Source organism: Gopherus flavomarginatus, chromosome 12, assembly GCF_025201925.1.
Source record: "Gopherus flavomarginatus isolate rGopFla2 chromosome 12, rGopFla2.mat.asm, whole genome shotgun sequence".
Lineage (NCBI taxonomy): Eukaryota > Metazoa > Chordata > Testudines > Testudinidae > Gopherus > Gopherus flavomarginatus.
Window position 1 is genome coordinate 2,667,780 of NC_066628.1, and position 56,795 is coordinate 2,724,574.

At 58.9% G+C, this 56,795-nt stretch overlaps 3 protein-coding genes and 4 long non-coding RNA genes across 8 annotated transcripts; 4 read left to right on the top strand and 3 right to left on the bottom strand.

Moving 5' to 3' along the window:
- The first annotated feature begins 999 nt into the window (after window positions 1-999).
- Window positions 1,000-1,822, top strand: LOC127032963 (uncharacterized). Its single transcript, XR_007768984.1, has 3 exons — window positions 1,000-1,098; window positions 1,266-1,396; window positions 1,724-1,822. It is a non-coding gene; the product is annotated as an uncharacterized LOC127032963 (long non-coding RNA).
- An 861-nt stretch (window positions 1,823-2,683) lies between these two features.
- Window positions 2,684-8,284, top strand: LOC127032961 (uncharacterized). Its single transcript, XR_007768982.1, has 19 exons — window positions 2,684-2,937; window positions 3,002-3,129; window positions 3,389-3,452; window positions 3,518-3,581; window positions 3,647-3,710; window positions 3,905-3,975; window positions 4,106-4,169; window positions 4,818-4,940; window positions 5,070-5,140; window positions 5,335-5,522; window positions 5,587-5,714; window positions 5,845-5,908; window positions 6,166-6,235; window positions 6,884-7,012; window positions 7,078-7,201; window positions 7,266-7,336; window positions 7,531-7,595; window positions 7,661-7,782; window positions 7,913-8,284. It is a non-coding gene; the product is annotated as an uncharacterized LOC127032961 (long non-coding RNA).
- Window positions 8,285-10,750: 2,466 nt separating this feature from the next.
- LOC127032964 (uncharacterized) lies at window positions 10,751-18,372 on the top strand. Its single transcript, XR_007768985.1, has 2 exons — window positions 10,751-11,296; window positions 17,283-18,372. It is a non-coding gene; the product is annotated as an uncharacterized LOC127032964 (long non-coding RNA).
- Window positions 18,373-18,964: 592 nt separating this feature from the next.
- On the bottom strand, window positions 18,965-22,844 carry LOC127032960 (protein Bouncer-like). Its single transcript, XM_050920634.1, has 3 exons — window positions 22,739-22,844; window positions 19,945-20,058; window positions 18,965-19,307 (listed from the first exon to the last, which is right to left on the bottom strand). The coding sequence occupies exons 1-3, from the start codon at window positions 22,788-22,790 to the stop codon at window positions 19,177-19,179; spliced, it is 297 nt and encodes a 98-aa protein (XP_050776591.1). The 5' UTR covers window positions 22,791-22,844; the 3' UTR covers window positions 18,965-19,176.
- A 1,607-nt stretch (window positions 22,845-24,451) lies between these two features.
- On the top strand, window positions 24,452-34,452 carry LOC127032957 (lymphocyte antigen 6 complex locus protein G6c-like). Of its 2 annotated transcripts, XM_050920632.1 has the most exons (4): window positions 24,452-24,487; window positions 30,396-30,476; window positions 32,693-32,809; window positions 33,940-34,452. In XM_050920632.1, exons 2-4 carry the CDS (start codon window positions 30,425-30,427, stop codon window positions 34,146-34,148), a joined length of 378 nt encoding a protein of 125 aa, XP_050776589.1. In that variant the 5' UTR covers window positions 24,452-24,487; window positions 30,396-30,424; the 3' UTR covers window positions 34,149-34,452. The 2 variants fall into 2 exon arrangements, with proteins under 2 accessions (XP_050776589.1, XP_050776588.1); XM_050920631.1 differs by lacking the exon at window positions 24,452-24,487 and having other exon boundaries at window positions 30,305-30,476.
- On the bottom strand, window positions 25,994-27,090 carry LOC127033101 (lymphocyte antigen 6 complex locus protein G6c-like). Its single transcript, XM_050920905.1, has 3 exons — window positions 27,039-27,090; window positions 26,661-26,780; window positions 25,994-26,232 (listed from the first exon to the last, which is right to left on the bottom strand). Exons 1-3 carry the CDS (start codon window positions 27,088-27,090, stop codon window positions 25,994-25,996), a joined length of 411 nt encoding a protein of 136 aa, XP_050776862.1.
- A 12,524-nt stretch (window positions 34,453-46,976) lies between the features above and the next one.
- LOC127032962 (uncharacterized) lies at window positions 46,977-47,737 on the bottom strand. The gene is made up of 2 exons (XR_007768983.1): window positions 47,510-47,737; window positions 46,977-47,453 (listed from the first exon to the last, which is right to left on the bottom strand). It is a non-coding gene; the product is annotated as an uncharacterized LOC127032962 (long non-coding RNA).
- Between the last annotated feature and the right edge of the window lie 9,058 nt (window positions 47,738-56,795).

Below are 56,795 nucleotides of genomic sequence, written 5' to 3' on the forward strand. Positions count from 1 at the left end.
GCGATGGAGCCGGAGAAGGAGGAACGGGACGGGGACCGAGAGGGAGCGATGGAGCCGGACAAGGAGGAACGGGACGGGGACCGAGAGGGAGCGATGGAGCCGGACAAGGAGGAACGGGACGGGGACCGAGAGGGAGCGATGGAGCCGGACAAGGAGGAACGGGACGGGGACCGAGAGGGAGCGATGGAGCCGGAGAAGGAGGAACGGGACGGGGACCGAGAGGGAGCGATGGAGCCGGACAAGGAGGAACGGGACGGGGACCGAGAGGGAGCGATGGAGCCGGAGAAGGAGGAACGGGACGGGGACCGAGAGGGAGCGATGGAGCCGGAAAAGGAGGAACGGGACGGGGACCGAGAGGGAGCGATGGAGCCGGACAAGGAGGAACGGGACGGGGACCGAGAGGGAGCGATGGAGCCGGACAAGGAGGAACGGGACGGGGACCGAGAGGGAGCGATGGAGCCGGAGAAGGAGGAACGGGACGGGGACCGAGAGGGAGCGATGGAGCCGGAGGAGGAGGAAAGGGACGGGGACCGAGAGGGAGCGATGGAGCCAGACAAGGAGGAACGGGACGGGGACCGAGAGGGAGCGATGGAGCCGGAGAAGGAGGAACGGGACGGGGACCGAGAGGGAGCGATGGAGCCAGACAAGGAGGAACGGGACGGGGACCGAGAGGGAGCGATGGAGCCGGAGAAGGAGGAACGGGACGGGGACCGAGAGGGAGCGATGGAGCCGGAGAAGGAGGAACGGGACGGGGACCGAGAGGGAGCGATGGAGCCGGAGAAGGAGGAACGGGACGGGGACCGAGAGGGAGCGATGGAGCCGGACAAGGAGGAACGGGACGGGGACCGAGAGGGAGCGATGGAGCCGGAGAAGGAGGAATGGGACGGGGACCGAGAGGGAGCGATGGAGCCTGAGAAGGAGGAACGGGACGGGGACCGAGAGGGAGCGATGGAGCCAGAGAAGGAGGAACGGGACGGGGACCGAGAGGGAGCGATGGAGCCGGAGAAGGAGGAATGGGACGGGGACCGAGCAGGATGGGTCCCCAGGAGGGGGAAGGGGACGGGGACCGAGCAGGAGGGGTCCCCAGGACGGGGAGGGGTTGGGGACCGAGCAGGATGGTTCCCCAGGACGGGGAGGGGTTGGGGACAGGGACCGAGCAGGAGGGGTCCCCAGGGAGGAGGATGGGGACGGGGACAGAGCAGGAGGGGTCCCCAGGACGGGGAGGGGACGGGGACCGAGCAGGAGAGGTCCCCAGGAGGGGGCAGGGGACGGGGACCGAGCAGGATGGGTCCCCAGGGAGGAGGATGGGGATGGGGACCGAGCAGGAGGGGTCCCCAGGAGGGGGCAGGGGACGGGGACCGAGCAGGAGGGGTCCCCAGGACGGGGAGGGGACGGGGTCCGAGCAGGAGGGGTCCCCAGGAGGGGCCAGGGGACGAGGTCCGAGCAGGAGGGGTCCCCAGGAGAGGGCAGGGGAGGGGGACCGAGCAGGAGGGGTCCCCAGGACGGGGAATGGGATGGGGACCGAGCAGGAGGGGTCCCCAGGAGGGGGAAGGGGCGGGGACCGAGCAGGAGGGGTCCCCAGGCGGGGGCAGGGGACGAGGTCCGAGCAGGAGGGGTCCCCAGGAGGGGGCAGGGGTCAGGGACCGAGCAGGATGGGTCCCCAGGAGGGGGAAGGGGCGGGAACCGAGCAGGAGGGGTCCCCAGGGAGGAGGATGGGGACGAGGACCGAGCAGGAGGGGTCCCCAGGACGGGGATGGGACGGGGACCGAGCAGGAGGGGTCCCCAGGAGGGGGCAGGGGACGGGGACTGAGCAGGAGGGGTCCCCAGGGAGGAGGATGGGGATGGGGACCGAGCAGGAGGGGTCCCCAGGAGGGGGCAGGGGACGGGGACCGAGCAGGAGGGGTCCCCAGGACGGGGAGGGGACGGGGTCCGAGCAGGAGGGGTCCCCAGGAGGGGGCAGGGGAGGGGGACCGAGCAGGAGGGGTCCCCAGGGAGGAGGATGGGGACGGGGACCGAGCAGGAGGGGTCCCCAGGAGGGGGCAGGGGACGGGGACCGAGCAGGAGGGGTCCCCAGGAGGGTCAGGGGACGGGGACCGAGCAGGAGGGGTCCCCAGGAGGGTCAGGGGACGGGGACCGAGCAGGAGGGGTCCCCAGGAGGGGGCAGGGGACGAGGTCCGAGCAGGAGGGGTCCCCAGGGAGGAGGATGGGGACGAGGACCGAGCAGGAGGGGTCCCCAGGAGGGGGCGGACAGGGACCGAGCAGGATGGGTCCCCAGGAGGGGGCAGGGGAGGGGGACCGAGCAGGAGGGGTCCCCAGGAGGGGGCAGGGGAGGGGGACCGAGCAGGAGGGGTCCCCAGGAGGGTCAGGGGACGAGGTCCGAGCAGGAGGGGTCCCCAGGAGGGGAAGGCGCCCGGAGCCGCGGCAGGGCTGGTACCGGCGTGGCCCCGGACGGTGGCACAGAGCTCCCCGGTCGTGCAGGTGACGGTGTTGGTGCAGCACAGGTTTCCGTGTATGGTGAAGTCGCATTTCAGGCACTGCAGGGCCACGCCTGGGAACGGGAGCAGGGGTGAGACTGGGCCCCCCCACACAGACCCCCCCCCATCCGGGCACTGGGGGCTGCACCCCTGGGGGGTCCCAGCCCCATGACAGAGCCCCTGGGGGCAGCCCCAGGGAATGAGCTGGGGAGCTGGGACAGGCAGGAGGGGCTGGGGGGCTGGGCTTGAGGTGGAGGAATAAGGAGCCATGAGTCAGGTTAGGGGTGGGTCAGGGGATGGAGGTGAGTCTGGGGGGGCTGAGAAGGGGGATCAGGTGGAGGTGAGGGTGTGGGGAATGGGGTGTGGGTCAGGGGCTGGGGGGCTGAGAAGGGGGATCAGGTGGAGGTGAGGGTGTGGGGAATGGGGTGTGGGTCAGGGGCTGGGGGCTGAGAAGGGGGATCAGGTGGAGGTGAGGGTGTGGGGAATGGGGTGTGGGTCAGGGGCTGGGGACTGAGAAGGGGGATCAGGTCGAGGTGAGGGTGTGGGGAATGGGGTGTGGGTCAGGGGCTGGGGGCTGAGAAGGGGGATCAGGTCGAGGTGAGGGTGTGGGGAATGGGGTGTGGGTCAGGGGCTGGGGGCTGAGAAGGGGGATCAGGTCTAGGTGAGGGAGTGGGGAATGGGGTGTGGGTCAGGGGCTGGGGGGCTGAGAAGGGGGATCAGGTCTAGGTGAGGGAGTGGGGAATGGGGTGTGGGTCAGGGGCTGGAGGGTGAGAAGGGGGATCAGGTGGAGGTGAGGGTGTGGGGAATGGGGTGTGGGTCAGGGGCTGGGGGGCTGAGAAGGGGGATCAGGTGGAGGTGAGGGTGTGGGGAATGGGGTGTGGGTCAGGGGCTGGGGGGCTGAGAAGGGGGATCAGGTCGAGGTGAGGGAGTGGGGAATGGGGTGTGGGTCAGGGGCTGGAGGGTGAGAAGGGGGATCAGGTCGAGGTGAGGGTGTGGGGAATGGGGTGTGGGTCAGGGACTCGGGGGCTGAGAAGGGGGATCAGGTCGAGGTGAGGGTGTGGGGAATGGGGTGTGGGTCAGGGGCTGGAGGGTGAGAAGGGGGATCAGGTGGAAGTGAGGGTGTGGGGAATGGGGTGTGGGTCAGAAGCTGGGGTGCTGAGAAGGGGGATCAGGTCGAGGTGAGGGTGTGGGGAATGGGGTGTGGGTCAGGGGCTGGAGGGTGAGAAGGGGGATCAGGTGGAAGTGAGGGTGTGGGGAATGGGGTGTGGGTCAGAAGCTGGGGTGCTGAGAAGGGGGATCAGGTCGAGGTGAGGGTGTGGGGAATGGGGTGTGGGTCAGGGGCTGGGGGGCTGAGAAGGGGGATCAGGTGGAGGTGAGGGTGTGGGGAATGGGGTGTGGGTCAGGGGCTGGGGGCTGAGAAGGAGGATCAGGTCGAGGTGAGGGTGTGGGGAATGGGGTGTGGGTCAGGGGCTGGGGGGCTGAGAAGGGGGATCAGGTCGAGGTGAGGGTGTGGGGAATGGGGTGTGGGTCAGAAGCTGGGGGGCTGAGAAGGGGGATCAGGTCTAGGTGAGGGAGTGGGGAATGGGGTGTGGGTCAGGGGCTGGGGGGCTGAGAAGGGGGATCAGGTGGAGGTGAGGGTGTGGGGAATGGGGTGTGGGTCAGGGGCTGGGGGCTGAGAAGGGGGATCAGGTCGAGGTGAGGGTGTGGGGAATGGGGTGTGGGTCAGGGGCTGGGGGGCTGAGAAGGGGGATCAGGTCGAGGTGAGGGTGTGGGGAATGGGGTGTGGGTCAGAAGCTGGGGGGCTGAGAAGGGGGATCAGGTCGAGGTGAGGGTGTGGGGAATGGGGTGTGGGTCAAGGGCTGGGGGCTGAGAAGGGGGATCAGGTCGAGGTGAGGGTGTGGGGAATGGGGTGTGGGTCAGGGGCTGGGGGGCTGAGAAGGGGGATCAGGTCGAGGTGAGGGTGTGGGGAATGGGGTGTGGGTCAGGGGCTGGGGGGCTGAGAAGGGGGATCAGGTCTAGGTGAGGGAGTGGGGAATGGGGTGTGGGTCAGGGGCTGGGGGGCTGAGAAGGGAGATCAGGTGGAAGTGAGGGTGTGGGGAATGGGGTGTGGTTCAGAAGCTGGGGGGCTGAGAAGGGGGATCAGGTCGAGGTGAGGGTGTGGGGAATGGGGTGTGGGTCAAGGGCTGGGGGCTAAGAAGGGGGATCAGGTGGAGGTGAGGGTGTGGGGAATGGGGTGTGGGTCAGGGGCTGGGGGGCTGAGAAGGGGGATCAGGTCTAGGTGAGGGAGTGGGGAATGGGGTGTGGGTCAGGGGCTGGGGGGCTGAGAAGGGGGATCAGGTGGAGGTGAGGGTGTGGGGAATGGGGTGTGGGTCAGGGGCTGGGGGCTGAGAAGGGGGATCAGGTCGAGGTGAGGGTGTGGGGAATGGGGTGTGGGTCAGGGGCTGGGGGGCTGAGAAGGGGGATCAGGTCGAGGTGAGGGTGTGGGGAATGGGGTGTGGGTCAGAAGCTGGGGGGCTGAGAAGGGGGATCAGGTCGAGGTGAGGGTGTGGGGAATGGGGTGTGGGTCAAGGGCTGGGGGCTGAGAAGGGGGATCAGGTCGAGGTGAGGGTGTGGGGAATGGGGTGTGGGTCAGGGGCTGGGGGGCTGAGAAGGGGGATCAGGTCGAGGTGAGGGTGTGGGGAATGGGGTATGGGTCAGGGGCTGGGGGGCTGAGAAGGGGGATCAGGTCTAGGTGAGGGAGTGGGGAATGGGGTGTGGGTCAGGGGCTGGGGGGCTGAGAAGGGGGATCAGGTGGAGGTGAGGGTGTGGGGAATGGGGTGTGGGTCGGGGCTGGGGGGCTGAGAAGGGGGATCAGGTGGAGGTGAGGGTGTGGGGAATGGGGTGTGGGTCAGGGGCTGGGGGGCTGAGAAGGGGGATCAGGTCGAGGTGAGGGTGTGGGGAATGGGGTGTGGGTCAGGGGCTGGGGGGCTGAGAAGGGGGATCAGGTGGAGGTGAGGGTGTGGGGAATGGGGTGTGGGTCAGGGGCTGGGGGCTGAGAAGGGGGATCAGGTGGAGGTGAGGGTGTGGGGAATGGGGTGTGGGTCAGGGGCTGGGGACTGAGAAGGGGGATCAGGTCGAGGTGAGGGTGTGGGGAATGGGGTGTGGGTCAGGGGCTGGGGGCTGAGAAGGGGGATCAGGTCGAGGTGAGGGTGTGGGGAATGGGGTGTGGGTCAGGGGCTGGGGGCTGAGAAGGGGGATCAGGTCTAGGTGAGGGAGTGGGGAATGGGGTGTGGGTCAGGGGCTGGGGGGCTGAGAAGGGGGATCAGGTCTAGGTGAGGGAGTGGGGAATGGGGTGTGGGTCAGGGGCTGGGGGGCTGAGAAGGGGGATCAGGTCGAGGTGAGGGAGTGGGGAATGGGGTGTGGGTCAGGGGCTGGAGGGTGAGAAGGGGGATCAGGTCGAGGTGAGGGTGTGGGGAATGGGGTGTGGGTCAGGGGCTGGAGGGTGAGAAGGGGATCAGGTCGAGGTGAGGGTGTGGGGAATGGGGTGTGGGTCAGGGGCTGGGGGCTGAGAAGGGGGATCAGGTGGAGGTGAGGGTGTGGGGAATGGGGTGTGGGTCAGAAGCTGGGGGGCTGAGAAGGGGGATCAGGTCTAGGTGAGGGAGTGGGGAATGGGGTGTGGGTCAGGGGCTGGGGGGCTGAGAAGGGGGATCAGGTGGAGGTGAGGGTGTGGGGAATGGGGTGTGGGTCAGGGGCTGGGGGCTGAGAAGGGGGATCAGGTCGAGGTGAGGGTGTGGGGAATGGGGTGTGGGTCAGGGGCTGGGGGGCTGAGAAGGGGGATCAGGTCGAGGTGAGGGTGTGGGGAATGGGGTGTGGGTCAGAAGCTGGGGGGCTGAGAAGGGGGATCAGGTCGAGGTGAGGGTGTGGGGAATGGGGTGTGGGTCAAGGGCTGGGGGCTGAGAAGGGGGATCAGGTCGAGGTGAGGGTGTGGGGAATGGGGTGTGGGTCAGGGGCTGGGGGGCTGAGAAGGGGGATCAGGTCGAGGTGAGGGTGTGGGGAATGGGGTGTGGGTCAGGGGCTGGGGGGCTGAGAAGGGGGATCAGGTCTAGGTGAGGGAGTGGGGAATGGGGTGTGGGTCAGGGGCTGGGGGGCTGAGAAGGGGGATCAGGTGGAAGTGAGGGTGTGGGGAATGGGGTGTGGTTCAGAAGCTGGGGGGCTGAGAAGGGGGATCAGGTCGAGGTGAGGGTGTGGGGAATGGGGTGTGGGTCAAGGGCTGGGGGCTGAGAAGGGGGATCAGGTGGAGGTGAGGGTGTGGGGAATGGGGTGTGGGTCAGGGGCTGGGGGGCTGAGAAGGGGGATCAGGTCTAGGTGAGGGAGTGGGGAATGGGGTGTGGGTCAGGGGCTGGGGGGCTGAGAAGGGGGATCAGGTGGAGGTGAGGGTGTGGGGAATGGGGTGTGGGTCAGGGGCTGGGGGCTGAGAAGGGGGATCAGGTCGAGGTGAGGGTGTGGGGAATGGGGTGTGGGTCAGGGGCTGGGGGGCTGAGAAGGGGGATCAGGTCGAGGTGAGGGTGTGGGGAATGGGGTGTGGGTCAGAAGCTGGGGGGCTGAGAAGGGGGATCAGGTGGAGGTGAGGGTGTGGGGAATGGGGTGTGGGTCAGGGGCTGGAGGGTGAGAAGGGGGATCAGGTGGAGGTGAGGGTGTGGGGAATGGGGTGTGGGTCGGGGCTGGGGGGCTGAGAGAAGGGGGATCAGGTCTAGGTGAGGGTGTGGGGAATGGGGTGTGGGTCAAGGGCTGGGGGCTGAGAAGGGGGATCAGGTCGAGGTGAGGGTGTGGGGAATGGGGTGTGGGTCAGGGGCTGGGGGGCTGAGAAGGGGGATCAGGTCGAGGTGAGGGTGTGGGGAATGGGGTATGGGTCAGGGGCTGGGGGGCTGAGAAGGGGGATCAGGTCTAGGTGAGGGAGTGGGGAATGGGGTGTGGGTCAGGGGCTGGGGGGCTGAGAAGGGGGATCAGGTGGAGGTGAGGGTGTGGGGAATGGGGTGTGGGTCGGGGCTGGGGGGCTGAGAAGGGGGATCAGGTGGAGGTGAGGGTGTGGGGAATGGGGTGTGGGTCAGGGGCTGGGGGGCTGAGAAGGGGGATCAGGTCGAGGTGAGGGTGTGGGGAATGGGGTGTGGGTCAGGGGCTGGGGGGCTGAGAAGGGGGATCAGGTGGAGGTGAGGGTGTGGGGAATGGGGTGTGGGTCAGGGGCTGGGGGCTGAGAAGGGGGATCAGGTCGAGGTGAGGGTGTGGGGAATGGGGTGTGGGTCAGGGGCTGGGGGCTGAGAAGGGGGATCAGGTCTAGGTGAGGGAGTGGGGAATGGGGTGTGGGTCAGGGGCTGGGGGGCTGAGAAGGGGGATCAGGTCTAGGTGAGGGAGTGGGGAATGGGGTGTGGGTCAGGGGCTGGGGGGCTGAGAAGGGGGATCAGGTCGAGGTGAGGGAGTGGGGAATGGGGTGTGGGTCAGGGGCTGGAGGGTGAGAAGGGGGATCAGGTCGAGGTGAGGGTGTGGGGAATGGGGTGTGGGTCAGGGGCTGGAGGGTGAGAAGGGGGATCAGGTCGAGGTGAGGGTGTGGGGAATGGGGTGTGGGTCAGGGGCTGGGGGCTGAGAAGGGGGATCAGGTGGAGGTGAGGGTGTGGGGAATGGGGTGTGGGTCAGGGGCTGGGGGCTGAGAAGGGGGATCAGGTCGAGGTGAGGGTGTGGGGAATGGGGTGTGGGTCAGGGGCTGGAGGGTGAGAAGGGGGATCAGGTGGAGGTGAGGGTGTGGGGAATGGGGTGTGGGTCAGGGGCTGGGGGGCTGAGAAGGGGGATCAGGTCTAGGTGAGGGAGTGGGGAATGGGGTGTGGGTCAGGGGCTGGAGGGTGAGAAGGGGGATCAGGTCGAGGTGAGGGTGTGGGGAATGGGGTGTGGGTCAGGGGCTGGGGGCTGAGAAGGGGGATCAGGTGGAGGTGAGGGTGTGGGGAATGGGGTGTGGGTCAGGGGCTGGGGGGCTGAGAAGGGGGATCAGGTCGAGGTGAGGGTGTGGGGAATGGGGTGTGGGTCAGGGACTGGGGGCTGAGAAGGGGGATCAGGTCTAGGTGAGGGAGTGGGGAATGGGGTGTGGGTCAGGGGCTGGGGGGCTGAGAAGGGGGATCAGGTCTAGGTGAGGGAGTGGGGAATGGGGTGTGGGTCAGGGGCTGGGGGGTGAGAAGGGGGATCAGGTGGAGGTGAGGGTGTGGGGAATGGGGTGTGGGTCAGGGGCTGGGGGGCTGAGAAGGGGGATCAGGTCTAGGTGAGGAAGTGGGGAATGGGGTGTGGGTCAGGGGCTGGAGGGTGAGAAGGGGGATCAGGTCGAGGTGAGGGTGTGGGGAATGGGGTGTGGGTCAGGGGCTGGGGGGCTGAGAAGGGGGATCAGGTGGAGGTGAGGGTGTGGGGAATGGGGTGTGGGTCAGGGACTGGGGGCTGAGAAGGGGGATCAGGTCTAGGTGAGGGAGTGGGGAATAGGGTGTGGGTCAGGGGCTGGGGGGCTGAGAAGGGGGATCAGGTCTAGGTGAGGGAGTGGGGAATGGGGTGTGGGTCAGGGGCTGGGGGGCTGAGAAGGGGGATCAGGTCGAGGTGAGGGTGTGGGGAATGGGGTGTGGGTCAGGGGCTGGGGGGCAGAGAAGGGGGATCAGGTCGAGGTGAGGGAGTGGGGAATAGGGTGTGGGTCAGGGGCTGGAGGGTGAGAAGGGGGATCAGGTGGAGGTGAGGGTGTGGGGAATGGGGTGTGGGTCAGAGGCTGGGGGGCTGAGAAGGGGGATCAGGTCGAAGTGAGGGTGTGGGGAATGGGGTGTGGGTCAGGGGCTGGGGGGCTGAGAAGGGGGATCAGGTCGAGGTGAGGGTGTGGGGAATGGGGTGTGGGTCAGGGGCTGGGGGCTGAAGGGAGGGGCTCAGGCCAGGGGCTGAGGGTGTAGGGAGACGGGGGGCGGCGTGGGGGGACGGGGCACAAGGGGCGACTCTCGTCTGGGACAGGAACCAAGGCAGAAAACTGTTGCGCAGCTAAAAATATTTCTCCTGGGCTGTGCGCGAAGTGGCAGCTGGTCAGGGAGTTTCAGTGCCCCCCAAGCGCCCCCACCCCGCCCCGCCCCGCCCCGCCCTGCCTTTCCTGCCAAGGGCCGTCTGGCTGCCGGCTGATAAGCCACGGCGGGCAAGCCTGGCGCTGTTTATCAGAGGGGTCTGTAAACAGGTCACATGTTTAAGGCAGCAGAAATAACCCCTCTCTTCCCACCCCGCTACTCCCCTTCCCCCCGCAGTCCCCATTAAAGCTCCGTCTGCCACCCCCCAATGCCCCTGTTACCCCGCTTCCTGCATCCCATGCGAAAAAAAACCAAAACTAGAAAATCCTGAGGAAGTTCCAATGTAAAAAACTTAAATAAGTGTAAACAAACCCTCACTTTGTTAGGCAGGATTTCAGGCGGCAGAGGCGTAGCCATATCATGTGCACATTCACTGAACTGTGGCGCTTAATTTCCAAAAAAATCTCTTGCAAATAGGAGAGTTTAACTCCACAAAGCTCAAGGTTGGGAAAAGCTGGAAAGGGCAGAGTTAAGGGGGAATTTCCCACATAACTCTGATCCCCCCAGAGAGATGTCAATAGGAAGGGAGAATGACAGAGTACGTCAAACAGCTCACACAAGAATGGTTCTTGCCACAACTTGTACTCACATTACCCACTGCGATCCCTGACTGGGGTCTGTGAGTGCCACTGATACAAGGGAGGACAGAGTCAAGGGGATATTGGGAAGAATCACCTTAATTCTGGCTGATGTTCGTCCAGTGGTCTGAGTTTTGGGAATTAAACTCTTCCAATCAGGAAGGACGATAGAGTTTTTAAATTCTCCTTAGTGGCTTGGTGTTGAAGCAAGTTACACTCAAAAGGGGGCTCTCTTGAGGAACGAGGGAATGGAGAAAAACAACGCGAGAGTTACCGACCCACACTGGAAAGCGGAGGTGGGGGCAACAATCTCCTGGGTTTCATGGCTTACCAATCCCGACGCAGGTCAGAACGGCCAGACACAGGAGGAGAATTTTGCCCATGGTGGTCTCCTGGCGAGGCGGACAACAGCAGATTATCGAGGCAGACGGGACCGTCCCAGGGCGCGGGCGCTGGCGACTGAGTCTGCATCTGGCTGCGTGCGATCTGTCTGATACACACAGCTGGGGTGGGAGGGGCAGGTGGGGTGTGGACACAAGGGCCCTGATTGGCACAACTTGTAAACACAGGGACGTGTGCAGCTGACACAGAGCCCGGGATTAGGTGGAGATGTATTCATACAGATGAAACACACACACACTCACTCACAATCACTCACACACACCCTGACAGACAGACACAGGGTGTAAAGACACCTGTAGGTAAAACACACACCCCCGTAGCAAACACACAAGCCAAACACACACTCTCTCTCTCTCTCACACACACACACACCCTGATAGACAGACACAGGGTGTAAAGACACCTATAGGTAAAACACTCATCTCCATAGCTAACACACACACACAAACCAAACACATACACTCACACCCACTCTCTCTCTCACACCCACTTGTTGTGTATTTGGTTGTCATGCTTTTTGTTCCCATGGCAACTGAGTTCGATTTTTAGGGGATAGCCTACCCTGCTTTGGCCGGTTAGGTGAGCTCTGTGTGTGTAAATAAATGATAGTTTTGTTAGCTGTCTGCTGTCCGGCCTCCAATGATTTCTTCCTAGACCGGCTGCCCCCGAGGATATAACACGTGGCGACGAGGGTGGGATTCCGGTGCTGCTCCGGAAACAGAAGGAAGTAGAAGTCAAGGTAAAAAAACCAAACAAACAAAAAACCTGCTTGTTTGCACTGACTGTGAAAGTGAAACTAAAAATCGTGGCTGCTCTGACCAGGCCGCGGGACCCTTTTGATGAGAATACAGAGCAGTGGCCTGGGTACGCTGAGCGTTTGGAGCTTTTTATTATTGCAAATGACATTACAGAGGCGAAGAAGGTGCCAATATTCTTAAGTGTTGTAGGGGCTAAAACCTACTCCCTGCTACGCAGCTTACTACACCCTGGTAAGCCTGGGACTAAATCTTACAGTGACATCGTGGAAATCCTGGGGTCCCGTTTTTCCCCAAACCCACCGGTAATTGCTGACAGATATTGGTTCCACAAGAGAGACCAAAAAGAAGAGGAAACAGTTGTACAATTTGTAGCAATTTTAAAAAATCTAGCAGAACACTGTGAATTTAAGGAGATGTTAAATGATGCCCTGCGTGACAGGTTCGTGTGTGGCCTCTACGGTGAAGCTATACGGAAGCGCCTACTGACAGAGGCTCGGCTTACATTACAGAAGACTGCGGATATCGCTGTCTCCGTGGAACTGGCTACAAGGGAGGCACAATACATCGGTGCATCCCCCGGGGTGCAAAAAGTGTCACAAGAACCTACCCACAAAACTGTGCAGAGTCAGGAATGTTACCTCTGTGGAGAGCCGGGTCACCAGGCATCAGAATGCTGGTGTAAGGACCTGGTGTGTCGACACTGTGGCAAAAAGGGACACACTGAGTGTGCCTGTAAACAAAAGAACAAAGAGGCCTGTGGTCTGGCCGACAAAAAGAGGAACCCTGCATTCCCTAGAGCAGACCCAGGATGATCAAGGTGACACCTCATCACAAGAGGAAGTGCCACTGCATGTTTTGTCTTTGGCGGTGGGCTCACGTGAATACGGGGTAACCCCGTTATTGGATGGCAAACCTATACGCATGGAACTGGACACCGGTGCAGCCGTCTCGCTGGTCTCCGAGACTGTGTATAAAGAAAAGCTACAGCATCTTCCGCTTAAGGCAACAAAAACTGTTCTGACGACGTATACAGGAGAAGCTGTGCCCATGCTGGGCACTATTGATGTTGAGGTGGAGCTCAATGGACAGGCTGCTAAATTGCCACTGTTTGTGGTGAGAGGTAACTACCCAGCCTTAATGGGTAGGTCTTGGCTTGGGAAGATTCAGCTGAACTGGGCAGAAGTGCACCGGATGACTAAAGAAGAAACCGGTCTAACCCCTATACTAAGGAAACATGCTGCTGGTTTTGGAGAGGATTTGGGAAGTATAAAGGGAATCACTGTGACATTGAACATTAAACCTGACAGTCCACCAAAATATCTGAAAGCCTGAACTGTGCCATATGCCATCAGGCCAAAAGTTGAAGCAGACCTGGAGCCTCTGGTCACCAATGGAGTCCTAATACCAGTTACCCATAGCCCATGGGCCACTCCTGTCGTTCCAATAGTGAAGAAAGATGGCTGTCTCCGGATTTGCGGTGATTTTAAAGTCACTGTCAACCCAGTGTTGTGTGTAGAGCAATACCCGCTTCCCCGCATCGATGACCTCTTCGCAGGCCTGGCTGGGGGACAAAAGTTCAGTAAGATTGATCTGAGTCAAGCATATTTATAGATGCATGTCGATGAAAAGTCCCAAGAGCTGTTGACTATTGTGACTCATAAGGGGCTTTATCGATACTGTCGCCTACTCTTCGGAATAACGTCTGCTCCCGCCCTGTTCCAGAAGGCTATGGACCAGATCTTGTGTGGTTTGTCAGGAGTTCAGTGCTATCTGGATGATATCCTGGTCACTGGAAGGAATGAAGAGGATCTCTTAAAGAATTCAGAGGCTACGCTACAAAGACTGGAAGAGTATGGCCTACGAGTTCGCAAAGACAAGTGTGAATTCTTCCAACCCTCTGTTGAATATTTGGGACACATCATTGATTCTGCAGGTCTTCAAAAGGCCCCTGCAAAAGTTAAAGCTATTGTGGAGACTCCCCCGCCTCGAAATGTTAGCCAGCTGCGCTCGTTTCTAGGACTACTGAACTATTACGGAAAGTTCATCTCACAGTTAGCCACACTGCTAAAACCACTTCATGAGCTCCTGGGGCAGAACAAGGCCTGGAAGTGGACTGAAGCCTGTGATGTTGCATTTAGCAGAGCTAAGGAAGCATTGCCAAATTCTGAAGACACTTTGATCCATCCTTACCCCTACAATTGGCCTGCGATGCCTCCCCTTATGGAGTGGGAGCAGTTGTGTCACACATTAGGTCTTCAGGAGAAGAAAGACCTATTGCTTTTGCTTCACGCACTCTAAGCAAAGCAGAAACTAACTACACCTGAATCGAACGTGAGGCATTAGGAATTGTTTTTGGAATTCGGAAGTTTCATCAGTACCTGTTTGGGCGAAAGTTTACTCTTCTCACAGACCATCGACCTCTGACGTCAATTTTTGGACCCCACACAGGCATTCCTCCATTAGCTGCTAGTCATATGCAACGTTGGGCATTGTTACTTTCAGCACACACATATGAAATCAAATATCGGAAATCCACTCTGCACGGCAATGCAGATGGTCTCTCAAGGCTGCCTTTGCTGGTCAAACATCAAGATAGTGCCCAAAAGGAAATCTTCTACTTTGAACAGGTAGAGAATACACCCATCACTGCTACTCAGATAAAGAAGGCAACTCGCATTGACCCAGTATTGTCCCAAGTTAAGGACCTGGTGATGCATGGAAAATCTCGACAAACCTCTCCGGTCTCACCCGACCTTGTTACCTACATGTCCAGGAGGACGGAGTTATCGGTCCAATCTGGAGACGTGTCATTATTCCGCCACCACTGAGATCACAGATGTTAGAACAGCTACATTCCAGTCACTGTGGAATAGTGCACATGAAGGAAATTGCACGATGCTATTTTTGGTGGCCTGGATTGGACAGCGCTATTGAAGAGAAAGCAAAAGCTTGTATGTCATGTCAGGGTATGAGGAATGCACCCCAGTGGGCACCCCTACACCCATGGGACTGGCCTGAAAACCCGTGGCAATGTATTCACATTGGCTTCGCTGGCCCCCTTGAAGGAAGCATGTTCTTGGTGGCAGTAGATGCTCATTCTAAATGGCCAGAAGTCTCTATAATGCAGTCCACTACTGCAGAGAGTACTATCCAAAAACTACGGGGACTCTTCAGTCGTTTCGGTCTGCCAGAACAACTTGTGAGCGACAACGGACCGCAGTTCGTCTCTCAGGAGTTTCAAAATTTTATGAAGGCAAATGGGATACACCACATCATGTCAGCACCATATCATCCATCCACCAACGGATTAGCTGAAAGATTTGTGCAGGCAATGAAACACGCTTTGAAATCAGCAAGGGGACAACACTCCATTCAAAAGCGTCTGGATACCTTCTTACTTTCCTACAAAAACACACCTCATGCTACGACCCAGGCATCCCCGGCCTGCAGAGAATCTTACCTGTCGGCGACATGTAGATCAGCTGTTGCCAGGTCATGCCAGTTCTCAGGACACATCTGCAGTTGAGTGGTCTGACTTCACCTCTTCTGGTGAGACACTGAATCACGAATCACCTGTTCCTAACTGTTCTCCTCCATTACTTCCGGTGGCTGAGATACCCCTTTGCCCAGCACGAGCTGATACCATATCCTCACCTGTTCGTGCTGCGGACCCTGAGCACATGGTACTTTTGGGTGCAACAACACCAGGAGTTCACCGTAACCCACCTAGAGACAGAAGGCCTCCTCATTGGCTAGATCTTTGGCTAGGACAAACCCGCGGTTATGGGGGAAAATAATCCCCAGGGTTTAGCCGGGGATGGGGGCAGTCTACCCTCCTTCTCTAGTCTAGTGTGTGTTTTATTTAAGGGATGTTCTTATTAGGGGGGGGGAATATGTTGTGTATTTGGTTGTCATGGTTTTTGTTCCCATGGCAACTGAGTTAGATTATTAGGGGATAGCCTACCCTGCTCCGGCCGGTTAGGTGAGCTCTGTGTGTGTAAATAAATGGTAGTTTTGTTAGTTGTCTGCTCTCTGGCCTCAAGTGATTTCTTCCTAGACCGGCTGCCCCCAAGGATATAACACCACTCTCTCTCTCTTGCTCTCTCACACACCCACCCACCCCCCCGACAGACAGACACAGGGTGTAAAGACAGCTGTAGGTAACACACACACACACACACACCGCTGTAGCTAACACACAGACACACACACAGAGCAGATCTTTGTCCCGCCTTGTTGTGCCCCAGCTGAGATGATCTCATTCATCTGCCAGATCCCAAGAGGAGCAGACACTGGGCGAAGCAGGAATTTCCCACACGCCGTGGCTCGGGCGGGACACCCCCCCTTGGCGCCTCACCAGAGAGCCAGGGTTGGGGACATCGGGTGAAACACGGCCTGTAGCTCGGCGTCCTGAGTCCCTCCCCATGTGGGCTGGTGTCACTAACGCAAGCGCTGGCCATTCCCGCGGGGGCTCCGTCTCCTCTGCCGGGCTGGGGTTTGTGGGTTTTGTCTCGCTAACACAGTGTGGAACGGGGCTAATCCACGAACGGGGCAGGGCTGGTTTCTCGTGTGTCCTCGGGGTCCTCCATGGGATGGTAAAATCTCCACTGCACCTGGTGTGGAGGTGAAGTCCCCTCTGATTACTGCACGGGAAATACACCCCAGTTCTTCCCGTGAGATCTCGCCTACGCCCCACATCAGTTCCCTTTCACAAACGCCTGGAAGTTTTACCCCTGTAACTTTCAGTGAGGTGTGGGGGGGCGGGGGGTTAACCTCTTTGCTTTGATCACACACCCGGGGGGTCGAGGTGAGGGGCTGTGATCCCATCCCCACCCCACTGATTCCCCACTCCTAGTGCAGGGAAGGCAGCTGGCCTGCTGCTGATAATTCCCACTTCGGCCAGGCGGACGGTCTGCATTTCCGAGGGAGGGAGGCGTTTTGCTGCACTCAGCCTTGGGGCAGGGCCCACGATCCCACCGGGCACCTTTAGCTCTGCATTTGCGATGTTTTTCCGTCAGTGACTAGTCAAACCAGTAAAACCCCTAGGGGTTACAGTGGACAAGAAGTTGGATATGAGTCCCAGGGTGTCCTTGTTGCCAAGAAGGCTAATGGCATTTTGGGCTGTATAAGTAGGGGCATTGCCAGCAGATCGAGGGATGTGATCATTCCCCTCTATGTGACATTGGTGAGGCCTCATCTGGAGCACTGTGTCCAGTTTTGGGTGCTGCACTACAAGAAGGATGTGGAAAAATTGGGAAGAGTCCAGCGGAGGGTAACAAAAATGATCAGGGGGCTGGAGCACATGACTTATGAGGAGAGGCTGAGGGACCTGGGATTGTTTAGTCTGCAGAAGAGACGAGTGAGGGAGGATTTGATAGCTGCTTTCAGCTACCTGAAGGGGGTTCCAGAGAGGATGGAGCTCGGCTGTTCTCAGTGGTGGCAGATGACAGAACAAGGAGCAATGGTCTCTAGTTGCAGTGGGGAAGGTCTAAGTTGGACATTAGGAAACACTATTTCACGAGGAGGGTGGTGAAGCATTGGAATGGGTTCCATAGGGAGGGGGTGGAATCTCCTTCCTTAGAGGTTTTTAAGGCCCTGCTTGACAAAGCCCTGGCTGGGATGATTTAGTTGGGGTTGGTCCTGCTTTGAGCAGGGGGTGGGACTAGACACCTCCTGAGCTCCCTTCCCACCCTGATATTCTATGAGTCTATGAACCCCAAAAGCGGATCAGTTAGACCAGTGCAAAGGGGCCACATGCACTTTGATACTGGTATGGCTGCGTCCAGCGCGGTGATTTGATCGTACCAGGCTCGTTAAAGCGATGCGACTTTCCAGAGAACATCAGGGGCTGGTTACTTCTCTGTAGGCAGGTGGGGGTGTAGCTGTGTCAGTCCTAGGCTCTAGAGACCGAAGGGGGGTGAGCGAATATCTTTTATGGGACCCACTTGTCTCTAATTTCTTCTCTAGGAGCCTGTGACGGGGTGCACTTGCCCCGCACTGGAGAGGAAGGGGTTAAGCCTGCACTCCTGCCAGCGGAAGCCAGGCCCCCTCGCCCAGCTGGGCACGCTCCAGTATAAAAGGGCGCGGGCAGCCTCACTCCAGGCTGACCGCCAGCGAGGAAGGACGCACCTCGCCGGCTCCAGCCCGGGAACAGCCAAAACCCCTGAGTGCGGGAGCCAGAGGCGCCGAGACCCAGGCAGACGCCCGGGTACCTGCGGGCGCACGAGGGAGGTCGGCACGGCCAGGACCAGAGCTGGCTGAGGACCCCGGAGACCCCAAGGGCGTCCAGACGGCAGCATTGGGGAATGAAGTAGGAAGTAGCCCAGGGGAGCTAGGCAGGGGGCCGGTTACAGAACCGGATCATGGGCTGGCGTGTTTCGCTCGGCGCCTCGCTGACTCGGTGCCACGTGCACTCGCCGCTACCGGGGCTTGGTGGGACCCGCTGGAGAGGGAGGGCCCAGGCCCCCCTACTCCTGCCGCCCTCTGCAGGTGGCAGCTCACCTCCCCGACTCTGACCATTAGGCCGCAGAGCCCTGCTAAGGAGGGCAACTTCACTGACTCTGGACACTCGGTCACTCAACTCTGCTAAGGAGGGCAGCCATACAGACTGGGGTCACAGGGCAATGATATTGACTCCAGCCATTGGGCCATACTGCCCTGAGGCTAAGGGCAGGCAAGCGGACTTAACTGTGGATCTGTGACGTCTTTGCCCCACCTCAAAGGGGGACGGGGTGTACTTGCCCCACGACATCGAAAACCATCCAGACGGGCTGAGGTGGGTCCAAGCCAACCTTGAAGAAACACTGGGAAATATCGAAAACGATCGCTTAAAACTGGACCCAGCTGGAGAAACCCCCCAGCGGGTGCAAATTCAGAAAAAGTGGGACTTCTATTCCACTGGGAGTTTGTTAATGTGTCCCAAGCGGCCTGGAGGCACCGAGGCCATGGAGAACAACCAACAACAAGTAGATGTTCTTGGAAACGCAGATTCTTGACTTGACTCTGGTCTGTGAAGACTAGGGACAGATTTTTAAAGATTAAATACAATAGATGCCAAGAGGCACCTAGGGGGATTTTTCAAAAGCGTCCCGGTGCCCGAGCCCCATTGAAATCAGAGTTAGGGGGATCCGGAACCTGGCACCCAGCTGCATTTTTAAGCACCCAAACAGCTTTCGATCCCCGGATATTTCCAGCCAGATAGACTGGCTGCATTAGGCTTAACTCATGTCTAGCTGAATCCCTTGGCGCCTGCATGTTGTGTTTCTTATATGCCTAGAGCCGCGGTTCTCAACAGGGATACATGTCCACCGGGGGTAGGCAGAGCTCTTCCGGGGGGGACATCAACTCCTCTCGATATTTGCCTTGTTTGACGACAGGCTATCAAAAAATTTCTGGCTCTGTCACTCTCTCTCGGTCCCTGTCCAAACTCAGAGTCACTACAAACTAAAATTTCATACAGACGATGACTTGTTATACTGCCAGAAGCTGGGAATGGGCGACAGGGGGTGGGTCACTGGAGGATTCCCTGGTCTGTTCATTCCCTCTGGGGTACCTGGCACTGGCCACTGTCGGACACTGGGCTGGATGGACCTTTGGTCTGACCCAGTCTGACCGCTCTATGTCCTATACACTGAAATGTAAGCACAGGGTTTCTATTCCAATTGATTTATTTATAATTACAGGATCAAAAGGAGAAAGTCAGCCACTGTTCAGTCACAGCGGGGCTGGACCACTTCTGGATTTTGACGTCAGCAGGTCGTTTTTAAGGGAGGTGAAATTTGTGGGTACGCAAGACAAATCCGTCCCCTGAAAGGGGGGACAGTCAGAGGCGCCGGCCCCGGGGGTGCTCCGGGGGCCTGGCCTAATTGCAGAAGTCGCCCTGGCAGCAGGTGTAGGAGGTGGCGTAGGTGATGCCGGCCCAGGTCGCCGTGTCCTGAGTGCTGCATTTCACCTCGTCCACGCAGTTCTTCCGCACAATCGTCTTGTGGCCGGCTGGGGGGGGAGAGAGAGAGGGAATGAGAGAAGGAAACAAGAGAACGAAGGGAGGAACAAAGGGAAAGAGAGAGAGAGAACAGAGGAACGAGAGAGAAAAAGAGGGAATAAGAAAAGGAACAAGAGAGTGTGACAGAGCAAGAGAACAAGGGAAGGGGACGGAGACCGAGAGACACGGAGCCGGAGAACGAGGGAACAGGACAGGGACCGAGAGAGAGCGATGGAGCCGGAGAAGGGGGAACAGGACGGGGACCGAGCGGGAGGGGTCCCCAGGACGGGGAAGGGGACGAGGACCGAGCAGGATGGGCCCCAGGACGGGGAACAGGACGGGGACCGAGCGGGAGGGGTCCCCAGGAGGGGGAACAGGACGGGGACCGAGCGGGAGGGGTCCCCAGGACGGGGAAGGGGACGGGGACCGAGCAGGATGGGTCCCCAGGAGGGGGAACAGGACGGGGACCGAGCAGGAGGGGTCCCCAGGACGGGGAAGGGGACGGGGACCGAGCAGGATGGGTCCCCAGGAGGGGGAACAGGAGGGGACCGAGCAGGAGGGGTCCCCAGGACGGGGAAGGGGACAGGGACCGAGCAGGAGGGGTCCCCAGGACGGGGAAGGCGCCCGAGCCGCGGGCAGGGCTGGTACCTGCGTGGCCCCGGACGGTGGCGCAGAGCTGCCCAGCCGGGCAGGTGACCGGGGTGAGCTCACATGGGGCGTCGAACGCGGTGAAGTCGCATTTCAGGCACTGCAGGGCCGCGCCTGGGAACGGGAGCAGGGGTGAGACTGGACCCCTCCCCACAGACCCCCCCCCAGCCGGGCACTGGGGGCTGCTCCCCTGGGGGTCCCTGCCCACAGCTGGGCCTGCCCCAGCCCCACGACAGCGCCCCCTGGGGGGAGCCCCAGGGAATGAGGGGGAGCTGGGACTCAGGCAGGGGGTCTGGGGGGCAGGAGGAGTTGGGGGGCTGCGGTGGGGGGAATAAGGGGCTGGGATTCAGGTCAGGGGTTATGGGGATGGGGGCGAGGCTGGGGGGCTGAGGGGGTGGGGAGATGGGGACAGTTCGGGGGCTGGCCGTGGTTCAGGTTAGGATGGAGGGGGCAGGGAAAGGCCCAGCCCTCCTCTCCCCAGAGAGGGTTTAACATGGTCTGAAGGGAGGAGGGTCCTTTCGCCACCCCCCCCATTCTCACAAGGCCCTAGCTGGGGGATGGAGCTGGGGGATCCCATGGACCCCCCCTCCCTGACTCCAGGGGCACCCCCTACCCCTCCCTGACTCCAGGGGCACCCCCTACCCCTCCCCTCCCCCAAGGGTGCTCCTTCCCCTCACCCCCGCTGGGGGAGGAGGCAGCGAGGAGCTTGGTGAGTTAACGAGTAGGGAGGGAGGTGTTGGAAATATGCCTGACCCCCTCCCCCGCAATGCCCCTCACTCCCGACCCGCAGCCCCTGCCAGCCCAGCCCAGCCCTGCCCCCCCAGCTCTGCCGGTGCCCCTCACTCCCGACCCACAGCCCCTGCCAGCCCAGCCCTGCCCCCCCAGCTATGCCAGTGCCCCTCACTCCCGACCCGCAGCCCCTGCCAGCCCAGCCCTGCCCCCCCAGCTATGCCGGTGCCCCTCACTCCCGACCCGCAGCCCCTGACAGCCCAGCCCTGCTCCCCCCAGCCCTGCCGGTGCCCCTCACTCCCGACCCGCAGCCCCTGCCAGCCCAGCCCTGCCCCCCCAGCTCTGCCGGTGCCCCTCACTCCCGACCTGCAGCCCCTGCCAGCCCAGCCCTGCCCTGCCCCACCCCAACCCTGCCGGTGCCCCTCACTCCCAACCCGCAGCTCCTGCCAGCCCAGCCCTGCCCCCCCAGCTCTGCCGGTGCCCCTCACTCCCGACCTGCAGCCCCTGCCAGCCCAGCCCTGCCCCCCCAGCTATGCCGGTGCCCCTCACTCCCGACCCGCAGCCCCTGCTAGCCCAGCCCTGGGCTCCCCCAGCTCTGCTGGTGCCCCTCACTCCCGACCCGCAGCCCCTGACAGCCCAGCCCTGCCCCCCCCCCGACTCTGCCGGTGCCCCTCACTCCCGACCCGCAGCCCCTGCCAGCCCAGCCCTGCCCCCCCAGCTCTGCCAGTGCCCCTCACTCCCGACCCGCAGCCCCCTGCCAGCCCAGCCCTGCCCCCCCAGCTCTGCCGGTGCCCCTCACTCCTGACCCGCAGCTCCTGCCAGCCCAGCCCTGCCCCCCCAGCTCTGCCGGTGCCCCTCACTCCCGACCTGCAGCCCCTGCCAGCCCAGCCCTGGGCTCCCCCCACAAACACCCGGACACGTCCTAATAATCTTGGGCCTGGGGGGCGAAGTGCGACTCTCCTCTAGGACGAGAACCAAGCGAGGAAACCGTTGCACAGCTCAAAATATTTCTCCTGGGCTGTGAGCCAAGTGGCAGCTGGTCAGGGAGCTTCAGTGCCCCCCTGTCCTCCCCCTCCCTGGTTCCTCCGTCTCCCCCCCCCCACCTGCGCATGCTGCTAAACTGTGGTAGTCAGAGCCTGGGGGGCCTAATGGTTCAAAGGGGTCTGTAAACAGGACACATGTTTCAGGCAGCAAAAATAACCCCATTTTTCCCAGGGAAGAATTAAACTCTTCCAGTCGGGAAGGAGAGCAGAGCCTTTCGGGACAAAGCGGGGTATTTTCGTGGTGTTTTGCATGACTGCTGGGTGCGTGCCTCAGTTTCCCTGTGGGCTGTATGTGGGAGGGGGGGATTGCTGTTGCAGAGGACCAGGTGTGACCTGGCCCTGCAGTCGGGACCCCAGACAATGGCCGGAGATTGGATAACCCGGCGTCTGGTGAGCGGAAGAGCTGAGGAGAGGGGGCCCTGGCGGCCTGCCCAGCCAGAAGAGGGGGGGCCCAGGGGCCTGTTTACCGGGACCGAGGGCAAAGGGCTGTCGGATGATTGGCTGGAGGGAGGGGGCTGCTGGACGGGGGACAAGGAGCAGCCGGAGCCCCAGGGGCTGGGGCCGAACCGAGACTGGCCTGGCCCGAGCCCCCTGAGAACCACCTGGGCTGGGTTCGGCCCTACAATAAACCCTCCTGGTTTCACGCTGGCGGAGAGTCCCTGCAGGCTGGGGATCAGGGGGGTGTCGCTCCCTCTGGGGGGGCTCCCGGGGGCTGGGGCGAGGGGACTCCCTGCAGGGCCCACGGCAGAGCCAGGCGGTGGAGGCTCAGAGGTGCGGTCCTGGGGGGCAGCGGGGCGAGAGGGCCTGACCCCAGTGCACGAGTGAGTGTGACTTTCCCAGGGGGCTCTCACACGGAAGGGGGGTTCCTCCCACGGGGCCCCTTGAAATCCTCCTCAGCGCCGTGGCCTGGTGTGGCAGCGAGTTACGCTCAGCGGGGGGGCTCTCTGGCGAGAAGGGACTGGGGAAATACAGAGCGAGACCCCCAGGCGGCGGGGCGAAGACCCCCGGCTTTCGCGGCTTACCCAGGCCGGCGCAGGTCAGAGCGGCCAGGCACAGGAGCAGAGCTTTGCCCATGGTCGGCTCCGGGCGAGGCGGGTTGTGGACGCTCGGGGCCGACACACACGGCCGGGCGGGTTGTGGCTGAGTCTGCGTCTGGCTGCGTCGATCCGGCCGACACACACGGCCGGGCGGGTTGTGGCTGAGTCTGCGTCTGGCTGCGTCGATCCGGCCGACACACACGGCCGGGCGGGGCCGCGGAGCGACACGTGAACCCGGGGGCCTGACTGACACAAGCTGTAAACACACCGACGTGTGGAGCTGACACAGAGCCAGGGGTTAGGCGGAGACATATTTGTACAGATGGAGCAAACACACAGTCACACACAGTCATATACATACAGACCCAGCAGGGACAGACACATACGCACACAGACCCGGCAGGGACAGACAGACAGACACACACACACATAGACACAGACACCCACCCACATACATACATACATACACTCACTCACTCACACACATACTTACACCCACACTCATATACATCCTGATCAACACAGATTCTCACACTTTCTCACATGCACACACAGCCAGACCCAGGGTGTAGAGACACACATAGGTGAAACACACACCCCTGTAGCTAACACACACATAAAAACCAAACACACACACAGTCAATACTAACACAGCCATGTGTAGCTGACACACACACTAACACAAATGCATGAAATTCACACACACACATAGAGTACATGCTAACACACACAGACCTGTGTAGCTGACGCCAACACTAACACACCCACACACCCCAACAGACAGACACAGGGTGTAAAGACACGTAGGTAAAACATACACCCCTGTAGCTGACACACACACTAACACAAATGCACAAAATTCACACACACACACACACACACAAAGTGTAAATGTTAACACACACTTAAGACACAGTCACACACAAGAGACACACACACAACTACTGACACACACTGGGCACAAGTTGACAACCCTCCCACACACAAGGTGTAAAGAGAATCACACAAACACACCTGCGCTGCCAACAGAGACACAGGGATGGTAACACACAAACACTCACAAACCCCAGAAACAAAGGGGCCCCCCCAGCTCTGCCGATGCCCCTCACTCCCGACCCGCAGCCCCTGCCAGCCCAACCCTGCCCTCCCAGCTCTGTGGGTGCCCTCACTCCCCACCCACTTACCCAGCCTCGTCCACTCAGCCACCCCCAGCTCCCCCCACCCGGCCCAAGATCCCCCCACTCCCCATCCCCCCACCTACCTTGCCCCTGCTCCGTCCACCCAGCCACCCCCACCCCAGCACCCCACTCCCCAAGCTCAGCCCATAGGAGGGAGCCACCTGTCCACTGGCTTTGTGGGGCCCCCACTCCAATTGCCACATTCCTCCCAGAGCCCCATACCACCCCGCACAGCCCCATTCTGCCCCAGTGTCCCGTCCCACCCCCACAGCCCCATTCTGCCCCAGTGCCCCATCCCAACCCCATTCTGCCCCAGTGTCCCATCCCACCCCCCACAGCCCCATTCCCCCATCCCACCCCCACAGCCCCATTCTGCCCCATGCCCCATCCCCCGCCTGCTGCCCCCAGGGAAGAGCTGCTAGGTTGGAACCCTCTTATTGTGGGGTTATGACATCAGCGCTAGAACAACCAATCAGAATCCTCCTCCTCCTCCCCGTTCTCATTCTCCCACACCCCATCCACCACTGGCCTAGACGGGAGAACCCCACTTCTCTGGGTACGTGGTGCCCCTCACTCCTGACCCGCAGCCCCCTGTGCCCCCTATCTCTGCCGGTGCCCCTCACTCCCGACCCGCAGCCCCCTGTGCCCCCTATCTCTGCCGGTGCCCCTCACTCCCGACCCGCAACCCCCTGTGCCACCTACCACTGCCGGTGCCCTTCACTCCTGACCCGCAGCCCCCTGTGCCCCCTATCTCTGCCGGTGCCCCTCACTCCCGACCCGCAGCCCCCTGTGCCCCCTATCTCTGCCGGTGCCCCTCACTCCTGACCCGCAGCCCCCTGTGCCACCCACCTCTGCCGGTGCCCCTCACTCCCGACCTGCAGCCCCCTGCTGCCTCCCCCAGCTCTGCCGGTGCCCCTCACTCCCGACCCGCAGCCCCCTGCTGTCCCCCCCTCCAGTCCTGTTGATGCCCCTCACTCCCGACCTGCAGCCCCCTGCTGCCCCCCCAGCCCTGCTGGTGCCCCTCACTCCCGACCCGCAGCCCCCTGCTGTCCCCCCCTCCAGTCCTGCTGGTGCCCCTCACTCCCGACCTGCAGCCCCCTGCCAGCCCAGCCCTGGGCTCTCCGGCCCCTCCCTGCAGCTCACAGAACTGGGGATAGAACCCAGGAGTCCTGGCGCCCAGCCCCCCGGCTCCATTTGCTTCTCAAAGCACCAGACACGTCCTCAGCTGATTAATTTGTTTACTGTCGGGCTCCTCCTGGGATCGCAGAGCTGGTTTGTTACTGTAGGGTCTCCTGGGACTGTCGACATTGCGGTTTGTTATTGTAGGGTCTTCTGAGCACCGGGTTGGCGCTGGCCAGCTTGTTATGGTAGAGCCCTCGTGGGTGCTGGCCTGGCCTGGTTCATTATTGTAGGGTCTATCCTGAGTGCCGGGCTTGCACAGGGGCCAGTTTATTTTTGTAGGATCTTTTGAGGGTGGTGGAGACTGAGTGGGCCAATGTGTTATTGTAGGGTCCCTCGGGGCCGGTTGGTTATTGTAGGGTCTCTGGGGGCTGGTTGGTTATTGTAGGGTCCCTAAGGGCCGGTTGGTTATTGTAGGGTCTCTTGGGGGCGGTTGGTTATTGTAGGGTCTCTGGGGGCCAGTTGGTTATCGTAGGGTCTCTCTGGGCTGGTTGGTTATTTTAGGGTCCCTCTGGGCCGGTTGGTTATTTTAGGGTCCCTCTGGGCCGGTTGGTTATTGTAGGGTCTCTGGGGGCCGGTTGGTTATTGTAGGGTCTCTCAGGGGGTGGTAAGTTATTGTAGAGTCCCTCAGGGCCGGTTGGTTATTGTAGGGTCTCTCGGGGCCAGTTGGTTATTGTAGAGTCTCTCGGGGGCCGGTTGGTTATTGTAGGGTCTCTGGGGGGCGGTTGATTGTTGTAGGGTCTCTGGGGGGCCAGTTGGTTATTGTAGGGTCTCTGTGGGGCTGGTTGGTTATTGTGGGATCCCTTGGGGCGGTTGATTGTTGTAGGGTCTCTGGGGAGGCTGGGTACTGGGGGAGTCGTGGGGAGCAGGGGCGGGGGGGGTCTCAGTGCAGGGCCCAGAGCGCCAGCGCCCCCAGCAGGCCAGCGTGGGGGACGCGGGCGGAGTGGGGGGCGCGGCTCCAGGGCCAGCGGGCGGGCAGGGTGGGGGGCGCGTTGCAGAGGTCGGTGCCGTTGCAGCAGGTCCGGTTGTAGGTGAAGCCGAAGAAGGGGTCGAGGAGCCCGGCGGTGTCGCAGGGGACCCTGGGGGGCTGGCAGCCCAGGGTCGACAGCGAGAAGAGGGGGCCTGGGGGGAGACGAGCCTGTGTCGGGGGGGCGGACTCAGGCCCCTGCCCTCCAGCCCCACCTCCCAAAAACCTCCAGCCCCCCACCTCTGATCCCCTGTCTCTTAGGCCCCAGCCCCCCAAGCCCCACCCTCAAAAACCTCCAGCCCCCCACCTCTGGCCTCCTGGCCCTCAGGCCCCTGCCCTCTAGACCCACTGCCCCCCAAAACCTGCAGCCCCCCACCTCTAACCCCCTGGTCCCAGCTCCCTCTGCCCCACACCTCCAGGCCTCTACCCCCCCAAGCCTCACATCGCCAGCCCTCTTCCCCCCACAGCAATGAGACCCACACATCCAGCCCCCCCATCCCAGCCTTCCTTTCCCCCCCAGCCCCGGCTACCTCAACACCTCCCCCCCTGAGGCCCAGCCCAGCACCCCCCAGTGGGGACTCACCGAAGCTGGCGACGTGGCTCCAGCAGACACCCCCGGGGGGGGCTGTGCACGTCCCCTGGCCCCACACGCAGCCCTCGTAGGGGTTCCCCACCTCACACACACGGCACTGCAGGGCCCCCCCTGCCGAGAGATGGACCCCTCGTCAGACCCACTGACACCCGCCCTGCCCCCTAGAGCCCCTTGCCCCCCGTCATGGGGCTGGGGGGAGCCAGAGCCCCCCAGAGGGGACAGGCCCCTGCCCCATTCCCGCCCCCCTGAAGCAGCCAGTCCCTGCCCTGGGGCTGGATGGGAGCTGGCACCCCCCAGAGGGGACAGGCCCCTGCCCCACTCCCTGCCCCCCTGGACTCGTGCCCCTCGCAGGGGGTCCCCAGCCCGCACCGCTGGCCCAGCAGAGCAGGAAGGTGCCCGCGAGGAGCAGGGTCTGGCCCATGTCGCCGGCCGGTGGGAGGTCGAGCGCGCCGGACGCCTGCAGCCCCCTGAGCAATGGGGGGCCTGGGGGTCGGTCGCTGGGTCCCAGGTGAAGCAGGAGCCTCAGGTGGCCTCAGTCCAGTGCCGGCCGCTGCGTATCTGGGCCGGGGCCGTCCGAACACGCCCGAGTTTACTCTGCGCTTATCGGCCTGACGCGGCCGCAGTGGGGGAAAGGTAGAAACTGGGAATGGGGCAGGGGCCTGTCCCCTCTGGGGGGCGCCGGCTCCCCCCGGCCCCAGGGCAGGGACTGGCTGGCTCAGGGGGGGCAGGGAATGGGGCAGGGATCTGTCCCCTCTGGGGGGCGCCGGCTCCCCCCGGCCCCAGGGCAGGGACTGGCTGGCTCAGGGGGGGCAGGGAATGGGGCAGGGATCTGTCCCCTCTGGGGGGCACTGGCTCCCCCCGGCCCCAGGGCAGGGACTGGCTGGCTCAGGGGGGCAGGGAATGGGGCAGGGATCTGTCCCCTCTGGGGGGCACCGGCTCCCCCCGGCCCCAGGGCAGGGACTGGCTGGCTCAGGGGGGCAGGGAATGGGGCAGGGATCTGTCCCCTCTGGGGGGCGCCGGCTCCCATCTGGCCCCAGGGCAGGGACTGGCTGGCTCAGGGGGGCAGGGAATGGGGCAGGGATCTGTCCCCTCTGGGGGGCACCGGCTCCCATCTGGCCCCAGGGCAGGGACTGGCTGGCTCAGGGGGGGCAGGGAATGGGGCCGGCCACAACTCCTTGATAGTCAGACCCACGGCTTCCACGCGGGGGCAGGTCCAAACGAAACGCGGTGACTCCCCACCAGGGGGCGCTGCCTTTGGCCACCAGGGCCGGCATCCCTGAGCCAGCATCACGGGGCCAGTCCATGCCCCAGCCTGGCCCCTGTCTCCTAGGAGTGCCCCCCCCGGGGACCCCCGTCCCCCCATCCCGGGCTCCTCAGCCCCCTAAATTCCCTTCGTCCCCCGGTCCCTTGTGACCCCCCAGATCCCCGGCCGGGTTTCCTGCTGATTGGCCAATCCTGGGAGGGCATCTCCTTGTCTGATCTGAGCCGGGTTCAGCCTCCACCCGGGACAGCTGGGGGGACACGCACCCCTGGCCCTGGTCCCAGAGCAGCTGGATCCCTCTCGCCTCCACGGGGTAGCAGTGCCACGGAGAGAGGGAAACTGAGGCACGAATTGGCTCAATGCAAAGAGGACAAAACATTCCAATGTCTGGGTCCGGTTCCCCACCCCCCTGAACCAGCCGGTTCCTGCCCTGGGGCCGGGTGGGAGCCGGCGCCCCCCAGAGGGGACAGGCCCCTGCCCCATTCCCTGCCCCCCCCCCCGAGCCAGCCAGGCCCTGCCCCTTAGCTGCAGTCCCCTTGCTGGGTGATTTCCCTCCCCGCCCCCACAGGGCCGAGGCCTCCTACCAGTACCGGGAAATTTCACAAGCCGCCCCGGCTGCCTGAGCCTTAATAAGAGTCTTGGGACTGGAGAGCGTTGATGTGACTCAGCGACCCGTGGGCCAGGAGCCCGGACGCCTGGGTTTTCTCCCCAGCTCTGGGAGGGGAGGGGAGGTGCTGGGTTAGAGCGGGGGGGGTGGGGGCTGGGAGCCCAGACACCTGGGTTCTCTTCCTGGCTCTGGAAGGGGAGTGGGAGCTAGTGGTTAGAGCAGGGGGGGCTGGGATCCAGGACTCCTGGGTTCTCTCCCCAACTCTGGGGGGGGGAGTGGGGTCTATTGGTTAGAGCTGGGGGGTGGGGACTGGGAGCCAGGACTCCTGGGATCTCTCCCGGGGTTTTCTGAGTCACTTTGCAACCCTCTTCTGACAACATAAATCAGTTCCCAACCCTGGGGGAGGCCGAAGGGTCCAGAGCCTGAATTCAGCCCTGTGAGCTGTGAGGGATCCACAGGTCACGAGGTTTTAGAGTCTCCACCAATTCCAACACTGGACAAACCAAATAAAATCCTCACGCAGCATTTTCCACTGCTCAAGCAGAGCCGAGGGCTGGGCTAGCAGGGGCTGCGGGTCGAGAGTGAGGGGCACCGCAGGGCTGGGGGGCAGGGGCTGGGGGTCGGGAGTGAGGGGCACCAGCAGAGTTGGGGGAGGGGCTGGGCTAGCAGGGGCTGTGGGTCGGGAGTGAGGGGCACCGGCAGGGCTACAGGGGCAAGGCTGGGTTGACAGGGATTGCGGGTTGGGAGTGAGGGGCACCAGCAGAGCTGGAGTGGGAGGGGCAGGGCTGGGCTGGCAGGGGGCTGCGAGTCGGGAGTGAGGGGCACTGGCAGGGCTGGCAGGGGCTGCGGGTCAGGAGTTAGGGGCACCGCAGGGCTGGGGAAGGGGGCTGCAGGTTGGGAGTGAGGAGCACCAGCAGAGTGGAGTGGGGTGGGGGGCAGGGCTGAGCTAGCAGGGGCTGCGGGTCTGGAGTGAGGGGCACCAGCAGGGCTGGGCTAGCAGGGGCTGCGGGTCAGGAGTGAGGGGCACCGGCAGGGCTGGGGGGGGCAGGGCTGGGCTAGCAGGGGCTACAGATCAGGAGTGAGGGGCACCGGCAGGGTTGGCAGGGGGCTGCGGGTCGGGAGTGAGGGGCACTGGCAGTGCTGGCAGGGGCTGCGGGTAGGGAGTGAGGGGCACCACAGGGCTGAACTGGCAGGGGTTGCGGGTCGGGAGTGAGGGGCACCGGCAGGGCTGGGCTAGCAGGGATTGTGGGTCAGGAGTGAGGGGCACCGCAGGGCTGGGCTAGCAGGGGTTGCGGGTCAGGAGTGAGGGGCACCGGCAGGGCTGGGCTAGCAGGGGTTGCGGGTCAGGAGTGAGGGGCACCGCAGGGCTGGGCTAGCAGGGATTGTGGGTCAGGAGTGAGGGGCACCGGCAGGGCTGGGCTAGCAGGGGTTACGGGTCAGGAGTGAGGGGCACCGGCAGGGCTGGGCTAGCAGGGGTTGCGGGTCAGGAGTGAGGGGCACCGCAGGGCTGGGCTAGCAGGGGTTGCGGGTCAGGAGTGAGGGGCACTGCAGGGCTGGGCTAGCAGGGGTTGCGGGTCAGGAGTGAGGGGCACCGCAGTGCTGGGTTGAGTTTCCCGCAGGCCGGGCCGGGTTTACAATCCCTCTGAGTCACCGGCTTTTCTCTGTGTCTGATTTTTCAATTCCCACATCTGGGCGTCTCCCTCTTCCAGGTCCTGCCCCCTGATTGGCTGCTGCTGACCCCGCCCAGGGATAAATACCCAGGCTGGGCCCCACCTGCCTTAGTTTCCCCAGCAGTGGCTGTTTGCACCTGGTGGTGTTGCCTGCCTGGCTCACCCCCCGCCTTGCTTGTCACTTTCAGCCCCCTGAGCTGCCCTGACCCCAGCCGGGATGAGCAAAGTCCTGTTTCTGGCCTTGTCCCTGCTGCTCTGCTGCACCCTGGGTGAGTATTGGGGGTTCTGGGGGGCAGGGTGGAGAACCGCCTGGGGCCAGGGCTGGAGTCTGAGCTCTGTGACCCAGGTGCGGGCGCCTGGCCCTGGCTGAAGATCCTTGGGGGGGGTTGCTCACCCTGAGACCCCTGGGGACTTTGGGGTGGGTCCCCCCAAGTACAGGAGGAGGGAACGTCTCTGGATCTGGCCAGGGCGTTTATGCCCAGTAAATCCTGAGTGAGGAGGACAGGGGTCTGCATTGCTGAAATGGGGATTGGCCTGAGTGAAGTTGTGGCAATTGGGGGCCTGGGGTCCAGGACTCCTGGGTTCTCTCACTAGCTCTGGGAGGGGAGTGGGGTGGGGTGTAGTGGTTAGAATGGCAGAGGGGGAGCTGGGAGCCAGGACTCCTGGGTTGTCTCCCTGGCTGTTGGAGGGGAGGAGGGTCTAGTGGTTAGAGCGGGGGGGCGGGCTGGGAGCCAGGACTCCTGGGTTCTCTCCCTGGCTGTGGGAGGGGAGGGGAGGGGGGTCTAGTGGTTAGAGCGGGGGGACTGGGAGCCAGGACTCCTGGAGTCCATCCCAGCTCGCTGGGTCTTTCAGCAAACGGGTCCCTGGCCCGTCTCCCTGCCCAGCACAGAACTTGTGATTTGCTCAGGGGCTTCCAGCTCCTTGGGGTGAGGCTGCCCCCAACCCACCTTCTGCCTGCAGCTCCCAGCTCACCCAGGGGTAGAGGGGGACTCGAAACTGTCATTAATAAAACGCAGTTTCAAGGGGGGACCTTGAAGTTACTTTTCTTATTGCTTTTTTTGTCCTGAGGGGCAGACTGGGGGCTTCTCTCTTCTCTTGGTGGGGGAAGTTACGAGGGGAAATTTTTTTTAAGCTCCCTTCCCAGATGGCGACCCTTGAAACTGCTTTTTTTCCCCCTCCAAGTTTAAAGGGGGAAGAGAAAATCGTTTCCCCACTGTGTGTCCTTGCATGTTGTGTTTGAAATGTTTTCCCTTTTGAAGGGGGCGGTGGCAGGGAGACTCCTTTTAATTAACTTTTAATAACCAGAGACTGGAATTGGTATCAGTCCCTTGTGTAACGTAGGGAGCGCTCTGGTCCCACAAGGGTGGGGTGACGGCCTTGCTCATCCGCCCCGGGGTGCACACTGGGGAGATCGGTGACAGCTCTGTTCTGTGGGGGTGGGGTAGAGCAGGGGGGCCTGTGGAGCTGCACGACTGGTTTCAGGGCCGTGGGGGCGTCAAGTGGACGCTTGGAATGACTCAAAATCCTCTTGACTAGCTCAAGTGTCCCTGTGGGTGGCGATTGCGCCCTCCCTTGTGGCTGGCACGCTCGAAATGCCCCGCTAGAACGCTAACCTCGGGTAACCTCGGCGTCCTCCGCCCACTTCAGGGACTCTTCACATTCCTGTATGTTCCCTGGCATGCACAGGGCTGCGCTGAAGGCTTAAATTCCTGGGGAGAGAACCCAGGAGTCCTGGCTCCCAACCCCCCCTGCTCTAACCACTAGACCCCACTCCCCTCTCAGAGCTGGGGATAGAACCCAGGAGTCCTGACCTCCCAAGCTGGGTGCTGTCACTGCTAGGTGATACTGCCTTCCCCTGATGAGCTAATAGTCAGGGCCAGGTGTTTAATCCACGCCCAGCATGTGAAACCCCAGGTAGCAGGATTTGGGGCGTGTGCCCCGGTCCCTGGTGTCTCGGAGGCGGCTGTGCACTGGGATTGCAGGGTGCTTTCCACGCTCTGTCCCAGAAGCAGCTGCATCTCTGCACCAGGTGCACTCGGCTGTTGGGTAGCTTCCTACGTGTCCCAGTCTCCAGGGCTGGGTAAGTCGCTCGAGTGAGTCAGGGCCTCTCGGAGGTTGGTTCTCCGCCCGCCCTGCCCCCCGGGCTCTCACACACACCCTGTGGGGTGTGTGCCCACGTGCAGGGTTTCGATGCCAGAATCCTTCCCTCCCCCTCGCACTTTGCCAATCCAGCAAAGAAAACAGCTGCGGCAAACTGCACCCAGACACCTCGCTTCCGTGGCTTGGCTTAGCGCTTTCTGAGGCAGTGTGTACGGATAAAAGTGAGGGGTGAAGAACCCAGGCGTCCTGGCCCCCAGCACCTCCCTGCTCTAACCACTAGCCCCCACCCCCTACCAGAGCCGGAGGCAAGAACCCAGGCGTCCTGGCTCCCAGCCCCATGCTTGGAGTGACTCTCCGCTGATTTACCCCCTGTCTTTCCGTGCAGCTCACGGCCTTGTCTGCAGGGTCTGCAAGTTCCAGGTGGGCAGGCTCTGCTTCCACTCCCGCAGCCCCTGCACGGCGCAGGGGCAGCAAGTCTGCGAGACCACCAAGGCCTACATTGGTAAGTCCAAGGGACCCCCCAGCCTGGGGCCGGGGCCCCTCTGAATCTAGGGGGAGGAGCGGTGACGCACACCTGGCCTCCAGGGGGAGCTCGGTGGGGGGGGGACTTTATTCTGCAGCAGCTGGATGCTGATGGAGACGAGGAAACAAGCTGGATGAGTCCCTCGACGTAGGTACCTACACACGGCCACACCTTAGGCGGGAGATGCCCTACGCCCAGGTCCAATCCCGGTGGGGGACCATCCCTCCAAAGAAAAGGGTGGGGGGGGTTGCACTAGCTTTGGTTGCCTCTCAAGGGGGGTCTCTCCAAGGGTGGGGGGTCCCCAAGGGACCTCACATGGGGGTGAGGTCTGCAAGATCTGCATCCAAACTCCTGCAAGATGAGAGGAACGCAGGATGATGGCGAAATTAGGAGACGTCCATCGAGAACTAGAGTCCTGAGGTTGGAGAGCTCCCTCGGGAGGAGAAAAGGGGGGCTGTCTCTCGAAATGGGGATGCCCTGCAGATGGGACATGCCCCCTGTTCTCCATCCCCCAAGGAGGCGCCCTTCGCTCTTGAGAAGTTACCTAATAAATCCAGGGCTTTCCTGGAAGCCAGGGTCTGGCTCTGGAGGGAGCCGCTAGAGGGCAGCTCCCACTGTCCAGAGAGGTCCTGTGGGGTTTGCTCCCCGCTCTGATCAGGGCAGGGGGATAGGAGAAGGGGGTTAGAGGATGGTACTAGAGGTGTCTGCCTCGGGTACGCTCCTGCCCCATCTCATGTGGCTTCCTGCTGCTGGGATCTGCCGGTGAAGATGTTTGGATTCTGTGTCAGTAATGGATAAAGCTCCTATAACACATCCCATTGCTGTCCCTGCCCCTCCTGTGACTTGTCCCCTAGAGAATAACAACCCACTACTGCTAGTTAGTGCTATATCTCTTCTCTAGATCAAGGGGTCAGAGGTCCAGGGTTCAAATCCTGCTGATGATCCACCTTATGGGGGTGGGATCACTTTCCAAGAGCGACTACAAGACCTTCCCACCTTCACTTCCCCTGCCCAGAGCTGGGGCTAGAACGGGAATCCCCCCACAAGCCAGGAATTGACCCTTGGCATCCTGAACCCCTGCTCACGGCTGCCCTGGTCTCTCCCCACAGGCAAGGTCCCGCTGTTCTCCAAGTATGGCTGCAGCCGGACCCGCGAGACCTGCAACATGACGGAGCAGAAGGACACTGTCTTCGAGGTCAGCTACAATCGGACCTGCTGCGAGACAGACCTGTGCAACGCTGCTGGCCCCACCCGGGCCGCTGGGCTCCCCCTGCTCTCTGGGCTGGGAGCCCTGCTGGGGTGGTGGTTGCTGAAATAGCCCCCGGCTCTCCTCTTCCCAGCCCTAACCTCCACCCCGTCTCTGCTACACGCTTTTCCCTCCCAAGTCCGCCTCGCCACAGGCTTCGGTAGCAGGCTCCACTCCACCCCCTCAAGTCGCCTTTTCCTCTGGTCTTCTCTATCCCACAAGTAGCTGCCTCTCCTTTATCATATCCTCTGTAGGCCCCCCACAGCCTAGAAAGGGGACCAGGGAAACCCAGCTACTACAGACAGGATGTTGGAGGGATACCTCAGCACCCCCTGAATCTGCCACCTGCCTTCTGAAGGGTTTTGAGACCCCCCCCCCCCAACAAAAATCTAATCTCACCTTCTGGCCTGTGTCTTGAAGGGGTGAGGTGATGACTGACCCTGAGCTAAAGCAGAGAGACGTTTGCTATTTTAGACACAACACTGGAGGGGAAGCCTCTGCCAACCCTAGCTCAGGACAGGTCTGAATACCCCATCGTCCCACGGGCAGGAGATCATCCTCAGCTTTTCCACAGAGGCTGGTGGGACAAAACCCTGAGATCCTATGGTTGAGCTGGAGGCAACAGTACCCCCAAATCTCCCTTGCTCACCCACAGTTCTCCTGAAGGCATATCCCCCAAGCTAAGAAGCATAGGCAGCTCCTTACCCCCACTCCCACCCCCACCCCTAGTGGAGAACAAAGGTCCCAGATCTTTGTCCCAGACATCAGACAGTGGGTTGGTTTGGGGTCTTCTGTGGTATCTCAAGACCTGTGGGAAGTGCTGGATAATTGAGTCCTTTAGGCCTGAGCAGAGGATGAAACTGTGGATCCTAGGAGCCCCACACTGCTTGTTCCCATTGGGAACAGCCGCTCAAAATCTCCAGCGGAGACCAGGTGGCCTTCACGTCATCACTTGTGAGCGCTCCCGGGGCATGCCGGGGAGATGACAAAGCTGGAGAAGGCTAAAGGTTGGCTACAGAGGCATAAACCCACCGGGTCCTTTCTGGTGTGTCCATTATACCCATCCGCGCGTCTCCGTGACCGAACCAGCTCACTATGGCGTCTGTTCAGAAAGCGTCGCTTCCCTCCAGAGGTCTGGGTGGTTTTTTAATACTTTGTATGTACAGTGAATGGAAATAATTAAAACAAAAAAGTGGCTTCCTGCTCTCGGAGTTGTCTTCTCGGTGGCTGTGGTTGCTCGCCTGGAGACATCACAGCTCTTGGAAGAGCCCCAAGAATGGTTCAAGGTCTGGAGAACTCCTTAGGGTAATACAGAAAATTAACAGTCCCTCCGTCGTGGACCGGGGCTAGGCTCTGTACAAACACACAACAACAAGATGGACTCTCTCCCCAAGAAGCCCAAATACAGGCAGGGGAGCACAGGAGACCGCGTTGGTCAGCGTTACAGACCGTGGTATCAGCACGGGCCAGGGCTGGTTGGGGCGATGGGATCATGGGCTCCTCGGAGGTGAGGGATGACAGGTTGGCCGGGAACGGTCCATGCCGGTGTTGGAAGTGAAGACAAGACGCTTGCGTTGGATACACTGGAGTAGGGGAGCCAGAGGAGGCTGACGTGGTCTCAGCTGTGTGGCGGCTTTGTGGGCAGAGCTGAGCGGGGCAAGATTGTGTTTGTGAGGCCAGGGGAGGGGAGGGTCCAGAAATCACGATGCGCGTCTGGACCGGAGACTTAGCAGGGAGGAATGGCCGCAGCTTGGAGATGCTACGCAATGGACATCTTGTGTCCAGACCAGTCGTGGGGTAGGGTGTCCCGAAGTGCATTTGCAAGGCAGAGATAGGGAAACGGGAAACACTGGTTTCATTGGCAGATACGTTCCCATCAGACAAGGTGATTTGATGACATTTTTGCACCAGGTCCAGGATACAAATTCTGGTCCCCCCTAAAAATATGTTCCCCCCCCTTGGAGGAATCGGAGGGTGACAGGACTTACTTGTGGAGGGACGAATTCAAATTCTGCCTTTCCCGATGCCAAAGTGGGATGGGGGAGACGTGGATTCAGTGGGTCTCCCCCACTCCAGGTGCTCTGAACATCCACCGGGTTTGGAGGGAGAGAGGTCTCGCTTCTTTGCACCGTTCCACTTGGTATAAACAATTAACTATTCCTTGATGCCGGGATTTCAACCTGACCGTCAGAACCGCCAGGATCTAGAGTCCGTCGCTTGCTCGCTCGCGCTTTCTCTCTCTCTCATTCTCTGGGTTTTTGAGGAAGGGGCAGAAAAGTTTCAAAGGTCTCAATTTCCTCCCAGCGCAGAACTGGGAACTCCCCTCTTCAACCTCAATCTTCTGGGGACGGACCCTTCTGCCCCTAGCTACGTCCACGTGAGCCCCAGGCCAGGATCCCACCCATCGGCTCCTCCGGCCGGCCCATCAACTTCTGGATGAGCTAACATGGATCTTGGCAGACTAACCCCACCTTGTGCTCAAGATGTCAAGAGACAGAACGTCTACCAAATCCCTCGGCAAGTGGCCCATGACCCCCCTGGTTTAAAAAGTGGCCCTGGATTAGTCTAGCTACATCATCTTCCAGCCATTGGCTCCCCCTTCTGCCCGGAGGAGACTCACTAATCGAGTCTGACGTCCTGCCTGGCTCAGGCTGGCGAATCTCGCCCCGACCCCCCTCAACGAGCCCCTCGCTTGGTGTTTGACCAAAGCAGCTCTTCTGGGCTGGAAGCACCAAGGCCTGGCCAGTCCCCCGCTTCCCTGGGAAGTCTGTGCCAGTGCTAACCAGCCCCTGGTTCTCGCCCAGCCTGTCTCCGCTAGATGAACCAGCTCTTTGGTACCAGGTTGGTTCCCCCCTGGGAAGTTACTTCTACACTGGCCAGTTTTGGGGGTGAGTTAAACATGCGGGGGCTTCAGGCATTTTCTCCAGCCCTTGAGTAATTCTGGTGGCTCTCGGCTACTTCCGCTGTGATTTTCCTTTGGGTAGGCGGGAACCAGAATGCCACAGTTACCCAGTGTCCATCTCCCCAGCGTCCATCTCCTTGCTCGGCATGGCCACCGGCCGGCATGGCAGCCAACGGCACGCGGGCCACAGCCATGGGATCAGCGTGTGCAGCGCCAGGGGCTGCACAGCTCCAGTTCTCGTGCGGCCGTCCTGGCCCCGAGTAACACGGGAGCAGGGGAGGAGGGCGTGAGGCCATGACTCCCTAGGGCCGCGCTGCCCTCCTTTGTGGCCTGGTGGCAGCTGCGGCTTTCCTGGCCGGCAGACGGAGAAAGGGTTTCAAGTCCCTCGAGCGAGGGCGGCATTTGCCTACCCCGGGCTTTGGTCAGGTGACCAGCTAGGGACTGTCACACCCAAACGATGATTCCTCCGGGAAAGCCTTGATCTTACCAAAGCTCCCCTGAGTGGGGCCGCGCTTTGCTGGGACCTGAGGAGCTGCTGGCCCTCAACCAGCCCTTTTCTAGCCATGTGTCCGCTGTGTGCTAGGTCCTTTTCTTCCAGCTGGGAAGTCAGCTTCACTGCCGTCTAGTATTTCTGAGCGTACGGCAAAGCCTCCCAAACTCGAGGGCCATCTGTGAATGTCACTGACGTGCTCTTCAGTCTCGCAAATCCTTCCGACGTCATCCTCTGTATTTAGCATCACTAGTTGTGCAGGTCAACCCGAGCCAGTCTGAAGAATTTGTAACATTTGGCTACCAAAATACTTTCACGTCTAGCTCCGTGCTGCTACCACCCATCAGTTAATCTTGCCATGACCTGTTAAGAGTTTGGTACCTCGGCTACTCTTCAGCCATCGTTAATTTCATTCTCCCCCGTCATATGTTAACGAATGCGCAGGTTTTAGTCTAATGCTGCTCCCCCTCCAGACGAACTTTTAAATGTTCATTTTCCCCCCTGCAGTTTAGCATCAGCTCACGTATGTTGGTGGTGAACGACCATTTAAAACCCATCATCCGGCCGTTTCTTTCACGACGCATTAGAAAGATCTCCAGGAATCTCACGCAGCGGCCATGCTGGCCCTGGAGATGGTGAAAACCCCTTCAAGCCGGGGGGGGGGGCTGCACCCCCAGTACCCCCAGGTCCAGCATTTATAACATGTTTTTAATGGCCACATATCTGACTGGCTGTTCGTAGCCCAGGAGGCCTGGGCAGCCTCTGGGATTCAGACACTGGAGCACCAGGACATTGAACGGGCCGTGAATTAAAAGTGGCAGAACTGAATTTTTTTTCCAGTGTTTACACTTGGCTAAATGGCGAAAGCAAAGCACAACCCGGCTGCAGAGTAGAAAACCTGGGACCCTTCCCTGCTGTGAAGAAACAAGCCCCCCCCCCGCCCTGCCCCCCAAATCAGTCCCTAAAACAAGCGTTTGTTTAACCTCTCTCGGGCGCTGGGAGAAGAAAGCCGCGGCCAGCAGGGGCGCTGTGGGAGAGCGTCTGGGGGCTTCAGGCTGGCGGTGCAGGAATAGCGATCCCAGGGCTGGGGGGCTGCAGGTCGGGAGTGAGGGGCACCAGCAGGGCTGGATGGGGGGAGCCCAGGACTGGGCTGGCAGGGGCTATGGGTTGGGAGTGAGAGGCACCAGCAGAGCTGGGGGGCAGGGCTGGGCTAGCAGGGGCTGCAGGTCGGGAGTGAGGGGCACCAGCAGAGCTGGGGGGGGCAGGGCTGGGCTAGCAGGGGCTGCGGGTTGGGAGTGAGGGGCACCTGCAGAGCTCGAGGGGGCAGGGCTGGGGTAGCAGGGGCTGCAGGTCGGGAGTGAGGGGCACCAGCAGAACTGAGGGGGGCAGGGCTGGGCTAGCAGGGGCTGCAGGTCGGGAGTGAGGGGCACTGGCAGGGCTGGGTGGGGGGCAGAGCTGGGCTGACAGGGACTGCAGGTCGGGAGTGAGGGGCACCGGCAGGGCTGGGGGGGCAGGGCAGGGCTGGGCTGACAGGGGCTGCAGGTCAGGAGTGAGGAGCACTGGCAGAGCTGGGCGGGGGGCTGAGCTGGCAGGGGCTGTGGGTCGGGAGTGAGGGGCACCACCAGAGCTGGGAGTGAAGGGGGTGGAGGAGCCATTCTCTGGGGATTGCTGACATGAGTGATGTGGAGAAAGTGGATAAGGAAAAGTTATTTACTTGTTCCCATAATACAAGAACTAGGGGTCACCAAATGAAATTAATGGGCAGCAGGTTTAAAACAAATAAAAGGAAGTAATTCTTCATGCAGCTCACAGTCAACCTGTGGAACTCCTTGCCTGAGGAGGTTGTGAAGGTTCAGACTATAACAATGTTTAAAAGAGAACTGGATAAATTCATGGAGGTTAAGTCCATTAGTGGCTATTAGCCAGGATGGGTAAGGAATGGTGTCCCTAGCCTCTGTTCACCAGAGGATGGAGATGGACGGCAGGAGAGAGATCACTTGATCATTGCCTCTTAGGGTCACTCCCTCTGGGGCACCTGGCATTGGCCACTGTCAGTAGACAGGATACTGGGCTGGATGGTCCTTTGGTCTGACCCGGTACGGCCGTTCTTATGTTCTTATGACTTATGGGGAAAGCATGAAAGAATTGGACGTGTTTAGTTGTGAGAAGAGAAGGCTGAGGGGGGACCTGATAACAGTCCTTAAATGCTCAGTCTCTCTGCTCCCTCTCAGGGCCCTGCTCACAATTCTTTCCCCTGGTTTCCTGCCTCTAACTCACACCGATTGCAAACCAGTCTCCTTGCCCCAGCATTTGCAATCAGGGAAACCCCTTGGCTCACATGGCTTAACCTTGCACTGCCATACACGTTGGATGGTCCCTCCATTGTTCCCAGGAGTCTTTACTACAGAACAGGGGTTTAATGGCTTCTTCCATTGAGTCGGACAGAGGGTGCTTAGCCACCCATGGACCCTGATGAGGTCTGCGACTGTCTTAGGAACAAAGACTCTCTTGATGGTGTACAACAGCATTTTAAACAGCGTTTGAAAAAGAACTGGATAAATTCATGGAGGTTAAGTCCATTAGTGGCTATTAGCCAGGCTGGGTAAGGAATGGTGTCCCTAGCCTCTGTTCACCAGAGGATGGAGATGGACGGCAGGAGAGAGATCACTTGATCATTGCCTGTTAGGGTCACTCCCTCTGGGGCACCTGGCATTGGCCACTGTCAGAAGACAGGACACTGGGCTGAATGGACCTTTTCTCTGACCTGGTACGGCCGTTCTTATGTTCTTATGTTATGGGACAGGGGTACGCAGTGGTTCCCGGAGTGGCAAGGACCAAACAGAATCTGACGTCTTCATACATTTAGCATTCCTGGGTTCTCTCCTCAGCTCTGGGAGGGGAGCGGGAGCTAGTGGTTAGAGCAGGGGGCTGGGGACCAGGACTCCTGGGTTCTCTCCCTGGCCCTGGAAGGGAAGTGGGGGCTGGTGGTTAGAGTAGGGAGCCAGGACTCCTGGGTTCTCTCCTCAGCTTTGGGAGGGAAGTGGGGGCTGGTGGTTAGAGCAGGGGGGGCTAGGAGGCAGAACTCCTGGGTTCTCTCCCCAGCTGTGGGACGGCAGTGGTTGCTGGTGGATTAGAGGTGGGGGCTGGGAGCTAGGACTCCTGGGTTCTTTCCCTAGCTCTGGGAGGGGAGTGGGGACTGGTGGTTAGAGCAGGGGGGTGCTGGGAGCCAGAACTCCTGGGTTCTATTTTTACTTGTGCTGCTGACTTACTTAGTGTCTTTAGTTAGTACCCAGCCCCCCCCCGTCCCCTCCCCAGTGTAATTCCCGCCTCCCTGGAATCCACGGGAGGTCTCAGCAGAGGCTGAACCAGCCCCAGAGATTGCGCCCAGCTCTGACTCTCGAGGTTGGGGGCTGTCTCCGCTTTGGGGGCAGGTGATTCCCCTTGGCCCACAGTCTGGCTTCCCGACTCCTTCCCCAGCGGGTGGAGGGAGCTGTTAGGCAATAAGGTCCCTTCCCCCTTGGGAGGAGGTGGGGGGTTCTGAACAGCCGCCCCACACAACTTCCTCCGAACTTTCTGTCTGCAGCATCTCTCCCACAGCCGCCCGCCCAGGCTGGATTAGCGCCAAGGGCGTCCCCTCCCCTGAGGGAAGTAGCATGTTCGGCAGCATCTGTGGGGCTTTTGTTCTCTGAGTGGGAGGGGTTTCCCGTCTCTTTATCACAACATTCCTCTCTCTCCGGAGGGATGGGGGTTGCTGGGAAGCTGCCGGCACCGGATTCCCTCTCGCCTGGGTTTCTTGGCCTGCTGAAGGGAGCCTGGAGCCCGCTCATCTCCACCCATTCTGGAATCCGGGAAATCTGAGAAGCTGCAACACCTCGATTGTAGCCAGCCTGACCCCCTGCCGAGGCCCCCAGTATGGCTGTTCTAGGTGGCTCTTCATTCTGGGATCCCAGAACGAAGCCAACTCTGGCTGCTAACCAAATTGGAGGTAAGAGGTGTTCCAGAATGAGAGACCTAGAACCTGGTCTATCTGGCATCCAGAATGAAGCCAATCCCATCTGCTAAGCAAGTGGGTGAGTCATGTGCTCTAGAACGAGGGGACCCCTGGAATCTGATACGTCTGGATTCTAGATTCGAAGCCAGCACCAGACGCTCCCATCGTTTGAAGTGCATGCGCTCGGGAATGAGGAGACCCCTTGAACCTGGTCTTTCTGGAATACAGCAAGAAGCCAACCCCAAGCCTGAACAGAGCTTTGTAATGGAGTGCTCTAGAATGATGCAGCACCTAGAACCCAGACTTTCTAGAAGTAAGAAAGAAAGCAATCCTGATCCACAGGGGACGATAAAAAATCACACCGTTGAGTGGTCTGGGTGCTTGTAGCGAGGCGGAGTGGCCTCCCTTTGAGCTGGAGAGCGAGGGCCCACTAAATTCCCCCGGTAGGCAGAGCCAAATCCCCAAAGTCCCGGGGTGGGACAGGAAGTATAAAACCAGAGCCCCAGAGCCAAGCTGGGGCTGGAGCACAGGAGGGAGTGGACATCTCTTCCAAGGAGCGGGGATCTTTGCAGGATCCTGGACAGGCACCCAAGTGGAGCTGTGCCCTGCGGTCAGAGGAGATGTATGAGTATCCCAAGGAGCAACCAGGTCCGCTGTCTCACAAATGCCCCAGGAGCTGTGGGGACTGCTGGTGGCCGAGAACCCCAAGGAGATGGAGAACCTTTGGCTACAGAGCCCTGCACCCAGGCTGTGGTAGGAAGTAGCCCAGGGGAACCAGACTGTGACGGTACCTCCCATCAGGCTTTCTGGAAATACCTGTAGAAGGTGTTTTATGCTACATGGGCCATGTGACATATCCCCGTACAGGTTCTGATCCACTGAATGTATTAATCCCATTTGTATGCAAGGGTCAGCTTTGTATTCGACGTTAGAACGTTGGCTGGGTACTGGCTTGGTTTCTAAATAACCTTAGTTGAGCATTTGGTCAGTTCCTGGAGAAAGGAATGTGCAGAGTAAGTAGCTGATCAAGAAACACTTGAAGGACAGTGGATCTTGGAAGGCTCCAGTGCACATGAGAAGTCTGCCTGAGGATGGTCAAGGGAGCATGTGATCCATGGCTGCTACACATGGCTGTAAAAACTGAGAGTCATGCACGGAGATGTGACTTGCCCAGGTGACACCAGAACTCCATCTTGGAGCTGGACTTTGCATAGGGGAGAGGAGGGGGTCTCCACCCACAAGTCTATTCAAACCCCTGGGAGATCTCTCCATTTGGTCTTCAGCGGGATAAAGAGGGAGCCTCTCCACTCCCACCCCCACCCCAAAGATACTGAAAGAAACTGGAAGGAAGGACAGAGACTGCGAGGGGTGTGAGTGATTGCTGGACCCAGGCTGAACGGAGATTAGCCGGTAAAAGGAGCGTTCTGGAACTGGTGAGGCTCTTATCTGTGTTCAGTTTGATTAGACATAGATTTGTGTGTTCTATTTTATTTCACTTGGTAATTCACTTTGTTCTCTCTGTTACTACTTGGAACCACTTAAATCCTCCTTTCTGTATTTAATGAGATCACTTTTTACTTATTAATTAACCCAGAGTGTGTGTTATTACCTGGGGGGGCAAACAGCTGATGAGTGTTATAGAGGGCAAACAGTTGATGAGTTTACCCTGCATAAGCTTTATCCAGGGTAAAACGGATTGATTTGGGTTTAGACCCCACTGGAGTTGGGCATCTGAGTGTTAGAGACAAGCACACTTCTGTCAGCTGCTTTCAGGCAAACCTGCAGCTTTGGGGCAGGTAATTCAGACCCTGGGTCTGTGTTGGAGCAGCCGGGCGTGTCTAGCTCAGCAGGACGGGGTGCTGGGGGCCCCGAGCTGGCAGGGAAAGCAGGGGCAGAGGTAGTCTGGGCACATCGGGTGGCAGCTCCCAGGGGAGTTTCTGTGATCCAACCCATCACACAGACTTCAATCCGGTTCTGCCACTGGAGAGTGAGTCCATGTGTTTCGGGAGGATCCCCAGTGGTGAACCCATCCACCATTATTAGGGACCTGGGCTGGGACCCAGTGGAGTAGGGTGGGCCCGGGTCCCTCTACCCCCCTCACTGACCTCAACCCTGCGGTCGCAGCTAAACCCCATCTTTGTGTCCAGGAGGCCTGGACTGTTTTGTGGGCTGACCCCCAGCCAGGCGGCTGTGGAGCCATAGTTAGGTGAAGTGAGGGACCACTGCTGTGCTGTAGGAACACCAGGAAACGGGCCAGGAAATGGGACGCGGGAGGATCCAGAACACTTCTGTTCTACAGCCCAGAACCCCCCGTGACTTTGGGCAACTGGCAGAGGTTTTGAGTGGTCTGACTGGCTGGGGTGGACCTGCCACATTGCCGTTAGAGCGTTACATTTCCCAGAATGCAGGGAAACCAAAACAGGCTCCGGGGTTCATGGGGCATTTCTGGAAGGGGCAGTCTAGAGCTCTGACTCCTCTGGGAAATCTAGGGTTCTGGAATCCAGGACATTCATCTCTCCAGTGTCCTGGGTTTGGAGGCGGCAGGGATCCTTGGGTTCTGGAATTCAGTGCTTCTCGATGGATCCCCGCCCTCCTCGGACATCAAAACACAACGTTCGAGAATTCAGAAAGCATTTTCCCCCCAGAAAATGTGGCACTCTAGAACTCAGACTCTCCAAGCCACATCCTCTAGAACAACCAGTGTTTTCTGAATTCCACATCCAGGACTCCTGGGTTCTATCCAGGCTCTGGGAGGGGAGTGGGATCGAGAGAGTAGTCACTCTAGAACCCATAATGTGCAGCCTAGAGCTCTAGAACCCATGCACCTTGGGCAATGCGTTCTGGAGCCAAAAATTCCACACACCCCAGCGCTAGACACTCTAGAACCCATTGGTCATCTGTGCTCTAGAACAGAGACTCAAGAAATTGGAATATTCTGTTCCTGGGGGTCTAGAACGCATGATGTTCATCTCCCCCGGGAACTCTAGAACAGCATTTCTCACTGACCAGTCCATGGACCGGTGGTACTCCCTGAGATTTCCCTGATACCATGTCAGAAGGCAGCAAGTAGGTCCCTGTTATTAAAAAGATCGAGAAATATTGCTCTAGAACTTACAATCTTCAGACATCCAATGTTCTAGAATGGGGAAGCCTTCCCCCCCCCCAGGGCCCCATTGTGCTTTCTGGGAAATCCCGCTATTTCTCCTCACCCTGACCCACTCCCTGGGTTTACGGGAGAGTGCGCATGCTCTAGAACAGTGGGTGCTCTAGAACGCCTTCTACTGCTGCCGGCTAATGGAATCGCTCCTCCAGCTCAAAGGTTAGGGCTGTTGGGGGAGAGATACCAGCTCGCTGACATGGATTTCATCCAGAAAGCAGCCGATCAGCCTTGGACGTGTTGTTCACAACGCCATCCTACGGGTGCGGGGGGGTCTGCTGGAGAAGAAACGGGGCTCATCCTGCACTCAGAGGATGACTCCAAGCTCCAGAAGTCACAGCAGAGCTGGGCAGGGTCCCTCGGAGTCTCTCCCACTAGGAGCAGGGCTGCAGGGAGCTGTGCATGATGGGCAGAGTTAAGGTGAAGTGAGGGCAAATGTCCAAGGCCAGGTTGGCCCAGGAGGAATGGAAAATGAGGTCCTGTCTGTCCATGCAATGGGGTGAGGGGTGGGCAGATCCTAGAGATCCTTCAGCCATAGGCCTCGGGGAGCAGGGAATGGGGCAGGGGCCTGTCCCCTCTAGGGGGTGCTGGCTCCCACCCGGCCCCAGAGCAGGGACTGGCTGGCTCAGGGGGGCAGGGAATGGGGCAGGGGCCTGTCCCCTCTAGGGCACAAGACCCTAACATACCTTGTATTACAGCTCCTGGGTTCTAGTTCTAATTTGGGACAGCAGTGGGATCTAGTGGCTTAGCACAGAGGGGGCTGGGAGTCCGGACTCCTGGGTTCTATGCAGCTCTGGGAGGGGAGGGGGGAGTTCGTCCTCCACAGATCCACCCCCCTCGCTGAGTCCTGTCTGGGTGTGTCGGTGGCTGAAGCTCGGCTGGGGGGGGCAGGGGGATGACACAAGGGAAGTGGCTATGACTGATCCTGTGCTGGTTTCGCCAGGCCGGAGGCTGGGAGGGGGGAACCGCGGGTGGCTCATCCCAGCCTGGGAAACCCGGTGCCGGCCGGCCTGTTACATGCACTTGGGAGAGACCCCCAGCTCTAGTGCCCCTCACTCCCTAGTATCCCCTAGCTCTGCCCCCCACACCCCCAGCTCTGCCGGTGCCCCTCACGCCCGACCCGCAGCCCCCTGGTACCCTCCAGCTCTGCCCCCCACACCCCAGCTCTGCTGGTGCCCCTCACTCCTGACCCGCAGCCCCCTGGTACCCCCTCCAGCTCTGCCCCCCACACCTCCAGCTCTAGTGCCCCTCACTCCCGACCCGCGGCCCCCGGTATCCCCCCCAGCTCTGCCCCCGCCCTCCCAGCTCCACTGGTGCCCCTCACTCCCGATCCACAGCCCCTTATATCCCCCCCAGCTCTGCCCCCCACACCCCCAGCTCTGCCGGTGCTCCACACTCCCAACCCACAACCCCTTATATGCCCCCCAGCTCTGCCCCCCACACCTCTAGCTCTGCTGGTGCCCCTCACTCCCGACCTGCAGCCCCCAGTACCCCCCCAGCTCTGCCCCCCAAACCCCCAGCTCTGCTGGTGCCCCTCACTCCCGACCCGCAGCACCCTGGTACCCCCCCAGCTCTGCCCCCCACACCCCCAGCTCTAGTGCCCCTCACTCCCGACCCGCGGCCCCTTATATCCCCCCCAGCTCTGCCCCCCACACCTCTAGCTCTGCTGGTGCCCCTCACTCCCGACCTGCAGCCCCCAGTACCCTCCCAGCTCTGCCCCCTGCCCCCACCCCTCAGCTTTACCAGTGCCCCTCACTCCCGACCCGCAGCCCCTGCCAGCCCAGCCCTGCCCCCCCCCAGCTCTGCCGGTGCCCCTCACTCCCGACCCGCAGCCCCCTGTGCAATGGGGGGCCCCAGGCCCCCAGCCCTGCTCTGCCTCGCTGGGGGCCTGGCTTCACCTGGGGCCTTGAGCATCCGGCCCCAAGCCTGGATCCCCGACTCTGGGACTGGATCCCCCCCAGCCCTGAGCCCAGCTCCTCTCCCCGAGCCGCCTCCCCCTACGCCCCCGCCCCATCACGCCCCCGGCCTCAGGGACTGGGGGGAGGCGCCTCCAGGACAGAGAGGCTCCGCCCCTTCCACCCACCCGCCACATTGTCATGGTGACAATGTCCCCGGTGTTGCCGTGGAGACGGCCGGCCATCCCCATGTTGTTGTCATGGTGATGCTGACAGGTGCCTTATGACCCGAATGGAGTTCCATGACCTATGACCTCTCTGGCGTTGCCACGGTGGTGACCTGCACCCTCTTGAGTGTCGCCATGGCGTTAACCTGGCTGTGAGGAGCACCATGCGGTTGCCATAGCGATGACCTCATGCAGCCCATGACCTCCTTGTGTTGTACAGACAAAACGACACAGGATCTTTTCAGGGAGCAAGACAAAGATGCCACATTTATCATGATAACAATCTGATTTATGATCAATAACTAATATCTTAATCCTTATACACACACACACTATACCTAATACCTACACACACATACATTATACCCAATACTTACACACACACACAGACCCACACACTATACTTAATACCTACCTACACACACACACACAACACACACACACACACACACATTATACCTAATACCTACACACACATACATTATACCCAATACTTACACACACACATACACACACACACTATGCCTAATACCTACCTACACACACACACACAACACACACACACACACACATTATACCTAATACCTACACACACACACACACACACACACATACGCTATACCTATACCTACACACACACACACACACGCTATACCTAATACACACACACACATTATACCTAATACCTACCTACACACACACACACACACTATACCTAATACCTACCTACACACACACACACACACACACACATACACATACACATTATACCTAAAACTTACACACACACACACACAGACCCACACACAAAACCTAATACCTACCCACACACACACACACACACACACACACACACACACACTATACCTAATACCTACCTACACACACACACACAACACACACGCACACACACACACATTATACCTAATACCTACACACACACACACACACATACACTATACCTACACACACACACGCTATACCTAATACACACACACACACACATTATACCTAACACACACACACACACACACATTATACCTAATACACACACACACACACACACACACACACACACACACAGAGGTTCTGCATCTGCTGCATAGTCACCAGTCCTGGACATAGCTTGAGTTCATGGCTTGAGTTTGCAGCTCGGGTTGGTAGCTCGGGGCGGTAACTGGCCAGGAAAGCCGGGCACAAGACCGAGCTGAGTCTCCGCTGGGCCTGCACCGATGTCCTGCCACGTTGGCAGCAGAATGTTACCCAGAGTCTCTCATCTCACCCGAAGTGGGTATTCACCCACGAAAGCTCATGCTCCAAAACGTCTGTTAGTCTATAAGGTGCCACAGGATTCTTTGCTTCGTTTTTATAGGCTTTTAGTTTGAATCCAGAGTCTCTAGGCCTTGCTGTGTCACGCTGCCTCTGCGTTTGGTGCTTGATCACTCGTCAATTGCAGGCGTGACTTTCAGCCTTGAACCTGGCTTTGATCTTCCTTCTGTTGTTCTTTTGTCTTTTCATTTTTAGGGTGGATGCTTCTTACTTTGTTTAGGGCTGTTGTCTAGGTCTTCAGCCGTTGGTATTTGAACTTTATCTCATCAGGACGGGCTGGGGCTGGTCATCCACCCATGCCTCAGTCACACATCTAAACCAAACTGATAAGATCACAGCAGGGTTTGCAAACAGGAAGGTTGGAGGAAGCTTTTACGAATGGAGCGAACGTTTTAAAATGAGGTTTGGATTCCAGTATGGCGAACAGAGATCAGAAGTTACAGTCTAGGCAGGTGCAGTGGATGGGGAACAGCGATCAGAAGTTACAGTCTAGGCAGGTGCAGTGGATGGCGAACAGAGATCAGAAGTTACAGTGTAGGCAGGTGCAGTGGATGGGGAACAGAGATCAGAAGCTACAGTCTGGGCAGGTGCAGTGGATGGGGAACAGCGATCAGAAGTTACAGTCTAGGCAGGTGCAGTGGATGGGGAACAGAGATCAGAAGATACAGTCTAGGCAGGTGCAGTGGATGGGGAACAGAGATCAGAAGTTACAGTCTAGGCAGGTGCAGTGGATGGGGAACAGCGATCAGAAGTTACAGTGTAGGCAGGTGCAGTGGATGGCGAACAGTGATCAGAAGTTACAGTCTAGGCAGGTGCAGTGGATGGGGAACAGAGATCAGAAGTTACAGTCTAGGCAGGTGCAGTGGATGGCGAACAGAGATCAGAAGTTACAGTGTAGGCAGGTGCATGGATAGGGAACAGAGATCAGAAGTTACAGTCTAGGCAGGTGCAGTGGATGGGGAACAGAGATCAGAAGATACAGTGTAGGCAGGTGCAGTGGATGGGGAACAGAGATCAGAAGTTACAGTGTAGGCAGGTGCAGTGGATGGGGAACAGAGATCAGAAGTTACAGTCTAGGCAGGTGCAGTGGATGGGGAACAGAGATCAGAAGTTACAGTCTAGGCAGGTGCAGTGGATGGGGAACAGAGATCAGAAGTTATAGTCTAGGCAGGTGCAGTGGATGGGGAACAGCGATCAGAAGTTACAGTGTAGGCAGGTGCAGTGGACGGGGAACAGAGATCAGAAGTTACAGTGTAGGCAGGTGCAGTGGATGGGGAACAGAGATCAGAAGTTACAGTGTAGGCAGGTGCAGTGGATGGGGAACAGAGATCAGAAGTTACAGTGTAGGCAGGTGCAGTGGATGGGGAACAGAGATCAGAAGTTACAGTGTAGGCAGGTGCAGTGGATGGGGAACAGAGATCAGAAGTTACAGTCTAGGCAGGTGCAGTGGATGGGGAACAGAGATCAGAAGTTACAGTGTAGGCAGGTGCAGTGGATGGGGAACAGCGATCAGAAGTTACAGTGTAGGCAGGTGCAGTGGATGGGGAACAAAGATCAGAAGTTACAGTCTAGGCAGGTGCAGTGGATGGCGAACAGAGATCAGAAGTTACAGTGTAGGCAGGTGCAGTGGATGGGGAACAGAGATCAGAAGTTACAGTGTAGGCAGGTGCAGTGGATGGGGAACAGAGATCAGAAGTTACAGTCTAGGCAGGTGCAGTGGATAGGGAACAGAGATCAGAAGTTACAGTGTAGGCAGGTGCAGTGGATGGGGAACAGAGATCAGAAGTTATAGTCTAGGCAGGTGCAGTGGATGGGGAACAGCGATCAGAAGTTACAGTGTAGGCAGGTGCAGTGGACGGGGAACAGAGATCAGAAGTTACAGTGTAGGCAGGTGCAGTGGATGGGGAACAGAGATCAGAAGTTACAGTCTAGGCAGGTGCAGTGGATAGGGAACAGAGATCAGAAGTTACAGTCTAGGCAGGTGCAGTGGATGGCGAACAGAGATCAGAAGTTACAGTGTAGGCAGGTGCAGTGGATGGGGAACAGAGATCAGAAGTTACAGTGTAGGCAGGTGCAGTGGATGGGGAACAGAGATCAGAAGTTACAGTCTAGGCAGGTGCAGTGGATAGGGAACAGAGATCAGAAGTTACAGTCTAGGCAGGTGCAGTGGATAGGGAACAGCGATCAGAAGTTACAGTCTAGGCAGGTGCAGTGGATGGGGAACAGAGATCAGAAGTTACAGTGTAGGCAGGTGCAGTGGATGGGGAACAGAGATCAGAAGTTACAGTGTAGGCAGGTGCAGTGGATGGGGAACAGAGATCAGAAGTTACAGTGTAGGCAGGTGCAGTGGATGGGGAACAGAGATCAGAAGTTATAGTCTAGGCAGGTGCAGTGGATGGGGAACAGAGATCAGAAGTTACAGTGTAGGCAGGTGCAGTGGACGGGGAACAGAGATCAGAAGTTACAGTGTAGGCAGGTGCAGTGGATGGGGAACAGAGATCAGAAGTTACAGTGTAGGCAGGTGCAGTGGATGGGGAACAGAGATCAGAAGTTACAGTGTAGGCAGGTGCAGTGGATGGGGAACAGAGATCAGAAGTTACAGTGTAGGCAGGTGCAGTGGATGGGGAACAGAGATCAGAAGTTACAGTCTAGGCAGGTGCAGTGGATGGGGAACAGAGATCAGAAGTGACAGTGTAGGCAGGTGCAGTGGATGGGGAACAGCGATCAGAAGTTACAGTGTAGGCAGGTGCAGTGGATGGGGAACAAAGATCAGAAGTTACAGTCTAGGCAGGTGCAGTGGATGGCGAACAGAGATCAGAAGTTACAGTGTAGGCAGGTGCAGTGGATGGGGAACAGAGATCAGAAGTTACAGAGTAGGCAGGTGCAGTGGATGGGGAACAGAGATCAGAAGTTACAGTCTAGGCAGGTGCAGTGGATAGGGAACAGAGATCAGAAGTTACAGTGTAGGCAGGTGCAGTGGATGGGGAACAGCGATCAGAAGTTACAGTGTAGGCAGGTGCAGTGGATGGGGAACAGAGATCAGAAGTTACAGTCTAGGCAGGTGCAGTGGATGGCGAACAGAGATCAGAAGTTACAGTGTAGGCAGGTGCAGTGGATGGGGAACAGAGATCAGAAGTTACAGTGTAGGCAGGTGCAGTGGATGGGGAACTGTGACGAACTGGGAATGTTCTTAATGTTTTCTCTGAATACTGTGTTGGTGCCTCAGTGTCCCCATGGCAGTTCTTAAGTATCTGGCAGAGCAAAGGGCCAGTGCACCTAAATGCCTGACACTCTGTCTCCTAGCAACTGATGGCCTGGGCCCCTCCTCTGCAAAGATGCCAGCTGAAGGTGTTGGAGACAAAGGGATCAGGTGACCTCCTGGCCCGGGAAAGGGGCTGGGAGGGGTTGTTAGTCTGGAGCTGGCTGGGGTCAAGGGTGGAGGGCAGACCTGGGGGTCTGGCTCACTGCCCCCCAGAATGGACCCAGCCGAGGGGTCCGGTTCGCTGTATCTACAAGCTCTGTATTAGACCCTGTTCCTGTCATCGAATAAACCTCTGTTTTACTGGCTGGCTGAGAGTCACGTCTGACTGCGAAGTGGGGGTGCAGAACCCGGTGGCTTCCCCAGGACCCCGCTGGGGTGGACTCGCTGTGGGAAGCGCACGGAGGGGCAGAGGATGCTGAATGCTCCAAGGAGAGACCCAGGAGGTGAAGCTGTGTGAGCTTCTTGCCCTGAACAAGTCTGCTCCTAGGGAGAGGAGGCTCCCCAAAGTCCTGACTGGCTTGGTGGGGAGCAGTTCCAGAGCATCACCTGGTGACTCCGTGACAGGAACAGAGATCAGAAGTTACAGTCTAGGCAGGTGCAGTGGATAGGGAACAGAGATCAGAAGTTACAGTCTAGGCAGGTGCAGTGGATAGGGAACAGCGATCAGAAGTTACAGTCTAGGCAGGTGCAGTGGATGGGGAACAGAGATCAGAAGTTACAGTGTAGGCAGGTGCAGTGGATGGGGAACAGAGATCAGAAGTTACAGTGTAGGCAGGTGCAGTGGATGGGGAACAGAGATCAGAAGTTACAGTGTAGGCAGGTGCAGTGGATGGGGAACAGAGATCAGAAGTTATAGTCTAGGCAGGTGCAGTGGATGGGGAACAGCGATCAGAAGTTACAGTGTAGGCAGGTGCAGTGGACGGGGAACAGAGATCAGAAGTTACAGTGTAGGCAGGTGCAGTGGATGGGGAACAGAGATCAGAAGTTACAGTGTAGGCAGGTGCAGTGGATGGGGAACAGAGATCAGAAGTTACAGTGTAGGCAGGTGCAGTGGATGGGGAACAGAGATCAGAAGTTACAGTGTAGGCAGGTGCAGTGGATGGGGAACAGAGATCAGAAGTTACAGTCTAGGCAGGTGCAGTGGATGGGGAACAGAGATCAGAAGTGACAGTGTAGGCAGGTGCAGTGGATGGGGAACAGAGATCAGAAGTTACAGTGTAGGCAGGTGCAGTGGATGGGGAACAGAGATCAGAAGTTACAGTCTAGGCAGGTGCAGTGGATGGCGAACAGAGATCAGAAGTTACAGTGTAGGCAGGTGCAGTGGATGGGGAACAGAGATCAGAAGTTACAGTGTAGGCAGGTGCAGTGGATGGGGAACAGAGATCAGAAGTTACAGTCTAGGCAGGTGCAGTGGATAGGGAACAGAGATCAGAAGTTACAGTCTAGGCAGGTGCAGTGGATGGGGAACAGAGATCAGAAGTTACAGTGTAGGCAGGTGCAGTGGATGGCGAACCGAGATCAGAAGTTACAGTCTAGGCAGGTGCAGTGGATGGGGAACAGAGATCAGAAGTTACAGTGTAGGCAGGTGCAGTGGATGGGGAACAGAGATCAGAAGTTACAGTGTAGGCAGGTGCAGTGGATGGGGAACAGAGATCAGAAGTTATAGTCTAGGCAGGTGCAGTGGATGGGGAACAGCGATCAGAAGTTACAGTGTAGGCAGGTGCAGTGGACGGGGAACAGAGATCAGAAGTTACAGTGTAGGCAGGTGCAGTGGATGGGGAACAGAGATCAGAAGTTACAGTCTAGGCAGGTGCAGTGGATGGCGAACAGAGATCAGAAGTTACAGTCTAGGCAGGTGCAGTGGATGGGGAACAGAGATCAGAAGTTACAGTGTAGGCAGATGCAGTGGATGGGGAACAGAGATCAGAAGTTACAGTCTAGGCAGGTGCAGTGGATAGGGAACAGAGATCAGAAGTTACAGTCTAGGCAGGTGCAGTGGATGGGGAACAGAGATCAGAAGTTACAGTCTAGGCAGGTGCAGTGGATGGGGAACAGAGATCAGAAGTTACAGTGTAGGCAGGTGCAGTGGATGGCGAACCGAGATCAGAAGTTACAGTCTAGGCAGGTGCAGTGGATGGGGAACAGAGATCAGAAGTTACAGTGTAGGCAGGTGCAGTGGATGGGGAACAGCGATCAGAAGTTACAGTGTAGGCAGGTGCAGTGGACGGGGAACAGAGATCAGAAGTTACAGTGTAGGCAGGTGCAGTGGATGGCGAACCGAGATCAGAAGATACAGTGTAGGCAGGTGCAGTGGATGGGGAACAGAGATCAGAAGTTACAGTGTAGGCAGGTGCAGTGGATGGGGAACAGCGATCAGAAGTTACAATCTAGGCAGGTGCAGTGGATGGGGAACAGAGATCAGAAGTTACAGTCTAGGCAGGTGCAGTGGATGGGGAACAGAGATCAGAAGTTACAGTGTAGGCAAGTGCAGTGGACGGGGAACAGAGATCAGAAGTTACAGTGTAGGCAGGTGCAGTGGATGGCGAACCGAGATCAGAAGATACAGTGTAGGCAGGTGCAGTGGATGGGGAACAGGGATCAGAAGTTACAGTGTAGGCAGGTGCAGTGGATGGGGAACAGCGATCAGAAGTTACAATCTAGGCAGGTGCAGTGGATGGGGAACAGAGATCAGAAGTTACAGTCTAGGCAGGTGCAGTGGATGGGGAACAGAGATCAGAAGTTACAGTGTAGGCAGGTGCAGTGGATGGGGAACAGAGATCAGAAGTTACAGTGTAGGCAGGTGCAGTGGATGGGGAACAGAGATCAGAAGTTACAGTGTAGGCAGGTGCAGTGGATGGGGAACAGAGATCAGAAGTTATAGTCTAGGCAGGTGCAGTGGATGGGGAACAGCGATCAGAAGTTACAGTGTAGGCAGGTGCAGTGGATAGGGAACAGAGATCAGAAGTTACAGTGTAGGCAGGTGCAGTGGATGGGGAACAGAGATCAGAAGTTACAGTGTAGGCAGGTGCAGTGGATGGGGAACAGAGATCAGAAGTTACAGTGTAGGCAGGTGCAGTGGATGGGGAACAGAGATCAGAAGTTACAGTGTAGGCAGGTGCAGTGGATGGGGAACAGAGATCAGAAGTTACAGTCTAGGCAGGTGCAGTGGATGGGGAACAGAGATCAGAAGTTACAGTGTAGGCAGGTGCAGTGGATGGGGAACAGCGATCAGAAGTTACAGTGTAGGCAGGTGCAGTGGATGGGGAACAGAAGATCAGAAGTTACAGTCTAGGCAGGTGCAGTGGATGGCGAACAGAGATCAGAAGTTACAGTGTAGGCAGGTGCAGTGGATGGGGAACAGAGATCAGAAGTTACAGTGTAGGCAGGTGCAGTGGATGGGGAACAGAGATCAGAAGTTACAGTCTAGGCAGGTGCAGTGGATAGGGAACAGAGATCAGAAGTTACAGTGTAGGCAGGTGCAGTGGATGGGGAACAGAGATCAGAAGTTATAGTCTAGGCAGGTGCAGTGGATGGGGAACAGCGATCAGAAGTTACAGTGTAGGCAGGTGCAGTGGACTGGGGAACAGAGATCAGAAGTTACAGTGTAGGCAGGTGCAGTGGATGGGGAACAGAGATCAGAAGTTACAGTCTAGGCAGGTGCAGTGGATAGGGAACAGAGATCAGAAGTTACAGTCTAGGCAGGTGCAGTGGATGGCGAACAGAGATCAGAAGTTACAGTGTAGGCAGGTGCAGTGGATGGGGAACAGAGATCAGAAGTTACAGTGTAGGCAGGTGCAGTGGATGGGGAACAGAGATCAGAAGTTACAGTCTAGGCAGGTGCAGTGGATAGGGAACAGAGATCAGAAGTTACAGTCTAGGCAGGTGCAGTGGATAGGGAACAGCGATCAGAAGTTACAGTCTAGGCAGGTGCAGTGGATGGGGAACAGAGATCAGAAGTTACAGTGTAGGCAGGTGCAGTGGATGGGGAACAGAGATCAGAAGTTACAGTGTAGGCAGGTGCAGTGGATGGGGAACAGAGATCAGAAGTTACAGTGTAGGCAGGTGCAGTGGATGGGGAACAGAGATCAGAAGTTATAGTCTAGGCAGGTGCAGTGGATGGGGAACAGCGATCAGAAGTTACAGTGTAGGCAGGTGCAGTGGACGGGGAACAGAGATCAGAAGTTACAGTGTAGGCAGGTGCAGTGGATGGGGAACAGAGATCAGAAGTTACAGTGTAGGCAGGTGCAGTGGATGGGGAACAGAGATCAGAAGTTACAGTGTAGGCAGGTGCAGTGGATGGGGAACAGAGATCAGAAGTTACAGTGTAGGCAGGTGCAGTGGATGGGGAACAGAGATCAGAAGTTACAGTCTAGGCAGGTGCAGTGGATGGGGAACAGAGATCAGAAGTGACAGTGTAGGCAGGTGCAGTGGATGGGGAACAGCGATCAGAAGTTACAGTGTAGGCAGGTGCAGTGGATGGGGAACAAAGATCAGAAGTTACAGTCTAGGCAGGTGCAGTGGATGGCGAACAGAGATCAGAAGTTACAGTGTAGGCAGGTGCAGTGGATGGGGAACAGAGATCAGAAGTTACAGAGTAGGCAGGTGCAGTGGATGGGGAACAGAGATCAGAAGTTACAGTCTAGGCAGGTGCAGTGGATAGGGAACAGAGATCAGAAGTTACAGTGTAGGCAGGTGCAGTGGATGGGGAACAGCGATCAGAAGTTACAGTGTAGGCAGGTGCAGTGGATGGGGAACAGAGATCAGAAGTTACAGTCTAGGCAGGTGCAGTGGATGGCGAACAGAGATCAGAAGTTACAGTGTAGGCAGGTGCAGTGGATGGGGAACAGAGATCAGAAGTTACAGTGTAGGCAGGTGCAGTGGATGGGGAACAGAGATCAGAAGTTACAGTCTAGGCAGGTGCAGTGGATAGGGAACAGAGATCAGAAGTTACAGTCTAGGCAGGTGCAGTGGATAGGGAACAGCGATCAGAAGTTACAGTCTAGGCAGGTGCAGTGGATGGGGAACAGAGATCAGAAGTTACAGTGTAGGCAGGTGCAGTGGATGGGGAACAGAGATCAGAAGTTACAGTGTAGGCAGGTGCAGTGGATGGGGAACAGAGATCAGAAGTTACAGTGTAGGCAGGTGCAGTGGATGGGGAACAGAGATCAGAAGTTATAGTCTAGGCAGGTGCAGTGGATGGGGAACAGCGATCAGAAGTTACAGTGTAGGCAGGTGCAGTGGACGGGGAACAGAGATCAGAAGTTACAGTGTAGGCAGGTGCAGTGGATGGGGAACAGAGATCAGAAGTTACAGTGTAGGCAGGTGCAGTGGATGGGGAACAGAGATCAGAAGTTACAGTGTAGGCAGGTGCAGTGGATGGGGAACAGAGATCAGAAGTTACAGTGTAGGCAGGTGCAGTGGATGGGGAACAGAGATCAGAAGTTACAGTCTAGGCAGGTGCAGTGG

Excerpts from the sequence above, each read along its gene's own strand:
- LOC127032957 (XM_050920632.1), top strand. The coding sequence starts at position 30,425 with ATGAGCAAAGTCCTGTTTCTGGCCTTGTCCCTGCTGCTCTGCTGCACC. Across the intron at positions 30,477-32,692 it reads GCTGCTCTGCTGCACCCTGG|CTCACGGCCTTGTCTGCAGG; the intron begins GTGAGTATTGGG and ends CTTTCCGTGCAG. Across the intron at positions 32,810-33,939 it reads GACCACCAAGGCCTACATTG|GCAAGGTCCCGCTGTTCTCC; the intron begins GTAAGTCCAAGG and ends CTCTCCCCACAG.
- LOC127032960 (XM_050920634.1), bottom strand. The coding sequence starts at position 22,790 with ATGGGCAAAGCTCTGCTCCTGTGCCTGGCCGCTCTGACCTGCGCCGGC. Across the intron at positions 20,059-22,738 it reads TCTGACCTGCGCCGGCCTGG|GCGCGGCCCTGCAGTGCCTG; the intron begins GTAAGCCGCGAA and ends TCCCGTTCCCAG. Across the intron at positions 19,308-19,944 it reads CACCGTCCGGGGCCACGCAG|CCGGCCACAAGACGATTGTG; the intron begins GTACCAGCCCTG and ends CTCCCCCCCCAG.
- LOC127033101 (XM_050920905.1), bottom strand. The coding sequence starts at position 27,090 with ATGGGCCAGACCCTGCTCCTCGCGGGCACCTTCCTGCTCTGCTGGGCC. Across the intron at positions 26,781-27,038 it reads CCTGCTCTGCTGGGCCAGCG|GGGGGGCCCTGCAGTGCCGT; the intron begins GTGCGGGCTGGG and ends ATCTCTCGGCAG. Across the intron at positions 26,233-26,660 it reads GAGCCACGTCGCCAGCTTCG|GCCCCCTCTTCTCGCTGTCG; the intron begins GTGAGTCCCCAC and ends GTCTCCCCCCAG.